General features: G+C 42.0%; 1 long non-coding RNA gene across 1 annotated transcript; it reads right to left on the bottom strand.

Moving 5' to 3' along the window:
• Window positions 1–40,312: 40,312 nt before the first annotated feature.
• Window positions 40,313–41,831, bottom strand: LOC140896558 (uncharacterized). Its single transcript, XR_012154575.1, has 3 exons — window positions 41,640–41,831; window positions 41,498–41,529; window positions 40,313–40,472 (listed from the first exon to the last, which is right to left on the bottom strand). It is a non-coding gene; the product is annotated as an uncharacterized lncRNA (long non-coding RNA).
• Window positions 41,832–72,089: the final 30,258 nt, after the last annotated feature.

The following is a 72,089-nucleotide window of genomic DNA, read 5'->3' as shown; positions in this document are numbered from 1 at the left end:
CATACTAAATGCTTGAAAATGAACAGTGGAAAATGTCCCCTCAGGTGGACCTTTAGTTACACAGGGAAGGAGTTAAAAGCAATAAAAGTTACCGGGCAGCTTCCACCATTATTAAGCTGTCCCCTTTCAAATTAGAGAGACAAGATGGATTGGTTCAATAAAAGATATTACCTCACCCACCTTGTCTTTCTAATACCTTGAGACCGACATGGCTACAATTACCCCTTTCAAACTAGTTAGCTTCACTTTCAGGCTATCAGAATTATCTCAGAGAGTAAAAGAAGAAAAACAGCATCAGCCCGAAACTCAATTTATAGTACCTCAAGGATAGGAGTTTCATAAGTGCCCAATGTTGGCCAATTCTGCACTCACTGAAGGCAGCGGTGAAACACTGCCCCAAACCTGGGCAATGCTGTTTGGGTCCAGGGGATGGCTGTTGACTAGGTTATTAAGTTCGAGGCCACGGAGCACAGTCCCCAAGTTCGTTTTGCTGTCCCGCATCTACTCAACGGGTTGTTTTTGCCTCTAGTCCTGCCAACACGACAGACAACAAGATTAAGTAAATCAGGGTACAGTTTTATTTGATAAGGGAGAACTCCCAGATAACTAAACAGATAACAAACACTGCTGCTGTGACATACATACACTATCTTTCACACTGCACTGCTGATGTCTCCTTTACCGTTTCCTGCATCTGCGCTCGATGATGGACAGGAGAGGAGTGACTCCGTAGAGGCGAGGTGACCAATGTAGACAGGTAAGCAGTCTTTCCCTTAGAAGGAGTACGGCTCTGACTGGCAGACCCTAGACCTTACACCCTTCCCACCCTCTTGCAGCGGCCTGTATGGTGGTGTGACTGTGACTGCTATCACATAGCAAACGGAAGCTGTCTCGCATGCAGGTAAGTATCCCACAGATGTAACCAAACTGTGGCTCACTGTCTGCCTCAGGGATGGGCAGCTCCCACTGACAGGCAGAGTGGCCTTAAATACTGGGCAGATTATATCTGTCATGGGACGGCTACTTTCCCGCTCTTTTTGCCTAAAGGTGCCAAGCTCTGACAAATAAAGGGCTCCAACATGGAGTACAAACAACAACTTACATACATTCAAGATGGCGAAATAACAAACCTACATAACACAGTGATGTGGCAATCTTTCCCAACCTGGCCAGGGCAGTCTGGGAATGAATGTTAGGATTCAGCTGCAGCACAGTGCCTAAATGCCCTGCATCACAAGGGCTTATGTTCAAAAGATTAAATCTGCCCTCCCCAGCAGAAATCCCATAGGAGGGGAGGCAGCAGCATTGTGGTTAGCCTGCTTTTCAGTGACTACTCCAAGAGGCCCAGAAGCCCTAGCAGGTGCACCAGCAAGACTGAATCGGACCCAATAGTGCTTGCCCCACAGGATGTTATATGCTTCATTAATTAACATTTGTAAATCATTTTGGGCCAGATTCTGCTACCTTCATTAATGTTTCCTTGCTCTGCAAATTGCCCCACTGATGCTTACTCACTGTAGCAACCTGCATGGAACTTGGAGGGGGGAGCTCAGGTCACAGGAGTGAAAAATTTGGAGGAGGCACTAGGAAGTCAGTCTGTGTGCACATGGCAGGAATGCTGTTGCAGCATGTCCTAATAATTCTAGAGACAATTTAGTTTTAGGTCATGTTTACAACAGCACTTATGTCAACAAAACTTTTGTCCCTTACGGGTGTGGAACTGGAAAAGGTCCAGAGAAGGGCCACAAAGGTGATCAAGGGTATGGAATGGCTTCTGTACGAGGAGAAACTAAAAAGATTAGGGTTGTTCAACTTAGAAAAGAGACAATTAAAGGGGGATAGAAGTCTATAAAATCATGAATTGTATGGAAAAAGTAAATAGAGAAGTGTTATTTATCCTTTCCCACAATGCAAGACCTGGGGGTTACCCAATGAAATTAATAGGCAGCTGGTTTAATACAAATAAGACGAAACACTTTTTCACACAACAGACAATTAACGTATAGAACTCATTGCCATGGGAATGTTGTGATGGCCAAAAGTACAACTGGGTTTGAAAAAGGACTAGATAAGTTCATAGCGGATAGGTTCATCAATGGCTATTAGCCAAGTTGGTCAGGGATGTAACCCCATGCTCAGGGCAACCCTAATCTCTGACTGGCAGAAGCCAGGAAAGAAACACAGGGGTGGATCTCTCCAAAATTGTCCTGTTCTGTACTCTCCCTCTGAAGCTCCTATACTAGCCCCGGTTAGAGACAGGGTACTGGACTAGATGGTCCATTGGTCTGACCTAGTATGGCAGTTCTTATGTTCTTAATCTGGTCTCTGAGATTCGGAGATGAAAGGCTCTACATAGTATAATTGCCAAGTATTAATGCTGTCATTTCAAATAACTTCGGTCATCCAACGTTCTTTTCCATTCTCATTGAACAGGATGCACTGTTGGCCTTTTCCTCTAAGTACTAACGTCAGGCTTTAATCTTTTTAAGTCGTGGTTGAAATGAATGCAAGGGAAAAAAAGGATATACAAATATCAAGATTGGGAAAAAGAGCTACAGCTGCCAAAGCATGATGAAAAAATTCTGTTTCTTCTGCCTGTTCCTTGTCCTGAGACTCAGATTTCCCCAACGGTGGAACTGAACCTAATTAAAATAGGTTTCTGACATTGACTTCATGAGCTAAGGCTTGCATGACAAGACATATAGAGAGTATGAGGCAGAGTACTACACTAAACCCTCAATCCGACTGCCAAAGAAGTCAATGGGAGTCTTTCTACTGACTTCAGTGGGAGTTGGATCCAATCCTACATCCTCCCAGTCAACTCTATGCATATATGTGGTTCAGCTTTGCCAGGGTTCAGGAGCACTATGTCAGGGCAGGTTTTTCCCACTATAGTTAATGAGGGACTAATGTCAAAAAGGATCTTTTGGGGATAAATAGCTCAAAAGTTTACCCATGAGTCTGAGCTATCTGCACCTAGAGTCTGCAAACTTAGGCTAAAGATCTTAGGGGATCATGCTTTTGTGGCTGACTGTCAACGTTTCCTGCTTCCAGGCAGGCTGCAAATACCATTAGAATAGCCTCTCATACAGCTTGCCTATATGAACATTTAGTTCACAGCAAGCTGGGCTGTATATTACCATGCGTGAGCCTGCTGCACACTGCGACCGTGTGGACCCTGATCCTGCTCACTAAAAGTTATCCACTGCGCTCTAATCTGTGCCCATTTGAAACAGGGGTAGATCAAAGTGCACAAGAGAACTTTTAGTGCATGGCAGCAGGAAGACAGTGCATGAGGACACTTGGTTTACTCCAGCTGTTAACACAGGTTAGTGCAAGCAGAGCCATCCCTTGGGTACGGCAAACTGGGGAGACCACCCTGGGCCCCATGCTTTGGGGGCCCCTGCGCTTCATGGGGAGGCAGGCGGGGAGGTGAGGTGGGAGTTGGCGGGCAGGGGGGATGAGGAGGAGCCCCCCCACCAACCTCCTCCTCCCCTCAGCACCTCCTGCCCACCAGTGGGCCCCACCAATCAGCACCTCCTCCTCCCTCCCAGTGCCTACTGCCGATGAGCTGTTTCACGGCGTCTGGAGGCGCTGGGGAGGAGGGGAGAGGAGCAAGGGCGCAGCATACTCGGGGGAGGGGGCAGAACTGGGCGGAGAAGTGGCGGGTGGGGCCTTGGGGGGAAGGGGTGGAGTGGGGGCGGGGTCTGGGCAGAGGCCGGGGGGAGCATCCCCCAGCAGATTAGCATCTGGGCGCCTATGTCCCAGGCACTGTTCCCTCTAAGCTGTGTGCGTGTGTATGAGCACACAGATCTGAAACCCCGCGCACACGGCGAAAAACCAGGCGCAAAAACATTTGCACAGAAGACATTATTTAGGCACACAGCCTATCAAAAATTAGAGGGAACATTGGTCCCGGGCTCCGCACCCTGCTAGGGACAGCCCTGAGTGCAAGTTAGTACATGGCACGCTGGGGTGTAATTCTAAGTGCTACTCAGACATACCCATTGCCCTGCAGGTCAGGAGTGGAGATTGGCAGGAATCAGGAATTACAGAGGCTTAAAAAAACAAACAAACCCTCCAACTTCATTTCTCGGTGGAGCTTTGGGTGTGGTGGTGAGGGGTGGTTATTTGAATCTAAATTGATTCACAGAGCTCCGGCTCTCATTGCAGACCCAATGGAACACCTCATGTGCATAAAGAGAAACACGTGCCTAAGTGTTTGTACAGCCAGGAGTCTATGTATTTATACAGTGCACCGAGCAATAACCCCCTATTCTTAACTGGGGCCTCAGGGAGTTACTGGCATATTACATTACTAATGGTAAAATAAAACAAAGTTAGCTAAAAAGTTTTCAAACTTCAAAAATATTTGATTCAAATATAGGGTGAAATTTCAGGGCAAAGGAGAAGGCCTTTATTTTAGCTGCACCTGTTCACCCATCTGCCAGTAACATGGGAAATGAACAAAAATGAAAGCATTGGGGATGAAAGGAAAAGAATAATAGTATTTAAATTGCCTTAAATATATGTTTTTTTTCCACACTGACTTAAGTAGTGCCTATAACAGCAATGCAAATATAACGGTTAATTTGACAAGGCTGGATGAAAGGGTCTTTCAAAACGATTATGGTGGAAAGTATAACACGGTTTGGAACTGTCTCCTGTATTTGTACAGTGATATTGCTTCCGTCTGTCCTTTTCTTGAATCAAAGGCAGACTCAGCAGTTGAAGTTCCTACTGTGTTATAAAGGCAAAAGCTAAAAAATTGCCTCCCCTTCACACCCTGGGATTTGCAGTTGGGCGCATAAGCTATTCACAGACATTGATTCATAGGTAAAGGCCCACTAAGGATCCTCTTCAAGGGCCCTCTTCGCAAGGAAATAGCTGCCTGAACGCTAAAGCGCACAATTTATTATTCCATATATTTTCCCCTTAGTACAAAAATAAATTGTGGTATGTAAGTGGGCCAAGTGGAGAACAGGTGGTGTTAAAGCAGCTAGCTACACACACTGATATTAAACCACATTCCATAGCTGCCAAACCGTAACAAGTCCAAGGCTACTGTGGTGTCCTAGAGCTCTAAAAGAAAGTGTGCAGCAAGTTCTTTCACAAGGCTCAGTGGAAAACAAAGAAAGAGGGAGAAGAGCTGAGTGGTTGATAGGGTTCTACCACTTGTCCAGACTGGGAGGATAAGTCACCATTGTACTCAGAGATAAGACAAGAGAACCTGGGCCTTTACATTCTGAATCAAAACCATGCTCTGAAGAGTCCCGTGTCTCTGTTTGCCAGAAGCTGGGAATGGGCGACAGGGGTACGGATCACTTGATGATTACCTGTTCTGTTCATTCCCTCTGGGGCACCTGGCATTGGCCACTGTTGGAAAACAGGATACTGGGCTAGGTGGACCACTGATGTCACCCAGTATGGTCGTTCTTATGTTTCTTACATTTTTTAATATTTAGATAGTGAGTCAGGTTTTTGAACATCCCAGTGCTTCAATTTTCACCCCTACGTGCCAGAAGTGATCTATGTATCAAGAGGAATATGACGTTAGGTTAGGAAGTGTGAAATCTCAGAGTTGCTCAGCAGTCAAAGGATAAAGTTAAAGGTGATGATGGACAGGTGGAGAGCATACAGTTAGCAAATGAGGGGCTAAGGGAGAAATTCACAGGTGAAATGAGTTCCAGTGCTTTAGGGGATGATAGAGGATTAAGACGTGGTTTTAGGGAGAACAAAGTCAAATTTGAGGAGTCAGTAACTGCTAATGGCAGGGTCCTAAATGTGGGGGGGGGGAGAGCAAAAGAAGTTTGAGATGATTAGGTCAAAAGTGTGACGCTTGGAGTAGGTGGGAGGAGACAAAGGGGAAGGATAGAGTGGTAGCTAGGTGGGGAGGGAAGGAGTGAAGAAAGGTGGAGAAAAGATAAGGACAAGGTTTGGAGAAGTCACCTGCTAAGTGATGAAGAATGAGTTCAATAGGAAAATAAGATGATAGCAGAGATGGGAGGAGACAGGACTGGGGAAGAAGTGGGTGAAAGAGGAATGGAACACAATAAGGATAAGAGCTAGGTCAGAGCAAGCACATATCAAATGACCTGCCGGATGTTGTTAATTGGTCTAAGAAGCACAGAGCCTGGAAGAACCATAGGGTGACCAGATAGCAAGTGTAAAAAATCGGGACAAGGGGTCGGGGGTAATAGGTGCCTATGTAAGAAAAAGCCCCCAAAATCGGGACTGTCCCTATAAAATCAGGACATCTGGTCACCCTAAAGAACCAGAAAAGAGTGAGAAGGAGCAAAGAGTGGTGACACCTTGGACAGGCAATTCTGAGCAAAACAAGCAACAGGGGACGTATAGACAGTGAGAGAAACAAGCAGCCAGCTGCAGAGAGGGTGCAAAGAGGGAACATCTTCATGACCTGTGTTATTTCCAAACAGCTTGCAATGAGAGTGCAGCCAAGTCTGGAGAAAAATTGACCAAAAATATTATCCATATGGACAGTTAACCACAAGCTTAGCAAGCAGCATATCCAGTGTGCCCACTTCCTTGGATCATCATAATCCTTTGTTGAGTGAGGTAGGGATTTTCCACAAAATACATGGGGCCCGAGGACCCAGTCCATGGGTTTTAGCATCTGGAAATCTCAATCATTGGCATGCAAGGGGTTAATCCCTGCTGATGTTTTGCAACTGTGTATTAGTAACCTCGTGTATTCCCCACCACCACAGATGTACTATATTTTGGTTATACAAATAATAAACAAATCATTTGACATCAATGGTTGGAAGCAAAAAAATTGTTTAAATGCCATATTTTCCCTATTAAATTTTAATAGTCTCCCAAAGGCTTTCACTAAATTACACAGATCCAAGCTCTACCACTGAATAATTGAATCTTAAATACTAATACCATGTGTCTTTCTAGTATGTATGTGAGGAGAGGAATGCTGGACACCGAGTTTAAACTACATAGGGCACTGCCTGGTTATCTGTGTATCTCAGCAACTATTTTAAATGTAGAAGCAAATCAGAAAGGAATTTATCCCTATTACAGTGTATTCTCTCACTATAAAGCTTATTGTTGCACAATCATATCTTTAAGATTAAGGTATTGTTACTTTAACTTCCAACTCCATTTGAGAAACTCTCTGCATAGTTCATACTTTTTGCCACTTTTTAGTGGTACAATGGGCTAGTTCGTCTTCTTCTTATTTATTATTATATATATTATTGTAGACCTATGGGCCTCAGTCTTGGACCAGAATCCTGCTGTGCTCGGTGTTGTATAAATGCAAAACATAAAGACAGTCTCTGCCCCCAAAGAGCTTACAATCTAAGTATAAGACTCTGCTAGTGCATTTGCCTGTTATCTTTAGAGGCCTGGGTTCAAAAATGGATCCTGTATATAAGTAACTAAGTGAAAATATCCTTGGCAAGATCATCTAAAAAATCCCCTACAATTGTGTGCCAGAGAATCTCTGCCCAATTAATTAACTATTATTACTTTGTGACAATCAAGAGGAACTGCACTGATCTCAGTGGAGTTACGACAGTGTCAAACTAGTGTGAGAGGAGAATTTATCTGAGATTTCGTCTTCTTTTTCTTTTCTTTTCTTTCCTTACACCAGGAAAAGATGATAAGGCAATTTCCTTCTATTGACATTCCACAACAAGTCCTGGTGTTTTGAAATTTAGTTTAATTCTGTATCGGAACAAAAAAACAAACATACAACCAAACTAACAAAAAATAATCAGTATTTTCTGTCAAATGAAATTTTTGAACAAAAATTGCTTTGGTCTCATTCAAAACATTCCGTTTTGATAAAATGAAAATCTTTCATCCTGATTTTGACTCTATTTTATTATTGCAGGTTACAGGGGGTTCCACTGATTAGCGGCCTCTCAGTTCTCAGCCAAAAGTTGCCACTAGCCAACGATTGCTAATAAATGAAAGGCAGACCTGCTAGTAAGCTGCAGCCTGCAAACCTGTCTGCAGCAAGTCTCAGTGCTTCTTTCCTTGGCTGCAGCACTGTAAACCTGCCTGCAGCCAATACTCAGCACATCCAAGAGCTTCCTTCCCTGGCTGCATCACTACAAACCTGTCTGCAGCCAATACTGGGCATGTCCCAGCATTTCCTTCCCTAAACCTGCCTGCAGCCAGTACTTGGGACGTCCCAGTGCTTCCTTCTCTGGCTGCATCACTGCAAACCTGTCTGCAGCCAATACTGGGCACGTCCCAGAGCTTCTTTCCTTGGCTGCAGCCCTGCAACCTGCCTGTGGGCTGCAGCCAGGGAAGCAAGAGCTGAGACGTGCCAAGCCCAGGCCCCCAGTGCCAGGGCAGAGTGCAGCCCAGAGAGCACAGGGACAGGTACCGTGCAATGCTACATATCCCCAGTTTCCCTGTGGAGCCCCTCTCCTCGCTGCTTCCCTGCCTGCAGCCTCCCAGCCAGAAGCACTGGGACTCTGGCAGAGGCTAACTTTAAAACTGGTTGACTTTCAGTTCAGGATACAACTGTATACTGGTTCTGAACTGATAATAGGTCCTAAGCTAGTAACAGATGCCCCTCCACCTAATATATCTAAATATTTCCTCTCAGTTTTGTTACAGTTAAGAGAAAGATATGGGAAGACTGCAAGGTAGCCAACAATAAGAGCATAGATACAGATAGGGCAAAACTGGGAAGAAACTACAGTTTCATAGACTTTAAGGCCATAAGGGTCCATTGTGATAGTCTAGTTTGACCTCCTGCATTGCACAGGCCATAGACTTTCTGCCAGTAATTCCTGCATCAACCCATATCTTGCTGTTGAGCTAAAGCATATCTTTTAGAAAAACATCGAATCTTGATTTAAAGACTTCACACAATAAGAATCCACTCCACCTTGAAAGTGAGAAGCTTGAATCTGATGTGTTGAGGAAGGGATTTGAGGAAAATAATGTGGCTGATTATTAAGGAGTTGTATTTAACTGGTGAAATCATGAGTCCAGTGAAGTCAATGGCAAGTCTCCCCAAATGCCTATTGATTTCAATGGGGACAGGATTTCAACCAGTGTCTCACCAGAGTAGGGTGACCAGATAGCAAGTGTGAAAAATCAGGACAGGGAGTAGGGGGTAATAGGCACCTACATAAGACAAAGACCCAAATATCGGGACAGTCCCTATAAAATTGGGACATCTGGTCACCGTATACCAGAGACGCCTAGGAATGATAAAACCTTAATATTGTTCGAGCCCTGTATCACTCTTGCCGAGAGGCTGCCAGTTTTGTGATAATTTGCTGATGTGCACAGCTGGAGAGTAGAATGAACCCCCTTCTCCTCACAGCTCATTTTAATTTCTGGCCTAAGGAAGGGTGCAGACTTTGGTCTTCTAAGGTAAAGATAGTGCACTAACACAGTGCTATTCTATTCCATTCTTTTCTATTCTATATAGGTTCTTATATCATGCTCATCATCAAAGTATCTGAGCACCTCCAGTTGCACATTAAGTAATTAAGTACATATCCGTCAGATGGTGTTTGTTCTCTCATCTTTTCCCCAGAAACAGAAGTAGTGTGTGAAGTGAGTGTTTTATTTTTTATTTATAAAATATAGTAAAATATGTATGTATACACATGTTGCTATAGGTTTATGTTAGAGAAGGCAAAGTCAAAGAAATGCATATTGCACTTAGAGTGGAAGGTGGTGAGGTTTGTGATGGTCCGTAGTTCCTGTGGGAGTTTGTTCCACAGATTTGGGCTGCCCTCAAGAAAGTTCTGTCTTCTGCACAGATGAGCTTTATCCTTATGGCAGAAAGTCCCATTTTACTAGAGGAGTGAAGTTGTCTATCATGGTCTTCATCCTGGAGCTTTGACTAATCTTTTAGAAACCCCGTGCCCAGACCATTGAGAACTTTAAGATTCAAGGCTTCATGCCCAGATATATTGCTGTGCTGTAGTCCAGCCAAGAGGTGACAAAGACATGAATAATTGAGTTCAGGTCATCATTCTTCAAGATGAGATGGAGTCTCTTAGCCGACTGGAGATGGTAGTTAGTTTTACTTATGGATGCTGCTATGTGAAAGCTTAGCACCAGTGAGGAGTCAAGAAGCACTTCTAAGCTACAGCTTGAATTAACCAGTTGTGGCTGTGCACTTTCAACCACAGGAGACTGCTCCGTGGCTTCAAACTCCTCAAAGTGCTTTCCTCTGCCAAGCAGCATAACCTCTGTCTTGCCTGGGTTCAGCTTCAGCCAGCTGTTCTTCATCCATAAACTCATTTCATCCAAGCATTGGGCCATCTTGGTGGTAGTGGTATGATCATATCCGGTATATTCTGTATATATTCTGTATATAATCTGTATATTGATGGCACTTGAGTCCATGTAGTCTGGGCACTTCACATAGTGTCTGCATGTAGCTGTTGAATAGATTTGGAGAGGGAATTGATCCTTGTGGGACTCCACAAGTGAGGGGTCTAGTGGTGGAGATGCAGTTTTCCATTACTACTTGTTGGATGCATCCCACCAGGAAGGACTCGAGCCAGTTTAACCCATTACGCTGGATCCCTGCTACCTGTCTCAGATGAGACAGAAGTATGTTATGGTCAGCAATATTAAATGCAGCAGAGAGGTCCAGGTGGATGAGAATGGATGTCCACCCTCTATCCACGGGCAGCAGGATATCATCCATCAGTGCCACTAAAGCAATTTCAGTTTCATGTCCTGGCCTGAATCCTGATTGTGCCATGTCTAGGATATTAGCTTCATAATGCACTGCCCAGCCTTACTGATAAGAGAGATATGGCTAATATAACAAATCCATGTGCTGTATAACAAGGCACAGTTACTAGAGAAATAACACTTGTGCACGTATCCACTCAGACCTCCAGAGCTGGGACTATAAACCTGATACTTTATCTTCCAGAATGTAAGCTTCTTCAATGTTGGCCCAAAAGAGAACTCTCTTAGCTCATAGCAGTAGTAGTTCCTTTATACTTATTGTGGACCAGCTAGGACAACATCACTCACACATACGCACAAAGCCAGTACATTACACCATCCCTGCCAAAAGGTCCGTTCAGCACATGCTGCTTGACTAAGCACATGCCAGTACAAGAGACAATGCCCTTTTCTCCCCCTGCGGAACACGTGCCAGTCATTCAAGGCCAGAAACCTAAAATGCCTTTAAAGAGACCAAGAGATCATGGAAGATGATGAGAATTCTGAGTTGGGGAGAGAACACTCCAAACAACTGGAAAAAAAATAAGTCAAAATATTTATGTACTTCCATGCCAATTAACCCTGAAAAATCAATTCACAGATTGAGCTTTTTTCACTCGCTTCTCCTTACAAGAAAATAAATTATGAATATTAAAAAAAAATCAGAGACAGAAGGAAAGAAAGTTTTGGAGAGTGTAGCCAAGAGTTTTATTGCAAGCCCTGTTTCTCATTAAGGCCTTAGCAGCCTCATACACAAAAGCTAATTACTGGTTTTTTGTCATGTTATTTTGATTCATATTTCCTGTCTGAAAAACAGACGGGAGTTTTAGGCATGGCACCAAGGCCAGGGCCATGGTGTAGCATAGGCGGGAACCTGCCGAGTGGTGGAACAGACAGACAAGAGTCTCTCTTTTTTTGGTTGTTTTGAGGAGGAAATGGGAACTTTCCATGTAGGCGTAGTTCGCTCCCAACAATTGTTGTTCTCCAAGGGTAGTGGAAAGAAAGAGATGTCACACTGCTCATTTCTGGTCAGGAAATGCCCCTGCAGAAAGGACTCATGGCATTTCAGTAGTAATAACACTCGATAATAATCATGCTTGCAGTAAAAGAGAAAGTAATGGCTGTAATGGCTGTTCAGTTTTAGAAAATAAATGAATTCTCCAAGGACTAAAAGGCTATTCTTGTCCCTGTTATCAAAACACAGACACCATGTGGCCATCTCAGTAGGACCTATATATAAGTGATGTGGGGAAAAAGAAACCACAACCCACTACTTTTACTGCTGGGGATTTCCATGAGATGGCAGCAAGAAAAAAACAAAGTTCCTGTGAATCACTGGGACTTTTCCATCATATAGGAGCAGAGATCTGGGGCAAAAGGTCATTCCTTGTCCAGAGAAGAGCGTACTTTTGAAAGCTGACTTTGCTTTCTTTCTGGAAAACAGCGAAAAAATCTCTTCAGAGCTATTTCTGTCTATCTGTCTTAAGTACTTATATGGCCCCTGCTTCCATAGTATCTAAGTGCTTCCAACTTTTCTGTATATTTATCCTCACAATAGCCCTGTGAGATAGGGAGCTGCTACTATCCCCATTTTACAGATGGGGAACTGAGGGATGAGAAATTAAATGACTTGCCCAAGGCTGCATTATTTCAGTGGACTTGCTTTATATCATAATAAGGGGAGGAATGTTCACAGTGTGATCAGCATAAATGGTAAGCTAGTCAAGGGTAGACAGGCTGGAAAGACCCCACAGGGAACAGATCAGTCTGTGGTGGTGGATGGCCTGAGATAGGGTCTGCAAGGAGCAGGAAAATCCGAGTGAAGGTGCCGGACTGGCGGGGAGGAAAGGTGATGGGGACAATTGGCTGGGAGGAAGCAACATAGGAGAAGCTCTACAGGGCCCAGGAAGCAGAGGACTTCAGTCTAGCCCAAGAGAGGTAGAAGAACTATTAGTTCAGATATTCATTTGGATTTACAGTGGGATCTTTGGTTATCCCGGAAGGGGACTGAATTTTTAACTGACCTGGCTGAAGGCCCACACCATGAAAGACTTGGACAGAGAGAGGCTATCTCAGGTCCAAGGAAACAGTTACAGGGGGCAGTGAAGAGAAGGACCCATGCAAAGCAGCATCAAGGAACAAGGGAAGGCTCCTTGAGGTGACAGTGCAACATTACACTTGGTCTATAATTCATAATGAATCATTTATTTCTCAAATTGCAGCTCTTGCCTGTTCACCTATTTCCTGTGACTACATAATGCATATAATAGTTTATAGCATATATTAAGCAGTTTGTTGTGAGATTCAGTAGTCAAAATGTGCATTGCTTTGACTGGGCACATAGGTCAAATGGTGTGTTTATTTTCCCTGACTGGATAAGCATAACTCTTAGAGTCAGGATTCTAGTCAAAATATGATTAAAAATCAAAGCATACTCCCGTGCAACTATTCTTCTTTTTTTTCCTCAGAGAAAATTCCTGCCTAAAAACTCACTCACTATATCATTGGTGGAAAGCCGATATTCTACGGGTATAAACAAAGTCAAAGTGAATTCATTTAAAAATGGGAAGACTATGGGGAATGTCTGCAGGATTTGCATAGCATTAATAATAACTCAGGATAATAACCTCATTCTGATAGCATTTTTTTCTTTCAGAAAGATCCAAAAGCACATAAGAGCAGCCAAACTGGGTCAGACCCATGGCCCGCTTATCCCGGTATCCTGACTTCTCACACTGGCCAGTGCCAGATGCTTCAGAGGGAATCAACAGAACAGGGCAATTTATCGAGTGATCCACGGTCACCCAGTCCCAGCTTCTGGAAGTTGAAGGTTTAGGGACATCCAGACATGGGGTTGCATCCCTGACCATCTTGGCTAATAGCCATAGATGGACCTATCCTTATCTATGAGCTTATCTAATTTTTTTTAACCTAATTATGCTTTTGGTCTGCACAAAACGTCCCATGGCAATGAAGTCCACAGGCTGACTGTGCATCGTGTGAAATACAGTATTTCCTTTTGTTTTTTTAAAACATACTGCCTATTAATGTCATTGGTTGACCCCTAATTTTTGTGTTATGTGAAGGAGTAAATAACACTTCCCTATTCACTTTTCATGATTTTATAGATTTCTGTCATGTCCCCCACATAGTCATCTCTTTTTGAAGCTGAACAATCTTGGTTTTTTCAATCTCTCTTCATATGGAAGCTGTTCAATGCCCCTAATAATTTTTGTTGCCCTTCTCTGTATCTTTTCTAATTCTAATATACCTCTTATGAGATGGGGCAACCAAAACTGCATGCTGTATTCAGGGTGTGGGGGTACCATGGATTTATATAGTGGTATTATGCTATTTTCTTTTATTTGTTTAATTATTGATCCCTTTCCTAATAGTTCCCAACATTCTGTTCGCTTTTTTGATAACCGCTGCTCATCGTCCATGATGATTCCAAGATCTCTTTCTTAAGTCATAAGAGCTAATTTAGACCCCATCATTTTGTTCGTATAGTTGGCATTATGTTTTCCAATGTGCATTACTCTGCATTTATCAACACTGAATTTCATTTGCCATTTTGTTGTCCAGTAACCCAGTTTTGTGAGATCCCTTTGTGTCTCTTCACAGTCAGCTTTGGACTTAACTATCTTGAGTAATTTTGTAGTGTCAGCAAATTTTGCCACCTGACTGTTTCCTCCCTTTTCTAGATCATTTATGAATATGTTGAACAGCACAGGTCCCAGTACAGACCCTTGGGGGACCCCACTATTTACTTCTCTTCAAAGTGAAAACTGACCATTTATTCCTTCCCCTTGTTTCCTGTCTTTTAACCAGTTACTGATCCATGAGCTGACCTTCCTCTTGTCCCATGACGGCTTAGTTTGCTTAAGAGCCTTTGTGAGGGACTATCACATCAGAACACACAATATGGGACAAAAATCTCATGCATCTCACGTATGTCTTGACTAAATTGACTTAAAATAAGTGGAGACCAGTAGTGACAGAGTGCTCCCAGCAAGAGAAAGCCAGGTTGTAAAGCCTACATAAAGCCAGTCTGCTGTACTTACTGCAGCACTGAGTCTAAAATAGTGGCTGTAGATAACTGCATTTACTTGTCTGAGCTTTTTGACCAGTGCTTTGAATTTTCACCCCACTGTCAGTGTCCCATCCTTTCTGGCTCACTAACACCTCTGCATCAGTGGTACTGTAGTATCCGTGGCTTTTTCTGGCCCACTGGGTTTTTGTGTGTTTATATCCCTGCTCATGAAAGGACAACCAGGATTTGGCTCTTTATGAAGACAAGAATTACTAAAATGCCACCACCTCTGGGGTGGAACACAGCAGCAGTTTAACAGCTCGCAGAAACAGTGCACAACAATTTAGGACAGAAAATTAAGAGTATAATACTAAACTGTACATGTAGGAAGAATGTTTGGTAGCTAGAATGGAAAATTACCTTACCAAAACACCAAGGCTAATATTTTCACCCTAACCAAAAATGCCATTGGATGTTAAACGATCATGAGTAGTCAATATACTTATTCATCTGATGTTTGATCTGAAAGCCAGCGCCCGTAGCAGCACACCACATCCTAGCAGCAATGCTGTGGAATTGGTTCATCATTGGAGCATGCCACCTACCGAACTGCCGACACCATTTCTTGTACAATGTAGTTGCCTGGTTTTTCTGTTGTGTCATCTTTCCTTATGGATACTCATTGCTGCGATGTTTTCCAGTGAGACTGGTGTTGGCAAGAAGAAAAGTCACTGACCAAAAAAAAAAAAAACAGATTAAGAATAACAAAGAAGGGGATATAGGAAAGGTTAATGTCTCAACATTGCAGCTATTTTGTTAGGTCCACTGTGCTTATCCCCTGTTAGGGAGATACTTAGTTCTGCTCCAGATTAAATTTCAATGAAATGTGGAAGTGCCATGAAAACAAAAGTGAAAATCGGGACATTTTATCTCAAAAAAACAATCACTTCATTTTCTGTCACAGCTACTTTTGTTACTGATTCCTTTTGTACTCTAGCCTGCTCCTTGCTTGTTACCCAGCTTGAGTTCTTGATGAACTAGATCAACCTTTCTATTCCAAACACTGTGTTTAGTAAGCAAGGGCTTTACAAGCAAACTCCCACACAGCAAACAGGGGTGAGGCTGAAAAGGGGCCTAGTTGGAGAGGTGAATGCCCCTGGTCTTGGAAGCTAAGCAGGGTCAGGCCCTGATTAGTACCTGGATGGGAGACTTACCTGCTGGGAGTACCAGGTGCTTTAAGCTTTGGAGGGAAGGATAGCTCAGTGGTTTGAGCATTGGCCTCCTAAACATGGGTTGTGAGTTCAATCCTTGATGGGCCCATTTAGGGATGTGCGGCAAAAATTGGGGAATGGTCCTGCTTTGAGCAAGGGGGTAGACTAGATGACCTCCTGAGGTCTCTTACAACTGTGATATTCTATGATGTGGAAAAAGAGAAAAGCCTGGTTAATTTTAATTAAGATTGCATTACTTTTCCCAGTAGGAGCTCAAATGTAATGGTATTATGTTTTAAGCTCTTTGGCAAGTCTTGACAAAACAGTTTAGTGTATTTCACTCATAAAAACAAAAGCCATGTAAGAAACCAGTCCTCTGTTGAACAAAAATAAGAAGAAATTGATCCTTCTGAGTGCCCAGAAATTTCCTTTGAAAGATGCCACTGATGATTATGCAAGGCCACACTGAGAACCAAATTCTTCATTTGCCTTTACATAGGCAAAACCACCATTCATGTCAATGGAATAAAGAATGAGCAAGAATTTTGAGCACCAACCCCCATATTAATAAGTAAGTGGCAAGTTTAAAGAATGGCTGGATTGATACTGAATGGAGGTGGGACAACTTTGAGCTGTAGGAAGCACACAAGGAGGTTGCCTTGCAGATGGTCTGAAATGTTGGAGGTTCTTCACTCCTGCTCTTCACATCAAGAATTTCCTGAGACCATCACAGCTGTAATGGCTGCTTGTTTACACAATCCATTATTAAGAGGTGACATCATGTCATGGCTTTTCCTACCCTGTCTCTCTCCCTCAGCTACCGCTCAAGCTGTCGACAGGTGCCAGTCTGAGGAGAAGCTATTCACCAGAACGGATAAAAAAGTTTCGATCAAAAATGAAATTTCAACGAAGACAAATAAGGAAATGAAATGTCAGCATTTGTTGTTTCCATTTTCCAACCACACCTAACTGTTGTGCAAGTGGAAACAGTGACCAGTGAAGATGATGAGGAGCTTAATAACAATTCAAATGGCAGAGGAAGAATATGGGATAACAAAGAATGGGTTAAGTTCTTCTGCCTTGCTTACCCTGTCCCCTACCCACACGCCCGAAAAATCCAGAACATTGGCTACAGCAGGAGACTGGACACTCATTAAAAAGTCAACAATTGCTAAAAGCAACTGCTCCATGCCATCTGCGATACCCCCTTTTCACCTGTACTTAGAATGGGAAATGGCTGTGTGTCCAGATACCACTGTCAGTAAATGTTGGCTTCTTAATGGTGACAAATCCAAAGCCTATTAGAGTCAGTGGAAAAGATGTTCATTGACTTCAGCAGGTTTTGGATCAGGGGCTAACATGCTGGTGTCACGGTCATTTTATTTATTACAAACAGGAAGGAGACCAACAGTTGATAGGAAAGACTAGAGTCATGCTTTGGTAGCAGCCAGGAATAAGGAATCAGTGAACCAGGAGTTGTACTGACTTTCTCTCATCCTTGCTGCTGTTATCAGATGGCATCAGTTTTTTAAAAAAGCTAGGAGCCTCACCTAATCCTAGTTTCGGTAGGCAATGACAGTCTGAGAGGAATGACTCTCTTTCTCTCTTCTCCATCTTGTGAACCAGCCCGTGTTTTCCAGCGGTCTTAAAGGCAATAAGAGTCCCCATGATTCATGACCTCTGGCAAGGTGCAACCCGATGAGGGTTTCTACACGTCCCTCATGGGTCTGGAGGCACCACTCCAAAATTAGAAAGCCAAAACAATACCAAGCCTGATTCGAAGCCCATTAGAATTAGTAGGAGTCTTTCCATTGGCTTCTATGGGCTTTGGATCAGGACCATTGTGGGGGGGAAATGGTACATTTGATCTCAAAATATTTGGAAACTTGAATCTAGAATGAAAGCTTGTTTGAAGTCTTAATTAAATTCCTGTGCTAATTCAGAAAAGGATCATTCCAAGGTCAAGGACACTGCAATTATTGCTTTAAGATCTTGTTATAACTATCATTTTAAGGGCTTGACTTTTCGGGGCGGGGGGGAGGTTAAGCTGCTGTAATGATCCTTATTTAAACTATAAATTGAATTAAAAAATCCCATTTAATATTTAGTTATGATGTGGTTAACAATTTTATGCACCAGGCAGTTTCTCTTTTATTTGCTTACAATGTTGTCTTTAAAGTATGCCAAAACCATGCTGCTCAAATGAGCAAGCAGATGCCAAGTTATTAACAATTATTACCTTTTACAGTAATTTTTGGCAGCCATTTGCTTTTTTGGTGGTCTAATAATTTCAAAACAGGGAACTCTGAAATATTACACCAAGACCAAACAGCACCAAGGATTGGTTGACATCCTCTTTTTTGACTTATTCCAACTCGTTTCCTATTGTGAAATATTTTTCCACCCAATATTTGCCCAGCATGCAGTGAGGTTTGCTCCGGCAGCTAAAAGCAATCCTCCCGATGAAAAATGGCAGTTATAGAGGTCCACAGACCATGTTCAACTACTGTGTATAGCATGCAGAGAGAAGGAAAGTCAAAAACGCAGTGTAGGATTCAAAAGGGAGTTCTAAACTGACTTTCAAAGAAAGTAGCATGCCATGTATGCAAAGTTAATGAGCCTGAGTACGCTGATGTAAAACAGGAGTAACTCCACTAAAGTCAATGGCCCGATTTGCAGCCGCTGCTAAAGTCCCTTTCTACTCCCAGAGCAGCACAAAGCAGTCTTTAATCAAAGCTGAAGAGGCTGCTAAGAATTTCCCCAGCGTGCTTTTCGCCAACATAAGAGAAATCCTCAGTGTAAAGCTGGTATTAAGCCACCCACTTCCCCTGCCTCTGCCCTGTTGTAGGGGCGGGGCCAAAGCACACTGCTCTAAGGGACCTCTCCATTGGATATAATTCAGAGCAACTCTTAGGTTGCTCTACATTATTCAAGTGGGATTTTGGCCTCTTGTGGCCCCAGGATTACAAGAGCAGAAAGATGCCTGAGACCCACTTTCCCCCATTCTTTAGCTGCTCCAAGGATCTGATCCCACATGGTCATACTGGGACAAAAATGGTCAAGCGATGGGAAAAATCAGGCCGAAAAGCTTAATATGAACTGAAACTTGTCAGCCTGGAATGTTGGAGGTACTCGAAAGCGTGTAATCTGTTATATTACATCACTATTATTCTCCACAGTGTATCATTTTTCTTAGTCCTTTAATGTTTTGGCTCAAAGTGAATGAGACATTATATATTGGAAATCATCTTCTGGACTCCATATGGTTACAGGTATGTGTGCGCACGCACACAAGCATACGATAGTCTGTTGTTTTAATTGGTTTGCTGCTGGTCACTTCCCAGTTCTCAACTAAAATGAATTTCTCAGATATTTTTTTTCTTTTTAATGGTTCTGCCCGATTTCTCTTTTAGCTTCTTTTAAGTTATTATTATGAAAATACAAGCGAGCAAACTAAATGCATCTCATCCTACCTCACCGGCATCGCATCCTCCAAATTTAAACCCATCACTCTTTGTTTCCAGTTGGAAAGAAAAGAGCTTGAATTGTATTTCATAAATTAGAGAAAAGCCAGCTGGTGGGAATACAGTTTTAAGTTTGATTTTTGAAAATGGGATAAAAATAGTTTGGAAGTTTGTGGCTGTTCCTTGCCCTCTGGAGGGGTGTGTATGTGTAAGCACTGGTATTTCATAAACTGTCTTTGTTTCCTCTCCCTCTTGCCCCCCTTTCTTAAATAGCAAAAAGCACAAAGCCCTGCCCATTAAACCACTGCAGAATGGAAACTCTGATTGGCTGCTATGATGACAGTCACCAAACTAGTGCCATTCTTTCATGAGTGGCAAGACAGCCTGCAGTTACTTCTCCAAAGTTCCAAATTCAGCAGATGTAGCCCTGGCATTGTGAAGCACTCACTTCCATCAGATTTGAATTCAGCCCATATTGTTTATGGAGCCCGTGTGCAGTTTCCAGCATGCCCATCTCCTTCTAGTCTGGTATTCATTTTTTCTATATTTCCTCTTATTTTTCATATATTCATCCTGAATGGGTTTCGCTTCCCATCTGCTCAGGGTGCAATACAAGGTCCTGCTGCTAGATGATAAAGTCCTATGTAGGCCTCAGGTTACCTCTCTCCCTGTGAACCATCAGCTGAGTTTGTTGGCATCTCTAGAGGCACGTGTATTAGTAGGTACTGGAAGGAGTGTGTACAGGCCAGGGGCCAGGAAATACATGCCAGCAGTCTCTATCAGCTGTCTTGTGTCACACTTCTATTATAGTGCCCACTTGGAGAGTAGAGGAGGTCCATTGCTTTAGGAGAGTGTTCTCAGCTTTGGAGCATGTTCCCTCTCCTGGCCTGGAGGATCTTTGACTGATAATTGTAGACAAGCCCTGCAACCTGTTCCAAGGGGAGGGAGGGGAGTGGTGAGTTCAGATGGGGCCAAATCTCTGCAAAGAAAATCTCTGCAAAGAAAACCTGGTGTCATGGAGATTTCCTCCCATGGTGGCTGAATGCAACCAAGTGAAAATGTAATACAACAGAGAAATCATTGTTTTATATGCTATTAAATTAATGTGATAGTTTCTTAGATCCCCAGATTACATTGTTCCAGGCCAAGGAACTCTCTGCAGTGCTCAATTTTTAATGTGGTAATTTCCCTAGGTAGAGGGAGTTTATTTGACAAACAGATGATGACTCAGAAATGAAATACTGACCTGTTTTAAGTATCAGAGGGGTAGCCGTGTTAGTCAGGATCTGTAAAAGCGGCAAAGAGTCCTATGGCACCTTATAGACTAACAGACGTATTGTAGCATGACCTTTCGTGGGTGAATACTCACTTCATCGGATGCACGTAGTTTTGGTCAGTTATTGAAACTGCTTTTCTCCTTTGCATTGTATCATGTTTATTTCAAAGAGAAGGCACATTTTATATCTTATCTCCTGTGAAGTGACGAGTGGATTGAATTCTGCTCCTGTAACCTAAACATTTGGAAGATGTTTCTGTTGCACAATGATGTTGCAGAAATAGAGCAAGATTTAAGAAGTCACTGGGGTAAGATTTTTAAAATTTGTCATGGAAGTTATTAGAGAGAGATGATCTACTACTTTTTATTGTGATTGATAGTTAGAATCCCAAGTATCCAAACTGCTTGGATATTGAGACTCAATGAACAATTCCTTAGAATGAGAGGTGAGATAAATGGAGTTCTATTCCAACAGGTGGAATCCTGGCCCAATGGGAATCAGTGAAATTTTTTCTTCAGCGAGGCCAGGGTTTCTTATTGTGTGTAAAAAAAAATATGTGCAAGAAAGATCACATTCTGCTGAGTGCATGCATGCTCCTTTGCATGCCTTCTGTTGAGCACAGGACCTGAAAGTTTGCATGAGACTGAGGATTTGCCCCATAGATAATCTAGCAGCTCTGCATCCCTGAGGCAAGAACTATAACTTGTGAAAAACTTCTAAATAAAATCTTAGCGGAAAAGAGGAAATGTCATTTGATTAGCTTTGTGATATGACTCTGGACATAGGTTGTGTCAATACTTCTTTTGGATTCCAGTGACTGGCCAAATGGCAAATAGGGCTGGTGTCATGAAATTTGTTTTCCAGTATGTTGACTGTTTTCTATTTCCCGGAGTGACTCATAATTATTTTTTTTCTTTGTATTACAGTAGCACCTATTCATTCAAAGATCAGGGCCACATTGTGTAGGTGTTTTACAGACAAATAACAAAGACAATCCCTTGTAGTTTTTCCCTTTGAAAACAACGTTTCCCATTTTTATGCTAGGAGAAATGAGACAAGGTTTACTGTCTATCCATCTGGATACCTGTCCAACCAGCCAGCACACCCACCCACCCAGCCATCTGTCCACATCAGTATAAATAGATAGAGTTGAGATATAGAAAGTACAATAATTACAAGTTATAGGAGAATTTAAATCAGGCTATTTACCTGATTTTTTGGGGTCTGTTCTGTACATACCCACTGGACTGAAAATGTGATTTCTTCACCTCTGTTATCTGTGAGGATCACAGACAGAATTCCAGTAATTAGCCTGAGCCAATCATTTGAACCTGGAATGTGTATGTTTACAGAGATACAAACTATGAAGTTAGTATTTATTTTATTGTGGCAAGATAAACTCATCATAATAGTGCATTGCAGGAATGCAAGAATTTCACACAGTACCACAAGAGGTAAAAAGTATGAGAAAACAAATGCTAGGTTGCTTTGTTTTGTTTCTCATTGGTATTTTTCAGCAAAGCTTCATCGATGGGACTTTTTGAGAATGTCACTGGAAATCTTGGGATCTTTGGAAAGAAGAAGGGTTACTTAGTGGGAATTCATATCCTTCCTCCTGTTCACAGCTGTGGAATGTAGCTTTACATCTGAGTTTGAGCCATACAGTTGGCAGTCACGCTTTTTCTCTGCCTTTTCTTGCCTTCTTCTTATCCTTGTTTCTTGCTTCTTCCTTCCTTTTTATCTTTTTTTGTTGTTGTTTTTTTTTTTGAGGGGGTGTATGGAAAGCCCTCAGAGCTAGTGGCCCATGTTTCCTGCTCCATGCTTAGTGGAAGGAAGGAAGCAAAATGACTGAGCTGATGCCTTCATATCAGCTGCCTGTAACAGAGCTGTCCTTCCTGATATAACACTGTGCATTAGGTTGTTTCCATCCCAGAACATGGAAAGAGATGATGTATGGCAATTATCAGTTACTGGAAGGCCTTGTCTACGCAAAAAGTTATGCGGCCTTGTCTGCGCAAAAAGTACTGATATAGTTAAATGAGTACAACTCCTACTAGTATGGACACAGTTATTCTTATGTAATAATTTAAAACTTATATTCCCCTTGCACAGGAAGGGAAATAAGCTATACTGGCATGAGGCCCCTTTATACTGGTATAACGGTGTCCACACTAGAGATTGTACTGGTATAACTACATCAGTAAAAAATCCTACCCCTACCCGACATAGTTTTTGTAGTGGTATAACTACGTGTAGACTAGGCCAGTGGTTCTCAACAGGGGTCGGTCCGTGAGCCCTTTCAGGGAGGTCGCGGAGCCTCGCGACTGAAACCCAGTGCCCCGAGCCCCACTGCTGAAGCCAGGAGTGGTGCGGGGCTGAAGCCGGCACACCCCCAATCCAGGAGCAATGTGGGGCTGAAGCTGGTAAACCTCCCCCCCCCCCCCCAAGCCAGGAGCAGTTGGGGGCTGAAGCCGGCAGCCCCAGCTCCCCCCTCCCGAAGCTGGGAGCTACACGGGGAGCTCCCCCATCCATACACAGCTCCTAGTTACCCCCTGCCTGCACCCTGAGCTACTCCACCCACTTCACACAGCCCCTAGCTACTCCCTGCCTGCACCCTGAGCGTTTTCAAACTTTTTGAACTGAGTCCTCCCTTTGAGTTGTATTTTTTGGTTGCATCCCACCACTGCCCAGACAGGCTGGGTGGCCTCCTGAGTGAGTCAGGGGGTGGAGGTCGCGCTCCCTCCCTGGACTCTGCTGTGTGGAGCTAGCTCAAGCCCCACCTGCCCTTACCCCCCCTCATCCCCCACAAAATAGAAGTAAAATTATGCCTATGCCCAAGGGTCCCACACTCCCCTGCCGGGCCCTGGTGTTTTTATAGCATGTTGAGGGGGGCCTCAGCAAGAAAAAGGGTGAGAAGCCCTGGGCTAGGCCAAGGTGCTTTGTCTCCGCAATTACATTCCTATGGAGATGCTGACTGCAGTACTTGCCTGGCTGTTCATCTATTTCTGTTCCAAGTATCTGCAACAGGAAAAATTAAAAATGCACCAACTTTTGATGTATTCTTCTGGGAATGAGCATAGCGCACTAGTAAAAAAAAAAATTCATTCTGAAATCTCAAGTATACACAAGACAGTAACATTGTATAGTGACATATACATTTAGAAATGACTTATAAAATCTATCAAGAATTTATTTACCTTTTATGAGAGTATTATACACGAGTACCATGTGTTGTAAGAGTTATAAGCACATCATTACAAGGTATTTGGAACACAAAAGGTAACAACTCCAGCACACTCAGGTAGGGCTTAACTTTCTCCTAGTACTTTCAACCCAACCAATCAAAACAAAACATTATATCAAGACAACAACTTATCCTAAAGATAAAGATACTGCACTACCTATTGGTGGAGCTGTTGTCTGCACTGATCATTACAGTATTATAGATGGTTATAAGCCAAGCTTGCTGGACTCCATAACAATCGATAACCATTGATATACCATTTATTAAAACATCTGTTTAATACAAATAAAGAAACACATATTTATTCGCCCTTTAGAAACTATTTAGAAATTGAACATTTATATAAAGTCTGACCTACAGTATTATACATGCTGAGTTTCTCTTTTCCTTACAACCAAGATTCACAACTTACTGAGGGTTGTGGTGGATTCTCCATCATTGTAAATGAGGCCTGCATGTCTTTCTAAAAGATATGCTACAGCTCAATCAGAAGTTCTTGTCCTGATGCAGAGATAATTGGGTGAGGTTCTTTGGCTTCTGTGGCTCAGGCTAGAGGATCAAAATGGTCCCTTCTGGCCTTCAGCTTTATTAATCTTTGACTCTCAAAATATACAGTTATGTGCAAAATAGCGGTACTAGGTGAGACTGAGGGATAATTTCAAACTGTAGAGACTTATGCCCTCATCTATCTCCCATTGAGATCAATGGTAAAAGTCCCATTATCTTCAGTGATTCAGAAGCAGATCCTCAGTGCTGCTAGCCATTCATGCTGAACTAACTCTCATAGATACCAGAGGGAATTCAGCATATGGATCAAGGACTGTATTTAGCCGTTAACCCCTTTATTCCAGGGTAGATCATTTGCATCTCCCCAGCCCCTCTCTTGCTCTGTGACCTGAAAAGCAGCCTTCAGGATGCATACCGTTGTTCTGAAGTCAACCTGTATTTTCTTAATAACACTCTTCTCTACTTGAGACCTCATTTTCTTTTGAACTAGGGAAAGCACAGCTGTTAAGTAAAGAAAAACAATATATCACCCCACTAATATGCTTTCCTCAGCAGTCATTAAAGTCAAGTGTTAGCCTTCAGCTGGACTGCTGTAAAAAATAAAATAAATAAATAGATACCACTGGGAAGAAAATGAAACTATAATTTCAGCCACATTAAAATTACCCTCACCCCCAAATGGATTCATGCTTCAGGTCAGATTTAGCAAGGGCATTTCAGAGATTTGTGAGGGGAGGTCATTTAGATCTTTACAGTCCCCAATTAAAGGTATCTTTTTATAGGTGATAATTTCATACAGGAAAGCAATTCAAGTTTTAATAATTTAATTGATTTTCCTTTGAACCTGTTGGGGGAAAATATGGAGAGAAAATACTTTTGATGGCCAGCAGTCATGAACTGAGGGATCAAAGGGCTTTGAGATAGCTCAGGCCTGAAGAGGTTGACGCATTCATTTTTTCAGATTGTTATTCATAGCAGGAATGGATTGAGCTACTGACCCTGCCACCATTGGATTTTTGATGTTACAGCAAACATAATTTTGCTTTCTCTACAGAAAAAACTTGGGTGTGATTTTTTTCCCTCCTTCACTTTCCTTGAGGGAAGTCCAAGTTGTTATGCTGCGATATGAATTCGGACCCCACTGTTTACCAGGGAAACATATAGAAGGGCCAAGTGATTGGCCAGAATCAAAAATACACCTCAAAGCTGCATGATAAAAAATACCAAATAACTTAGCAACTTCTATTCCAAAGGATGCCAAAGCACTGTACAAACCTTGCTATCTAGCTATCTACATATGCAGGTCTTATTTCACCAGCTACCAAAATTCAGCCATTTCTGGGGTGAAATGCACCGGGTGTTCAGAGCTAACCGCATTATTCCACAAATAGTTTGGAATTAAAAACGAAGACAGAGCCCTTATCTAGTGGATGCTGTGGTTGGAATTGTAGGTAGGGAGATTGCACTCAAACTGAAAATGGGCCAGGTCAGTGTGATTCAGGAACTGTAGGAGTGCCTTTTTAAGAGTGGGAGGGCATAGATTTGTCTCCTCTGCCACACCCTTCTCTTCCTCTCTTGGGTGCCCTCCCCCAGCAGTAGCCTGATGCATGATGCCCCTGGCCTTTGAGCCCCTACATCCACCCCCACGCAGAAGGCTCAGCCATCAAGGGAAATCCCCTAGGAGCGTGCAACAGAAAAACCCCAGCAAATTACATCTCATGTCCAGCAACCAGCAAGAGAGTAGAAAAAGTGGCCAGGCTGGTCAAAAAATGGCCAGATGGCAATGCTATTTTCCATGTACCTGTTTAAAAGTAGCTCTGTGGCCTAAGGCAGGGTCAATCCCCTTAAGTGTAGAAAAAAACAACAACCCTGCCAAGGTATTTTTAAGAACTACAAGTATCCAGAATTTCAGTTTTATGTTTAACCTGAAAGACAGCCCTGCTAGCAACACAGTGCTCGTTAGGGCTTCACAGAGGCTTTGCTTCAGCGGGGAGGCAGCCGACAGAGCATCTCCTTCTGATTCACCAGAATGAGCGATGGATAAGTGTTGTGTGTGATTCACTTGTGGGCTCGCCTGTGTTTGAATGTTGCCATTTCCTCTGGGATGTTTGGAGCTTTTCCGCTGAATGGCTGTGCAGAGCTGTTTCATTCACACAGCTCTGACAGAGTCTGAGTCTACTGCGAGGAGAGAGATGATGTGCTTGGCTCAGTCACGTTAAAAACTTTCCTAGCTGTCAAAAACTGGTTAGAGCAAGTTGATACTGGAGCATACAGGTGTTGTGTTGTCAGTTAGGTGTGTGTGTGCTCTCTTTGTATACTGTCCCAGCCCTGTGCAGATAGCTGGTTCAGCAGACCTTGATGGTTACTACCCAGAAAGACCACAGACTCGGTTCAGTGACAAAAGCACTCAGCCAGGTTTATTGCCCTCAACACAAAGTCCTAGCACCCTGGTTCCATGGATACAGGAACGCTAACACATAAGTGCCCTGTGGCAAAGAATGGGAATTTTTGTGGGAATTTTTGCTGTCCCCCCCCACACAAAGGGTTAAGGCGAGGTACCCCGGCACTTATAGACTGAGACAAGCAACTTACGTACCACCTTATGCGTTTCATGACCTCCCCTTGTATCATGTTCAGGGTGTCTTGGGCAAAACACCCTCTTACCTGGTGTCTCTGAGCTCATCTTTTAAAGTGTGTTCTCACACATATCCAGAAGCTGTTGCTTCTTGGAAGTGCCAGTGTTTTAGCAACACTAGCAATACTTTTTCCAAGGTCAGATATTGGACAGTGAATTTGTAACCAACGGCTTTAATACATGGCCGAATTTACACCTAATGCGCTGTTAGGCATAGCATCTTCAGTGCTCCTCCCTGCCTACAGCTGATCTTTCTGTTGCACAGTTTTAGAGAAGTACGGCACGCCTAGAACGCAGGCGCCCCTAGGCACGTGCCTACTGTGCCTAATTGGAAATCCGGCCCTGGGCCTAACTCTGGTTCAGGCCTCAGGTCTTGCACCAGGCCCAGTGTTCCAGGCTCTCTCTCTCTCCTACAATAGGCTGTTGGGTAAGCTGGTATGCCAGGTACACCTAAAAAGCCAAGTTTGCTGTTCACTAACTTCCATGTGTGGTGTAGACATCCACATTCAGTAAGCGTGGGCTACACAGGGTATGTAGGATTTAAGGCTCTCTTCGGGCCCAGTACTGGAGGGAGATGGAGATGTGAAGGTTTAGCTAATCTAAATAGAGCAAAAGGTATAACTGGGTTCACTTCCTGCTCCTGCAGTGGACTTCCTGTGTGACCATGGGTAAGTCATTTAATGTCTCTTTGATTCAGTTCTTCATCTGTAAAATTAGGATAACACCACCATCTTGTCTTATTTAGTTACAATATAGATAAATCTAAGTGAAATTTTTGAGGTGAAACTTTTGTCCAACGAAAAATGAATATTCAGCAACACTGAAAATTTTGTGAATTCATGTTGGTTTTGCCAAATTGTTGATGTTAAAAGAAAAAAAAATAATGTTTTATGTCAATCCTTTTTGATTCAAAACAACTCTGTTTTTGAAATGTTCTTCAAATTTTATTTATTTTTTTAACTTTAAAAAAAAACGTCTGGAAATCTAAACAAAACGTTTAATTTTTGGTCAAACTTAAATGGTTCGTTCAACCCCAAATGACTTTATTTAGTATTTTTGATTAGCCAAAAAAGTTAATTTTCGGGTCACCCCAAAACGTGTTTTTTCCAGAATTGCCAGTGACCTGAAAAATCAGTTATTTGCACATCTCTAAATGTAAGTGCTTCAGGCATGAGTCATTCTAGGGCCTTGATCTTGGTATTATAATAAAAATAATATCATATACAATATAATGCCATAATTTGTGTCAACATAGCACATACACTAGCCAGATCCATAGCATAGAATGCATTTAGCTGTGGGTTACCATTTAAAGCATAACACATTAATACCCAGAATGTGACAGGAGGCCTTTATAGAAGCTGTTTAGTTTTTAAATATGAAGACATTGCATAAAACCTTCTCTTCCTCCCAGTGTGGAACATAGCAATAAATAATCTGGTGAAGGCAGAAGAAAGCTTCAGAGCAGGGTGTACAATCCAGTCAGTTCTCTGCTGTACAGCACTGTTGGAGTAGGATGGGTGTTTTCTTGGTCAACGAGGGCAGCAAGCTTTTCATACAGATGTTAGTATAAAAGTGACTGTTTATTGCCCATGGCATAAAAAAGCGGCTGTGGGAATGATACATGGTGGTCAGGAGCACAGCAAGGTCAGCTCGTATTTCAGCGCTTCACACAGGAACTGTTGTCTGGATCAGCCATTCTCCAGCTTTTCACTCCGCAGTCTACTTTGTCACTGAAAGAACCTCTGTAGCATCCTTTTTTCTTTCCAGACTCCCATAGCGTTTGGTGTGCAAAATTCTTTCATTTTGTGGACTGCTAGGAAGAGTGCTGAGGACTGCAGGGCTCCAGAGGACACAGTTAAAGAACCAAAGGAGTGAACAGAGCTCAACACAGAACATGTTACTCACATGTCATTTTGGAATCATAGATGTCCATCTCTCCTTTTGGCAATGCCTGTATCTGTCCCCTAAACCCCAGCATGTGGTTGTCCTAGTAGTCATATTATTATTAGTGGAACGATGACTTTCCTCTTCTGTAAGGAGTCCGTTAAACTTGGCATTAATTACATCACCAGTAATTTCCTCAACCTACATCCTGCCACCAAGCCACCTATACAAACATCTCCCTCTACACCAGGAACTGTCTTTGCCCCTCGACCAGGCTTTCCAGAAGAGAAGCCAACAGATTTTCCTTCCAACGTCAAAGGTATAAAATGCCTGCGATGCTACAGATAAGATTAGAGTATTGGCAAAGCCACCCGAGAGCAGTTTGCATGCCTAGCCTATACCTGAATCCACACTTCGCTGGTGCCAGCTGATTCACACCTTCACGATCCATAAATTTCACTTAACACCTCTAATTTATATTTATTTGGGTATTCCTCTTGCTAGATCTGAAAATAAAAATAAAAGTCAGCTGTGTTTCGCAAGACTGCAAGAAAGGCCACCTAGCTATTTTGGCAGACTTCCTCATGCTTTTGGCTGAACTTTGAGGTCACTGTTAATAGGATAGCACTGTTTATTATCTCATAAAGATCATTATAAATAGATGTTGTTAAAGATAACGACACACTGTAAATAAAGGCGCCATATGAAATCACAATATTTAACTAGCTGCTGTTGAAACATTTTTTCACTAGAAAGGATTCTAACAGCAAATACTTTACTGAATCCAAGCCATGCATGGGTCTCTGGAACAGACTTCTTATAATAATACTTTGATTTATATTTTAAATAGTCCTTTACACACACACACACACATATATATATATATATATATATATATATATATATATATATATATATATAAATATAAATGGGTGATCTCAAAGTGCTTTACAAACATTAATTTTAAAGCCCCACAGCAACCTTGTAACCCAGGCAATCTGTTTTTCAGATTGGGGGGAAACTGAGGCAGAGAGACACTGAGTGACTCCTTTTGAGTTCCATTGCATGTCAGTGGAGCAGCCCAGAATACAGCCCAAGGGACATCTGCTATAAATTGTCATAGCTCCGTTAGCGAAGACTATTTGCATTTGCCACCAAGAAAAGTTCAGTATCTGATTTGAACCACAAGGTAATGCTCCTCTTGAAGTGACTGTGTGCCTTGTGTTGTGAGAATGACAGTACACTGAGAAGGAGCATGTTTCCCAGACATACATGGTAATGATGGGGATCATAAAAGAGTCTTGAATAAACAGCACCTCTCGTCAGTTCCAGTGCGGAGTCAGATTCAGAACGGTCAGTCTGGAGATTAACGTTCCTTAAGGAGGAAAGGAAACCAAATTTCACTGGTGTTTTGGTCATTGTGTTCTCTCAGGAAAGTAAGAATTTACCAACAAAGTGGAAAATGTACAAAAACTGACTAGTCCATTTACCTCTAAAACATCAGACTTCATCACATTCCTCACACACCAAGCTCCCTGTTCCTAGCGGAAACGCTAAATTACTTGCAAATTGCCCCTTCCCAGATTCTGACTGTACCCCATGGGTACAGTTGTTGGTCCACTATATTAGAGCTATTAAAACGGCACAGTGGTTTTTAGTCACAAGCAGCCCTTTGCTTGGCAAACTACATGAACTAAGCTATTTAACAACTGCAGGGAGGCCCAGGGACTGAAACTCAGAGGATTCATGCTGCTTAAATAGTCTGATTCACAAAGAGCGGACAATCACTTCTGGGAAGCTGGTAGCTGAGAAAAGGTTCAGAACGTCAAGGGGTGAGGGAGGGGAAGCTCTACGTGTTAACTCTTTCAGGGATGATCTTTAGAGAATATTTTAGAAATGCCTCTCTTTTTAGATTCAAGATGTCACGGTAAAGCTTCCATTGTCTTATATGGAAACAGGATTTCACCTACTTACTTCAGTAAAGCCAGGATTTCACTCCATATATATAATATGACATGTGGCACAATACTGCTCATAATAAAATACATTGGGTTACACTCAAAGCCCAAACTGCAAGAATCACTATAGTAGAAGTGTGGGGCAATAGCATTGTAAGAACTTGTTTTTGTATATGATGAAAACCTCTCTCATTCAAGAATAGACAGCATCAAGCTCCCATTGCCTAAGTAACACACCAATACCCCCTGAAAATTGTTGTGTGACAATATGAAACCCAATTTCTGTTTTGTATTTTTTTAACTATGGCCTAATATCAGTCCTGCCCTGTCGGTAGTTTTATCGCCGGTATTTACACTAGTCATTCCATGTGTTACAGTGTTGTTAGGATTGGAGTTAGGACTTTTGAGTTCTAATTCTGACTTACCGGGTGACCTTAGATAAATTGTTTAGCCTCGCTGCGTCTTTGTTTACTCATCAGTAAAATGGGCTAATAAATATTAGCCCCTTTGCAGTGCTTGTGTTGGGGAAAATCTAATCAATAGGCCAAATTCATCAAGGGTACAAGTCAATATAATTCCATTATACTGATAAATCACAAATTTATGTCTCTGCTCCGGCTCCCTGTGGAATCTCACGCCTCAGTGTGGCTGTTTGACATCTTTATGGAGCTCTTGCTATGGGCTCAAATGTAATGCGGCAAATAATTGAGCTTTTTATCTTTCCTTCCAAATATTTCCCTGTCTCCCCTTCCGCTGTCATTGTTGGCAGTATCTCCTTATTGGTCGGTAAAGTGCCCTGCACATACATGCTGCTATAATAATAAAAAATAAATAAATGCAAGAGGTGTCAGCAAGATAATTCCAGTCTATTCCAACCTGTTAGTACCCCTCTGCCTCCCCCAACTAATCAGGACTAGGTTGCCATAGCCTTATCACAGTGAATAATACCTCATCAAGGAGTAATCCCACTGACATCCATGGGTTAGAACTCAGTGTAAGTAAAGGTTCCTGTGTGGACAACAAAGCTATCCCAACATTCCTAAGAACTGACCATTTGCAATGTGTCCGGGCATCTTCTCCTGGGTCAAACTCACCTGTCTCTGCTTATTGGAATGCCACCATAAACATCATTCCCATAAATCTCCAAAGCCGTTCATCAAGATCCTTTGGAAGAATAATGTGCTCCAAAATAATTTAGATATCAGCTCAAAGTCGTTCCCATACCAGCTTCTGCATAGATCAAAAACACAGGCATCCACCGCTCGTATTCTTTGAACTGCTCTCCCCTGTCAAGTCAGTATTGAGAATCAGGATGGGGAAATAATTATACAGGATGAAGGATCTTACTTAACAGACCCTAGAGGAAGCCCAAGTCGGGCAGAAGCAGCAGTATGATAAGTCAGCCAGGGCAAAAGGTCTGATTGCTATTTCCCCTCCTGAGACTGTGAACAGTTGTCTCAGAAGCAAGAACCATTTCATGTCCTGAGATAGCCCGTGGCCTTTAACTATGAAATACCCGCCCTGCCAAGGAGAGGCAGATGTTTCATGTAAATCTGTCATAGGACATAAATGTCCAGAAGGTCAGCTAACTGGCTGGATCAGATGTGTTGATAGGGATGGGGAGATGGAGGAAACTGCCTTTCCCCTAGAGAAGTATCAGGAAGGATTTTTCATTAGTGCTTCAGATCCAGGAAATGCAGAACCTTAGACCTATTAATACAAATGGCCTCTCAAAGGCTTCATGGAAGCTCAAGAAGACCTGGCCTCAAGGAATGAGAGACTGACAAGTGGCTTTAAAGCCTTAGAGGCTGTTTCATCAATGAATGAATTCGTAACAAAGTTCTACATGTTCCCTCCTACAAGAAATGATATACCGATCTGCTGTTGTTACACTGATTTATGGCCAGCATCTAGATTCACCCACCGGAGAGCTAGGTGAAAGACGGGGAAGACGGAATTTGGTCTGGGTAAAGTCTAGAACGATGCTTACAATGTATATCAAGAGGCAGGCTACCATGATACTGTTGTGTGTATAAGGTGAACATCGATGGTGTTAAGATCTCCAAAGGAAGTTGAGAAACCCGGGAGGGTGATTGTGATGCAGCTCCTTGAGGTAGGTACAGAAACAATGAGGTCAGAAACAATGGAGGGGTCCCCAGGATTTTTGCAATGACACCTAAGTCCTGCTTGTAGCATGGGGCTGAAGGAAGGTTGGTTCGGTGCTTAGGGCCCACTTGGTCACAAACAGCGACTCAGCCTAGGACTCAGAAACCTGAGTCCAATTCCCTGCTCTGTCACAGACTTGGGTGATCTTGGGCTGGTCATTTAGCCTCTCCATGCCTCAGTTCCCCAACTATACAAGGGGAATAATAGCACTGCCCTACCTCACAGGGCTTTTCTGAGGATAAATACATTAAATGGTGTGAGCTGGTCAGATACTAGGGTAAGACGGTACAATATATAAGTACAATACATAGATATAAGTCTTTTGTCATCCTTGTAAGACTTTTGAAACAGATTCCTTTTGTGAGTGTGATGGGAATTTTTGAACATAGGCAAAAGAATGGAGGAGACAGTCATTTTTGTTAGAATTTTGGCTGCAAGTTGCACTAATGGATATAATGTAAAAGACACAGCCAGAGAGAGTGCAGGGAAAAAGTTCCCCACGCCCAATAAGGGTTCCCCTAAAAGCAATAGAGAAGCTGCTCCACAGGTCCTCTGGAAGGGAGACAAATTCCAGAATGCAGACATTTAGCAGTCAGTGTGTGTGTGCCCTGATACAGACTTGTGTACCTTCATCCAGCACACATTACTCCTCTTCCTGAGAGGAATAAACGGTACAGAGTACAAGCGGAGTGCAAACACTTAATGCTGGTTTTTTGCAGCATTTATGCATACCTATTTTCTAGCCAAAACTAAAAGGTTCCAGAATATTGAGTCTTATCTTTAACAATTGCATTCACTCACAGGGAACTTCAGCATACTGGAATTTTTTTCAAGTTCAGTTCTTTATTGTACAACCTCTACTTCACTCTTATTTCTTCTCCTTATCTTAGCTTTTACTGTTAAATATATTATGTACCGAAACAACAAATAATAAGCCCTGTCTCTGCCACAGTTTCCCAATCTGTAAAATGGGGAATAATATTCACCCACAACACACATTAATTTCACACCACTGTGAAAATGTAAAACACTCAGTAAATGTTACATGTTATTATGGGAACATAATACTGTAATAACAGAGGGCAAACAATAAAGACAAGTGCAAAGTACTACACTCAGGAAGAAAAACACGAATGCATAACTACAAAGTAGGGAATAACTGGCCAGGTGGTATTGCTACTGAAAAGGATCTGGGGGTTATAGTGGTTCACAAATTGAACATGAGCCAACAATGTGATGTAATTGCAGAAAAAGCCTAATATTCTGGGGTGTATTAACAGGGGTGTCGGATGGAAGAGGGGGACAGTAATTGTTCCGCTCCATTTTGCACTGGTGAGGCCTCAGCTGGAGTACTGTTCAGTTTTGGGCACCACACTTTAAGAAAGATGTGGACAAATTGGAGAGAGTCCACAGGAGAGCAACAAGTGCGACATGAGGTTTAGAAAACCTGACCTATGAGAAAAGGTTAAAAAATGGGCATGTTTAGTCTGGAGAAAAGAAGATTGAGGGGGGGGGACTGATAATAGTCTTCAAATATGTTAAAGACACTGTTATATAAAGTAATATTTTTTTCTCCATGTCTTCTGAAGGTAGGACGAGAAGTAATGGGCTTAATCTGCAACAAGAGAAGTTTAGGTTAGATATTAGGAAAAACTACCTAACTATAAGAATAGTTAAGTACTTAAATAGTTTAGCAAGGGAAGCTATGGAATCCCTGTCACTGGAGATTGTAAAGAATGAGGTAGACAAACACCTGTCAAGGATGATCTAGGTATACATGGCTGTACCTCAGTTCAGGGGGCTGAACTAGATGACCTCTTGAGGTCCCTTCCAGCCCTACATTTCTGTGATTCTGTAAACCTACGTAATTTATGTGCTGACACAAGTAACATCCTAATATATCCTCAAGTTCTTTTAGTTACGTTCTGGTCTGCTAAAAAAAAGGCAACGTCATTTTAGCCATTCCCCGGGCTCTGGTATTCACATTATTTAAAAATAGCAGAAGAAAATTTGCTTAAAATAATGAAAACAGAGCATAGTATTTTCAGGCTACATGCCTCTGAAAAGCAAGCACTTACGCCAGATATTACCAAAAGGAAGATAGAAAGAAAAACTGAATGCTACCCTATTGCTTTTAACAATGCCAGTGGAACATAGATGTTTACTGGCTTTGTTGGGCAAAGTTCCATTTTTCCATTACATGCAGGCAGTTATTCTAGCTTCTGCTATCAGCAATTAACAATTCTGCTCCAGTCACCAATATCTCAAAGTTAGCAACTATTGTGAAACTTCACAATATAAGCCCACTTTTATCATTCATCATGCACATATTCCCTGAGGAAATAGGGAAATGTGATCTAAAATAGTGCATATACATATGTGCAGGTCTGTGTGCTGATATAAGGTGCCTGGTACTTACCTAGACCTTACAACACCTGGATGTCTCTCAGGATCCAGTCACCCCAAGGGGAAAACAGTGGGTCTGAACCCCAAAGATTTGTACACAATCAGTTGGCCACTGAGACAACTGATTGTGTACAAAGATACTGTGTATTAAAATATGTTGTGTAAGCTCTTTTCTGAAAGCTTGTAATCATAAGCTTAATAATCATTATGAGATATGTATATAGGTTATGGTTATGAAGTTAAGTATTTGTGTATATAGAAAATTGTGTGGATAATCTTTGATGCAGCTTCACCTCCACCTCCTAGCAGGGAGATGAGCAGTCAGGCACGGAGGGGCTGCCTCCTCAAAAAGACGAGACTAGCTTCAAGCACCTGGCCTTATACAACCCAGGAACAGAAAAAAGATAGGTCATTAAGGTTAATGGAAAGACACTGAAACATCCCTTAGAATTTCTCTACCCTGACGAACCATGAGTCACCATGGCAGAAGCAAAAAAACAAAAAAGGAAAAAGCTCTTTTAAAAAGGAGGCTTGAAACTAAGGTCTTGATCCAGAAACTGAGGCCAGGTGAACCCTACACACTTACTTTGGTATAACCACATTGCTCATACAGCGACGTAGTTATATCAACCTTAAGCCCCCCCACCCCATGTAGACAGCGCTATGTCAGTGAGAGAGCTTCTCCTGTCACCATAGCTATCGCCTCGCGGGGTGGAGGAGGAAGTAAGCTGACAGGAGAACTCTCTCCTGTTGGCTTAGAGGAGCTTCATGGAACTGCTTCAGGAGTGCAGCTGCTCCGATGCAGGATTTGTAGTGTAGACCTGCCCTGAGAGATAGTAGCTTGGTGGGTGCTGTCGGCAAAATGTTGCTATGGCAGAGGGCAAGCAGGGAAACTCTTCAAAGGCAACAGGTGACTTGTATTAGAACAGGGATTTTATCGAATATAGAAGTGTAAAGCCTGAGGTTGCACCTATATATTTATTTACTGTGTGACCGGTATAGATTTGCTCTCCCTTGCTATTTTATCTTTGAATCTGTGGTTTTTCTATTAAATAAATTTGTTTGTTTTTACACGGAGCAGGTCTCCGCTGTGCCAAAATCAGCTAGTGTCTGGGGGCTGGTTTCACACCTTGGGGGGTGATGAACCAGAGGGGAAAGTCTGAGTGTCCGGTAGTTAAGAACTTGGGGTGTATGGAGCTGAGACACTGTGCAAAGAGTAACTAGGCTGGTGGAAGCCAGGCGGAGACCTTATGCTTGTTGGCCGGCTACCGGTGTCAGGGCTCTGAACCAAAGCTGCACAGCATAAGAGCACCCAAGTGGTGACAGAACCCCCTTACTGGTCTGAATGATCTCCAAAACATCACAGCAGGTCACAAATCAGTGTCAGGGGGTCATGACCAGCCTTCCTTTGCCTTATTACCAAATGAGGGGGGTTGGGGAATTAAAGGTAGATCCCAGCTAGATGGGAATAGGCTGTCCCAGTATGGAAAAGTTCAACAATCTTGTTGATACTTAAGAAGTATGTGCTATATTGCTTATCTCATACATGATAAGAGACAATATTTCCCAGAATGTTAAGTATGGTTCTTCTGCTACATGGGCAGCTCTGACACAATGGAATTAGTCTATATACTGTTTGCTCATCCCCACATTAAGGACTAGATCTCCAGTAGACATAAATCAGCACAGCTTGATTGGGTCTCAATGGCGCTAGGCTGATTTATACTGGCTGGTGAGTTGAGGAGGAATAATTTCTGCTGAACTTGGCTAAACTCAGGTGTTTGATTCGAAACTCATGCTGTCACCTCTCTGTAGGAAGCATGTGCTAGGATGTATTCCTGGGATAACCCTCAATAAAACCCCATAGAGTTACCAGCATTATGTGGTGTTATCAGCCACTCATTGTCACCTCTGCACAAAGACAGCTGAAAAAATATTTATTGAGCAATAACATGCAGTGTCTTGGGGAGATGTTGAACATCATTATAATCAGTACTTCAATTACGTTCCACCCAGTACTGCCCTTTTATGTTTCTTTGTATGCTCTGGAGATGAGCGTGAGCTACCCAATATGACATAATTAGCCTATTATTGGATGCTTTTAAAATTTAACTTTAAAAGCTGATTTTTTGGATCTCTTTGGACATTAACACATACAGTTTGAGCTATCTAATCTATTTGCTCAATCACTGGGGTATCAGGATCCAGTATTAAGGATCACCATTTTGTATCACCAAGGCCTCATCTTTCTATAGGTGCAGGGTACACATTAATCAATAAGATATGCAAACCCATTCTTTAACAAAAATCATGCCATCTCCCAAAGAAATCTGAAAGAGACATCTTTTGCACCCAGGCAGGCCTCATTCTTTCCATTTAAAATATTTCCTCCCTGTATGCATTTTCCCCTGAAAAATCCCCACTTCTTGAGAAATTGCTCAGTACCTGAGCAGCAGAGGTCAGAATTAAAGCTAGGAAGACCTGGGTTCAAGTCCCTGATGTGCTATGACCTGCCTGTGTAACCTTGGGCAAGTCACTTCATCTTTTTGGGATGGATTGACAAAAGTGCTTAGGTGCCTAAATCCTTCTCTCACTCCACAGTGGAACAGGTCCAAGACTCATTTGGGCCAAAGATAAAGCATGACTCTACAGGCTGGTAGTTAGAGAATTCACTCAGGATCCAACCCCCCCATCCCCCACACACTTCCATGACTTTTTATTTATTTAGCCGCAGTAGACCATCCTCAACAGAAGAGTCTGAGGAAGCCCCTCATCTGAATATCCCATAGCCAAGTGGTTAGAGCACACACCTTAGAGCAAACTCAGGCTTTGTGCTTAACAACATCTCCCTGTGATTTTCTAGGCACTGTGGCAAATTACCGGTACTATTATGATGGGTCTCATGCTTCCTCTTCTTGGGGGGGGGGGGGAGGGTTCAGGGCACAGATTTCTGCCCCTGAACTACAGTATTTACTGTCCCACTAGTAACCCAGAGAAGGGTAGTGGAGCAGGAGGGACCTGGGCCTGCCCTCTACTCCGGGTCCCAGCCCAGGGGCCCTAGAGATAGTGGTAAACCACTTGAACTAGTGCTTCCTTCCCCTGGGCTACTTCCCTCTCCTGCTCTTCAGCTTGTGGGGTTTCCTGCCCTCTCCCTCTGCACAAGCCAGGCGTTTCTTTACCTAGGGTCTTGCTCTTCTAGCCAGCCACGGCACTTCTCCAAACTGCTCTCTGCTCCAACTCCTTCCCCTGGAAGATTGAAACAGGGGGGTTTTATCAGGTGACTAGCTTCAGGGGCTCTAATTGGCTTCAGGTGTTTTTAATTAATCTATAGAAACCTTTCTTCCCTCTACAGGGAATAAGGCTTCTCCTCATCCTGGGACTTACATATCTCTCCTATATCACTCTCCTGCTGCCTTCTGGCCATGCTGTATCACAGCACCTATAAGTTAGGCTCTGTGACAGCCCCTAAGTTTGTGCACCCCACCTCCCCATCTGTAAAATGGGAGTAAACAGCACTTCCCTACCTCATGGGGGTGTTGTGAAGATAAATACAATAATCCTTGTGAGGAGCTCAGATACTGTGGTAATGGCTTTCGCTAGGGTTGAAATTAATTTCCATCCAGAACGCTAGGCTAACAAGTTGGCACAAAAGAATTTTTCCCTAAAATCATCAGTGTGGCTTGATTTTTTTTAAATTGCTTTTATTCGCACGCTGGAGCCTGATCTCAAGAAGTCCTCCTGAGAATCAACCATGTCTTCACTCCTCAGAAGGATTTGGTTTAGCCAGGGAAAGCACCAATTATATTGTTTCTATACAGCATAGTTATGACTCTCAGTTTGACACTCTTCCTCAAGTTTGACAAAGAAGTTTTGCTTCTTTTTAGCCTCATTTATATAATGAAAAGGAAGGGAAAGGTCTTTGAAAGACGTGTTTGCAGTTTAACTCTAAGGCCAAACCCCTGACCACATGCTGAGCTTACCCACATAGGCTGGGTGCTTTCGTAGGGCTCTGATTCTGCAAATACAAAAGTAAATAACTTAATGCACATGGGGTGAAATCCTGGCCCTCCTGATGTCAATAGGAGCTTCAATGAGGCCAGAATTTCACCCCTGGGTCCTGATCCAAAGCTCACTGAAATCAACTAAATGCTTTTCATTGACTTCAATGGTCTGTAGGTCAGGCCCATGAGTAGTTCCATGTAAAGGTGTTTGCAAGATCAGAGCCTAGATATGCAGGGAGATAAGAGGAACAAATCTTCTTCCACAGGCCATGGAGGGCGGGGGGTGCATTCTTTCTGTGGAGGCTCCTAAGCATTATCCTAAGAGCTGAAGTTGCTTATGTACTGTTCTTTCTTATGTCAGAAATATGAATGTATTGTGGTTTACAATATAGAAAGATGGCACTTTAGAGTTTCTTTGGCTAGATGGCATTCTTGTGGCATGCTGCTGAAATTTATCCAAAAAAATCTGAGCATCTCACATTTGTTTTCACACTGCAAAAAATATGGAAAACTTCAGGAAAAATACACTTAATATTTTTCCATTTTGGCCTGGCCTCGTGCAAAATGTGTGATTGTACAGGCTTGTGCCAAAGGCTTGTTTTTGTTTTTATAAAGGAATATATTTCACTGTAGATATTATAGCAAAAAGAAAATATTTTTGGAAAAGAGGCATGCATTTGATTGCTGGACATTTAGTCTCTTCTTTTCTTCAGTAACACATCTGCTCTCTCATGTCGATAAGTCACAATGGCTACCAAGTTTCTTTCTTTCTTTGAAGCTTTATGTTTTTCTTACCATTTTAGACTTTAAATGTCATCTTAAAATAAAAGGCTTCTAATGGCTTCTTATGCCATGGCACTATGATTGAAAGATGCTGCCTCTTAAGTACCAAAAGATATATCCAATCCATGTCTCTTGGAGGCTTGATTGACAAGGGCATTGTCAGCTTCCAATTGGCTCCAAACTGATGAGCACCTGAATTCACCTGCAATCAAGAAGCATGTATCACTGACTGACAGCTCCAGCCCCATTAGCAGAGGGTCATTAAAGAAGCAAACTGCTGGCTTGTGCTTGCCATGAACATGTTTCTCATGGTCCAACTAAAACAAATGTCCAAATTGACATTCCAAGCATAATAAAGAGGCTTCCATATCCGCTGCACTTACATTGCACAACACCCCTCAATAGGAGTGTTCAGCTAATGGAAAATTGAAATTGGTCAGGAAACAAAAGGGGGATAAAAGAAAAGATATTATCCGTTTTTTCAACAACCTCTTTGCTTTCAGATGTGAAGGGGAAAAGGGACATTGAAAGTTACAAGTAATTCTTAGAGGAATGCAAAGAGCAAACATTTTAAACTGACAACCTTTTGCAAGCTGATTAGAACCATTTGTGTGTGGTCACCAAAAAATTAGAGCTGCAGAAAATGGAACGGAGACAAACTCTGCTCTGTTCCGAGTCACGTAACAGATGCCAGTGCTCCTTCTGATTTTAGTACTTTTTTCTTGGCCAATCTGGGTGAAAGACTGATTAAAAATGGGGTTGGGAATATGCTGTTGAAAAGCCTCCCAGACTGTAATCCTAGTGCAAGGGGAAACTGAGACGAGCAGTAAATCATTCTTGGCTGCCTGGATCACTTATCGAATACAGCCAGTAAGGACACCCAGAGTCGCAGGACTATGAAATTGCATATCCAATCGCTTGTTCTTTGAAAGGGGCCTGTGCCTTATTTTCTGTGGGAAGAATAGTGCAGGAAACAAAGGAGCAGAGTCATATCAGGAGGCACAAAAAGGATTGTCAATAAACTGTTAAAACTCATAAACATGGATGGAAAGAGATTTATCTCCTCCAAAACCATTTTTGCTTCAGTGATGTCTTAGGTAAAACAAAATAAACCAAAGGCATTGAATTTCACTGGGAGAATGACTGTGTGGTCTGCTGTACAAGCCAGACTTTCCAACTATACATTTAAAAAGTGGTTTCTCAAGTGTGGGTAAAAAAAACACTTACCCAATTTCCGAGCAGTCTGTGAATCGTGAGGTCTGTAACAGACACAGCAAAACAGAAGGCTTAGTTACAACTAAAATTGAGATCTTCCTGGATGAGGGTTATAATCGCTGTGCAGCTGATATTATAAGTCTTTTACACTGACCTCTTGTCCTTTCAGGGGTGTATTTGATTGCACTGTATTTTCTCTTTTCATCGCCAAGGGCTTTGCAGAACATAAAATTCCATGCCCACGAATGCTGGTGAAACACTGAGAGGGAAGGCAGCCATGAACATTTTAAATTACTGTTGTGCCAGTTAATCAAAGGTGGTTCAAACTGGAAATATCTTGCTCATGGTAAATTTAGCATCCATTACATTGCACTAGTAAACCAAGCAGCTGCTGCGAGCACTAACTGCAGAGGGAGTCTTATACTTAAGAAAGTAATGAAGCTCTTTCAAATAAAATGTAATCTAAGAATAGAAAATCTCTGCCAAGTATGGTAACACCTAGAAGATGTCTCTCTTATGCTCAGCAGCAAGGAATATTCCTTTATATGCTAAGTAAGTAATAAAAATATAGACCCATTAGACACTGCTGATGGCAAAGATTTTCTTTGGGATACAAGTAGGGTTATCAAGCTGTGACCATTCCAAAGACAGGCGTGGATGAGGAGTTCTGTATCTAGATGACACATGAAACTGGAGATTAAAGGAATGGCCAAGATCCACACCACAGGTTATCCCAACCCAATATGATTAGTTTCTCATTACCCTTTGAACTCTTTCACTACCCTTCGTTATTTATTTAATGTTACACATTAACCTAAAAATTATGCTCAGTCCCTGTATACTGACTTTAAAGATCTTCCTGACCATAGTACCTCACTTACCAATATTTTCATAAACTGGCTTCTTCTTCCACCCAGAAGAGGCATTGTCACCTCAGACCTTCCATTTGCACATTTATACAGACAGTTTGTACTCTTCGAATTTGTCTTTGGTGGAATTCTTTCCCCAAAGAGATCCAATTCCCATACTTAACCTGCATTTCTAAAACCGCACCATAGATTTTGTGTTTTGCTGAATGTTTACAACTCTTTGGCATGTTGTAATCTTGTGATGCATGGAGCTGCTTCGGAGTGGAGTTGTATAAATCACATTTTTAGCCCCTTTTATCCATCATGCTTTACAATCTGAACTAATGGTTTGTGTAAACTATACAGCGTTATTGCAAAGCTCAGAAATGAAAAAGTTGTGATTTCCTCCTCTTCCCCCGATTTTTGTTCTTTGCATGACTTTGCCCACTACAGAAGTGCAGCTGTAACATGCTTGTAAAGTGCATGTTATATATCCTTCTAGTGGCTGATCTACATAGAAGAAAACAGCTGGATACCTCTGCCAGCTAATGGAGATACATCATTGGCCCAAATGGGAAAGGTCTGTTCTTTTAGTGCTGAAGGGACTGGGTTCCCACACTGATGAAGATGTGTAGTGGGGTTTGTTACAGAGCTACCTCTAAATTGACATACAGCAGCAGAGTACCAGGGAACGTCAACCCTTCACAGAGGACCTGAAGACCAGAATAACCTTACGTAACTACCAGGCAAGTTAGGTAAGCAGCTCTACTGGAGTATGGGCAGGACAAAGCTAACACGCCAACACTTGTGCAAAGTGCCATTTGGTTCCAACAGATTGTCAGGACAAGATGTTTTTGAGCTCATCCCTCTTGGCAGCTCCACAGCACCTGCTGGCAAAACAGCACCACGCTGAGGGATAGGTTCAGTATTAATTTAAAGGCAATGGTGCCATTTACTGGATCGCCAGTGCCTTTTCCTACAGCAACTGGGGTCTTCTCCAAAAGTATCTCATCCTGTGAGATCACAGCCAAAGGTTGTACGGTAGTATTCAACTAGGAGTTTGCACTTGATCCCTGAATTATCTTGGAAATATTCCAAGGAATTCCTTTCCCTTCTCCCCATTGTGCTCCAATTTTAAGGTTATCCCTGCTGATGAAGTGAGCTGTAGCTCCTGAAAGCTTATGCTCAAATACATTTGTTAGTCTCTAAGGTGCCACAAGTCCTCCTTTTCTTTTTACTAACAGGAATATGCTCGGGAAGAGTTCCTCATAAAAATCCACAAGACCACGACATTGCCCTGTTTCAAATCCTCCTTGAACCTTACCCCTGCAGTGATGCCTAAAAATCATTAACCAACAGCGAGGCAATGGGTGGTCCGGTTGAGCTATTTAATAAGCTAATCAGGATGATTTCGCTGTTTACCTGTCTTCCCTCATCATTTGTCTTATCCACTTATTATTGCCTCATCATATGAATGGACTGTAAAGTACAGGGACTTCGTTTTGATTAGGTGCGTGTACAATGCTTAGCCTACGGAGGCCCTGCTGAGGAGGTGAGATCCAGGGTTGGCCTTACCATGAGGCGAACTGAGGCAGCCACCTCAGGTGCCAGACTGTGGGGGGCACCACAAGGACCCAGAGTTTCAAAGTTTTGGCCCAAGCAAAGGGGCATGGGGGCATCATTTGAGCTCCCCACCTCAGGTGCCAAAATGTTGTGGGCCGGCCCTGGTGAGATCATTGCCTATCACTCTCACCAATACTGTCCCCTTGTTTCCTTATTCTCCCCAATCTGTCTGTTGTCTTTTGTCTTAAACTTGTAGTGTAAGCTCTTTGGGGGAGGGACCATCTTTAGGTTCTGTGCTTGACCCAGTGCCTAGCACAATGGGGTCTTGATCCATGCCTGGGGCTCCCAAGCACTACAATAATATAAATAAATAATAATAAATGGGCCTTCCACCACTACCATGCCACAGACAAATAAATAGTAATAACAGTAATAAAGCAGCTCCCATAGGATCACCACATTTAGCTACCCACCAACATGAGCCACCTGTAAAGGCAAAGACCCAAACTAATCACAACAGTTGAAGAGCTCTGTACCAACACACATCACTGGTTGAGTGGTTAGGACAGGCTTGTAAAATTATTGCTCAGAGCAAGTGGAGGTAAAATGCATATGACACATTTTGTTAGTGGGGATGAAGGGGAATCTGAAGGAAACTAAGACTGTATTTTTCCAACTTCCTGAGCTCTCTAACTTCCATCTGCTAAGGCTTTAATTAGAGCATTATATTCGCCATCCTCTCTTTCTACAGCTCTTGCCCGATATAAATCCTACCCTTCTGTGATAGAGTTTTTCTACAGCAGAATTACCCAGGCTGCCTCAGTGTTGACTCATTAGTGCTCTACCTGGGACTCCTTAAATTAACCACAGTTGGCCTGGTTGGGCCCTAATAGCAGTGAATTGTCAGGCAGTAGCTGACAGAGCCAGGCCTTCTTGCTGTGGTTCACACTGGAGAAGGGAAGAACTTTTATCCTTCCTTTCCCACTCCAGGGTAAACAGCTTCTATCTTTATGAGGCACGAGGGAAATGTGAAACAACTGAAATTTTATATTCAGGTTTTCCTTTTATGGAGAGACTCTTGTCTCTCTTCTCTACTTTAGCCAAGCTATAGTAACACTGCACCACTTAGATAATCCCTTAAACAGGGACATTTTGTAAAAAAACAGCTTCCTTCCTGCAGTCAGGCCTGGTTGGAAAGACATCAAGCTTGCACCTATTTAGAAAAACCAAAAGGAAAGAGAGGGACAGCTAAATATGTTTGACATACCATCCTTATCACATTCATATGCACACACACCCCTGAGAGGAAATTCTCGGTGCGGGAATGTACTAAAAGCCAAAGGATGACAGCTGCAGGGTTTAGGAAAGGAATGGAGCTGGAAGACTTTTGCCTAGATATAATCATCTCAAAGCTGCAGCATGGATCTCTTCAAACCAGGGCACTGTGTATGCAAATAGCAAAGAAAGGGCTGGTATTGCCAATCTGTTTCTCTCTCCCAGTTGAGGTGAAAGTTTGATTGCCCTAGTTTCAACCAATAAACTGTAGGAGTGGCAGAGGGCTACTGAAGAAGCAAGCATGTTCTTCCCCAGCTCATCAAGAGCATGAAATATTGCCTTTGAGAGCGCATAATCCTGCCATAATCCCATCTCAGATGTCTACTTCCATGGAAATGTAGTTGTTAGGCTCACACCTTTAGTAGTGAAGCCTAATAACATCATGCTGTCTGGTTATTATCCTTGGCTACATACCCCCCATCTTAAAATTAAATTGATCTGAAAGGATTTTACATTGATACAAAAGACTTTTGTTTTCTTTGCTGTTCTTATAAATATCACCACCACCCCCTATAAACACAGACACACAAAGAAGAATTTCAAACCCAGTGCAATTTTGGAGAGCTTCAGAACCTTTCCTGTGCTGCTTGCATGTGCAGTCATCATCAGTAGAGATCTCAGTCCCTACAACAGAGCTGCTTACACCAACCAATTCCATCCTTTTCATCTGTTATTTGAGTTGTCTCCTTGGACTCCTGGGGACACCTTTATCTCCATTTGCTTCCAAAAGAATATACATATAAATCTTTTGCCAAAATAAATAAAAGAAATCAAACTTACTGGTAATTTTTTCATTAGCTCACTGAAAACTCTGGCAGCTCTTTAATCTCAGAAGGGGAAAGTCACAGATATTAGCCACTGAATCACCAATGAGTTTGAATTGTTTTATCTAGCATTTTCAAAATATAGTACCTTTGCATATTCATTAGAAAAAGTGAGACAATTCAAGTGATCATTTATAAACCATGGGTTATTCCTCCTTGGCTAAGGGCCCCATCCTGCTAATCTGTTGTTGATTTTAATGGTGCAGGATTTTAATGATGCAGCACTGTTCTTCATATGAGTATTTCCTAGAAGTGATTTTGGAGAAGGGTGGCAGGAAGGGGGTGAGGAGATGCAGAGATGGGGGATATTTTACTCAAGAAAACATCCTGAAACTCTGACACTTGAATCTAAAAGGGAAATGTATCTCATCTGGATGGGATTGGGTCATCTTCTTGTGGTGGCTCTCAAACTTCAGTTTACCACGACCCCTTTCTAACAAGAAAAATTAGTACACGATCCCAGGAGTGGACCAAAGCCTGAGCCCACCCAAGCCCTGCCACCATCGGGCTTCAGTGTCAGCCCTGGGCAGTGCGGGTTTGGGCCTCAGCGTCCCGACCCACAGTTTGAGAACCGCTGAGTACCTGGCTGAGAATTCTGCAGCATGACTTACCATATAAGGCAGAGTGGTCTTTTCAAATGCTGCTGCATGGATAGGCTGCCTTGGTAGATGAACTGAACTCAGATGTCCCAGTAATTCTAGGACTCCAGATCTAAATATTCCCAGATTATTGGGGTGGGGGTGGGGTTTCAGTTTCCAAGTGTTATATCTGGATCCACCACCTGGAATTTTGGTCCCAATCAGATCCTGTTCCGGGTTTCAGAAGCAGAATTTAGTGTGTATCTCCCCAACATCTTGTGGACCACAGGCTTCCACACCCCTTCCAGGTCTTCAGGATTCACCAGTTGGCTACTTCCCCAACTCCCACTGCCTCTTTAGGGGGTTGTCAGGTCAGTCCATTATCCCCCATAATCCAAAAAGGGTCTGCTTGGATGGGAGTAGCTAGCTCCACTCACAAACATGCAGAGGTCACATTCCATTCCCTGCTACTAATATTACCAGTGGGGCTGCAAATCCCAGAGGCTAGTAACTATCATGTTTTATCCTTCTCTAAGAATGTCGGATGTTCTTTGTATGTTGAACTGCGAACATTGTCTACAACAACATCTTCTGGAAACCTGTGAAGCATAGCAGTTTCTCAGAGCATCAGCATTTTTTTTTTTTTTTTTTTTGCTAAGGGGTGTACTATTTAAAGTTTTTTACCTCTGGATGTCTTGAATATTCCTCAGTTAGTATGAGGCACATCCATTTGAATGTCTTAGCAAAGACAAAATAACATTTTCTGACCTGGGTTTCCAGGCTACTTCCAAGGGAGGTAAGATGTAATAGCAAGCATATTAAGAACTTCTTGGCTTGAACCACACTCTACTTACCAGCTCCGTATCCTCACACATGCCTGGGTACCAAAGTTACCTTCTGTTGACAATTTTTAGTTTATCTATTCCAGTTCTGAATTTTTCATCATTCAAAAATCAGACCACCATCTAATATATATATTACTGTGTCTTTGAAGACTGGTCATTTTCTCTCTCTGTTGCAATTTCTTTTACTGTAATAGAGCTTTCTTTTAAACAGCATATTCTGCAAATGAGATTTGTTTGCAATGGCTTTTCAACCTCTAATGGTAACTAGGATAATGTGTCAGCATTTCTATGTTTATAAGACAGTTTACATCTGATGTAATGGTAATAAGATGCTAATGTCAGCACCCACCTCTGTCATCTAGCTTGTGCTGGCTGGTATATCCATTTTTAGTCCAAGAGTTTTAACAAATGGTTTCTGGTCTTTTAATCAATATAAACTTCCCCTACAGAAACTCATAGAATGTCTTGATCCTAAATATAACATGTTAGCACCTCATTTTCTATCTGAGTGTAGTTTTACTCTGCTATTGTTAAGGTTCGAGAAGTGAAGCAATTGATTTTTCATTCTCATCTGACATTTTGTAAGATGTGCCTGCACTTGCAGGTAGAGTATCAAATATATACCAGTAACTCTGACTGGGAATCAAAATGGACTTATCTGCAAAGCTGCATCTTAGGATCCTGTCCTCCACACTCCCATACATATGAGTAAAGCCGCTCAAGGGCCAGAGTCCTATTGACGTCAATAGAATGAGGCACATGAGTTACTCAGATGAGGCTCTTAATGGACTCAATTACCCTGTTACATTTTTTTCAGTATCACTGTCATTGTGTCTTTGCATTAATTATTAATTAAGCAGGGCTACGAAAGATCTCAGCTCTATGAGGCACAATTACTTTGGACAGTATTATTTTAGGTACAGTTACTTTGCTTCATTTTTATCTGGGAGACTTACGCCTTCCACATAAATTATGTGTCTAAAATCAGTCACTTGAAAGGCATATCTCTCCTTTTCCCATCTAAAATCATAATTATTTTTATGAAGACTCTTGGTTTCTTGAATGAACTTCCTCACTTTCACCAGTAATGAGTGTTTTATCTAGGTAAAAGACAATTGGGCTTAACACACCACACCACATCATGACACACCATAACACAACATAATTAATAAAGGCTGAAGTACAACAGAATAGTAGCTGATATACTTTAATGGAGTAGCTCAATAATTACCTCTTGGCTATATCAATGAGAGCTCTGTTTCTCTGTGTACAGAGATGAACACTTCTTGGATTCTTGAACAAATGTCTGAAATGTGACCAAGGTGCAGCTGAAAAGCAAACAGGACTAATTCAATAGTGAAGTGATTTGCACAGAAAATTGTTGGCAGAGTCAGGAATTTAACTCAGATCTCTCAAGTCTCAGTCCAGTGACTTTAACCACAAGACCATATTTATGCTTGTCTTTTTCATTTCTCTATTATATGTATAGGAATGCAAAAGTGTATATGATATGTCCCCAAATTACAAATTTTGATCTGGGATTATGGGGAAAATAAAGGCAAAGGATACCCATTACATGATGGAGACATCTCGGAATTCAATGGCTTCTGTTGGGATTGTAGATAATTCCTGCTGCTGAATACAACTCCTTTGGGATTTCCAAGAATGAGCCAGTCAGTGCACAGTTCTACATCTCTGTCTGTTGACCTGATAGCACAGATGATAAAAGCCATCTTTTTGGAACCTGTGCTACTGAAACAGGTCACGTCACTCTCCTCCTCTGAGTTTCCCATTCAGGAGAATTAGCTGAGAGAGGAGCTGATTTTGTCATTTTTTAATATATGAGGGACTTGCTTGGGCAAAGTTAATGGAAGTTATGCATGTAAATCCCCTGAACCCCATTTGGATTCCTAATGACAGTCCTCTCTCAATGTGAAGTATCTTGATGTGAAATAGACTTTGTGCTCCTGAGATGCAAGCAAAGGGAACTTGCCTTCACAATGTTGTCTTCAACTCAGATCTCCAAGCTGTGGCTTCAGAAGAAAGTACCTTTTGTTTAACAAGCGGCTATTCTCGCTCCTCCAGCCACACTGACATTAACGACCTGCAATCTTTGGCGTCCCCTACTAGGAACTCCATATATAGCATATAGAGCTGGCCATTCTCTTAACGCCCACATCTGTCTGTGCTCGCCACAACTGATTTATGTTTAATATCTCAAAGGCATGTGGTGCCAGTCCCATGTTGAGCTCTGGATTGTGGTGGTCCGTCTGTGTTTGTTTGAAACTGGGCCCAGAGAAGCTGACTTGGAGCAAAGAGTGCTTGGAATGTGAGCCAGGGGCTGTCCAGACAGCTCTGTCAGCAAGCTCAGGAAACTGGCTGAAAAATACTGGGAAGAGGCCCAGATTTCAAACAACCTGTGGAGCTCTCATGAGAACACACTGGTTTAAAAGAGAAACCTGAGCGATATTCCTAATTACAGATTTAAAAAAAAAAAAAGTTACTGATGTTCCTGCCCTTTTATAATTTGAAGTGTGTTCCCCAATTACCTACATCAAATAGCAGGCTTTGGAGTCTCGCATGAAGACCACATTTTCACGTGGGGCTTTGTGTTTTTCTTCCCAGGCAGAGATAAGGATCAGAACACTTTCAAGGTCCCACCATTATGAATTGATTTGTAACCCCTTAGAACAACCACAGCAACCATACAGAGAACTCCTTGGGTGACTGTAGGGAGCTCACATGTGCTCGCCTGGGTGTTCCACTGTCGTTTTGTATTCTTAAATATTAGTGAGTGTTTTCTGCAAGCTAAGTGGTGCCCTTTTCACTCCTCTCCACACCGCCCCCCCCCCACCAAAACAAAAACCCAAAATACCCAGTGTAGGATGGTTGAGTCAAAGGGCCAATCCCACCCTGAGGTTAACTCCACTGAAGTCAATGAGACTACATCAGGGATAAAGCTTGGCATATTGTGTCAGCCAGAGAGTAGCCTGAGCAAATGAATTACAACTTTTATTTATGAGCAGTCACCTTGCAGCCTGTACATCTGTGTGGTTTGAATGTCTCTCAGATGCTTTCTGTTGGGAAATCCTTGTTAGGTTTTTTTTTAATTGGTCATGTGATTGGGAATGTTGGTACATTTAGAGGCTATGAAATCCCATGTGGTTGGTATTGAACTGCAAGTCATTGCACCTGAGTATAAAATATATTGTGCAAGTTTATTCTATATATTTCAATGTATACAGTAACTATGTGGAACCCTAGCTTGCCAGGGTCTACAAACATGGACAATTTAAACCTGCTTTTTCCCCACAGCACTTTTCATTTTACAGAATTGTTTATCACAATTTAAAAGAAATGATAACTTAATCAATTTTCAAACTGAGGGAAAGGTGCTGCAGAAACATGGTAAACTACAAAAACAAACTAAGATGATAACTTTTTAACACTTTTACTTCCTTCTTTATTAGTATTCAAAAATATTTCCATGAAACCAGAATCTTTTTTATGTTAAGAAGTGACTTACTCATGCTTCTTATTCCACACCCAGATCCCTGATGAACCTTTATTTATGTCAGTTGTGTCATCATAAACAATGAGTTATTATTAGAGCTGGATAAATAATTGATTTTTCCATTTGGTCTGAAAAACTGGAAAAAAAATTCAGGTTGAAACAAATTTGAAATTTTTCAGAATTTTGGATGAATCAAAATCATCCATTTTGAGTATGCTCCAGAGGGGTGATTTGAACCCGGGTCTCCCAGATCCCAGGACAGTGCTCTGAGCAGTGGGGCTAAAGAATATAAAGGGATGCCATGCTACACCACCCTCTTCCTCTGACTGTGCTATAAAATCATTTGTGTCAAATGTATGATAGTTCTGTGTCACCCAAAACTGCATTTTCAGCTAATAAACTATATGTCAGAAAAATTTCACCCACCTCTAGTTATGAAATCAGGCAGGCGAATAGGCAGAAGCAAATCGATGAGGTAAGCATTTAATAGTGAATTACAAAGGGATAAAAACTTGCTTTATGGATATGATTATATGGCTCTTTAAAAAATTTAACTGTCAGTGCATTTGAACGAGATTACCTATGCAATGCAAGCTCCTGCTGGCAAGGATACAGTTGTGGCAATAGCATGGTAACCTAGTGGGAGAGACTCCAGATTAACTTGCAATTTATAATACACTTTTAAAACTAAGGAAAATAACTTGAACTGTTTGAAGTAGATGGAGACCTTATCTTTACAGTCTCTTACATGGGGCTTCCAGACTGCCACTGTTTCAGGTAAGTCATTTTTCAGTAAGACAGCTGCCATACAGAGGGGTATTGAGGGTCTGATCTTAAAGCATATTGAAGTCAATAGACAAACCCATATTTAACTCTGTGGGCTTTGGATCAGTCCCCAAGTTACTAGTATAGAAGTAACAATGCAAATGAAATGATATAATTCTCCTGTGGAGGTAACTTTCTTATTTATTATGGTAGTCCCCAGAAGCCCCAGTCATGGACCAGATCCCATTGTGCTAGGCACTGTACACAGAACACAGAAAAACACCCAGTCTTTGCCCCAAAGAGTTTACAATCTAACTATATTAATTCCTGTGTTATGCTCATGAGGATGCCTCATGTGAACCCAGACATTTTCAGAACACTGCCACATTCATCCTGAGCTAAATGCAGTTAATAAAAAGTACAAGACCGCCTCTCCGGATAAAGCTGGTTCCTCGGGGTTTAATACAGCCTCTGTAATAATCTATGTGCTGCCAGTAACAATAATACCTAGCTCTTATCTAACACTGTTCATGTTTTGGTCTCAAAATGTTTTACAAAGGAGGGTAGTACCATTATTTCTATTTTACAGATAGGGAAACTGAGGCAGAAGCAGGAAAGTGACTTGCACAGGGTCACCAAGCAGACTAGTGGAAGAATCAAGAATTGAAACCAGGTCTCTTTAGTCTCACTCCAGTCTTCTACCCACTAGGACAGAGTTTTGCAAACTGTGTATAAGGATACCAGGGGGTCATGAGATGTTGAAAAGGGGGGTGGGGAAGAACATGCAAAAAAGCCAAAATATGTCCTGGTTGAAGTGGCTTCTGTCCAGCAGGGCTGCCTGGGCCTGGTTCCCTGCTCCAGCTGTTGTGACCTGACTCCTGGTGTACCGGGTTGCAACACTACTCACTCAAATTTGGCCTGACCTCCCACACTCCCCCTTGTCAAGGCTGGGGGCAGACCAAACCTAAGTAGTGCTGCAATGCAACCGCATGCTCCAGGAGCCAGGTCGTAATGCCTGAAGTGGATATGGGCCAGCCAGTCACACAGGATATGACCCATAAGAGCTGCCTCTGTGGCGTGTGGGGTGCGCTCGCTCGCTTTGGAACTCCCTCCCACTCCCCCCGTAGGGTTGACAGGGGTCCGGTTTTCAACCAGAAAGTCCAGTCAAAAAAGATGAACTGACAGGACACCCAAAAATCCGGTTACCACGGGCTGGGGTTGGGGAGACGCAGGGTCATCAACCTGCACCAGCCCCTGCTCAGCCGGGGGTGCCTACTACCTCCATCTTCTGGGCAGACAGGCTCCACGTCAGGCTGCAGCTCCCATCCCAGCCCCACAACAGAGGGAGCCCAGCTGTGGTGGGGAGTGGGAGGTGGAAAGAATCAAGCAAGGAGGAGTTGGGAGAGGAGCGAGCGGGAGGCGGGGCCTCAAGGGAAGAGGTGGAGCAAGGGGTGGGGCCTGTGGGAAGAGGCTGAGAAGGGGGCAGAACCTCTAGGGGAGAGGCAGGACAGGGGTGCCAGTTTTTAGAAATTAGAAAGCTGGCAACCCTATTCCCCCAAGGAGTCATATTAACAGATGTGAATCCAAAGAGAGCCGTGGTATGAAAGGGTTTGGGAACCACTGCACTAGGCTATACAAACACAACTACTCTATCAATCACACAAACACGTGATGAGTACAAGCTGTGCCATGCATCATAAGCTCCAAATAAACAGCCCTCCGACTACAGGGAATGCCTTTAGCTGACAGTAACAGTTCCTTACGATGTAGTATGATGTGATGGATCCTGTAAAGGAGGAAAGAAGAAAATTTGATTGTTACAAGGACTGGTCAAAAATTTTCCATTGGAAGTTTTTTTGGACAGAAGATTGGGGTTTTTGACTAAATGAATTTTTTTTCAGAAGTGTCTGCTTTCTATTCGGATTTTCATTTTTTCGTTGCAAGTTTTTGGCTGAAAATTCTCAGGGGAAAGCTGAAAGATTTGGGTTTTCAGCTGAAAAATTTTGATTTTCGAGTTCTCACCGAAAACTCAAAAAATTCCATGGAAAAATGAAAGATTTTTCTTTTTTGATTAAAATGTCCAGGAGGAAAAGAACGGTCGAGCAGTTCTGTTTATTACATTGGATTGTACTATGCTATAGTAGCATTATTGCATGCTGTCAGTGCACGGGGTATTATACAAAGTATAGCGAATATATAGTCCCTGTCCCAAGTAGCTTACATTGAAAGGCCAAACTGCAAAAACTACTGAGCAACTGTGACACCCACCAAAATAAATGAGAGCTGAAACTCCTCAAGAGAAAACAAGATTTTTACTTGTGTTACCGTTACTATTTGTTTTATGCTTGCAACGTCTGAATTATGACAGGTTTCAGAGTAACAGCCGTGTTAGTCTGTATTCGCAAAAAGAAAAGGAGTACTTGTGGCACCTTAGAGACTAACCAATTTATTTGAGCATGAGCTTTCGTGAGCTACAGCTCACTTCATCGGATGCATGCCGTGGAAACTGCAGAAGACATTATATACACACAGAGACCATGAAACAATACCTCCTCCCACCCCACTGTCCTGCTGGTAATAGCTTATCTAAAGTGATCATCAGGTGGGCCATTTCCAGCACAAATCCAGGTTTTCTCACCCTCCACCCCCCCACACAAATTCACTCTCCTGCTGGTGATAGCCCATCCAAAGTGACAACTCTTTACACAATGTGCATGATAATCAAGTCGGGCTATTTCCTGCACAAATCCAGGTTTTCTCACATCCCCCCCACCCCCATACACACACAAACTCACTCTCCTGCTGGTAATAGCTCATCCAAACTGACCACTCTCCAAGTTTAAATCCAAGTTAAACCAGAACATCTGGGGGGGGGGGGGGTAGGAAAAAACAAGAGGAAACAGGCTACCTTGCATAATGACTTAGCCACTCCCAGTCTCTATTTAAGCCTAAATTAATAGTATCCAATTTGCAAATGAATTCCAATTCAGCAGTTTCTCGCTGGAGTCTGGATTTGAAGTTTTTTTGTTTTAAGATAGCGACCTTCATGTCTATGATTGCGTGACCAGAGAGATTGAAGTGTTCTCCGACTGGTTTATGAATGTTATAATTCTTGACATCTGATTTGTGTCCATTTATTCTTTTACGTAGAGACTGTCCAGTTTGACCAATGTACATGGCAGAGGGGCATTGCTGGCACAACGCCACTAGCCATCACCTTCAGCCCCCAACTAAAACCCCTCCAACGCATTATTAAGGATCTACAACCTATCCTAAAGGATGACCCAACACTCTCACAAGTCTTGGGAGACAGGCCAGTCCTTGCCTACAGACAGCCCCGCAACCTGAAGCAAATACTCACCAACAACCACATACCACACAACAGAACCACTAACCCAGGAACTTATCCTTGCAACAAAGCCCGTTGCCAATTGTGCCCACATATCTATTCAGGGGACACCATCACAGGGCCTAATAACATCAGCCACACTATCAGAGGCTCGTTCACCTGCACATCCACCAATGTGATATATGCCATCATGTGCCAGCAATGCCCCTCTGCCATGTACATTGGTCAAACTGGACAGTCTCTACGTAAAAGAATAAATGGACACAAATCAGATGTCAAGAATTATAACATTCATAAACCAGTCGGAGAACACTTCAATCTCTCTGGTCACGCAATCACAGACATGAAGGTCGCTATCTTAAAACAAAAAAACTTCAAATCCAGACTCCAGCGAGAAACTGCTGAATTGGAATTCATTTGCAAATTGGATACTATTAATTTAGGCTTAAATAGAGACTGGGAGTGGCTAAGTCATTATGCAAGGTAGCCAGTTTCCTCTTGTTTTTTCCTACCCCCCCCCCCAGATGTTCTGGTTTAACTTGGATTTAAACTTGGAGAGTGGTCAGTTTGGATGAGCTATTACCAGCAGGAGAGTGAGTTTGTGTGTGTATGGGGGTGGGGGGAATGTGAGAAAACCTGGATTTGTGCAGGAAATAGCCCGACTTGATTATCATGCACATTGTGTAAAGAGTTGTCACTTTGGATGGGCTATCACCAGCAGGAGAGTGAATTTGTGTGTGGGGGGGTGGAGGGTGAGAAAACCTGGATTTGTGCTGGAAATGGCCCACCTGATGATCACTTTAGATAAGCTATTACCAGCAGGACAGTGGGGTGGGAGGAGGTATTGTTTCATATTCTCTGTGTATATATAAAGTCTGCTGCAGTTTCCACAGTATGCATCCGATGAAGTGAGCTGTAGCTCACGAAAGCTCATGCTCAAATAAATTGGTTAGTCTCTAAGGTGCCACAAGTACTCCTTTTCTTTTAACGTCTGAATTGACATTCACTCAAATTCATAAAATACAACAAAAAATACTCCAATGTTGCAGTTGATCCAGATCAAATTCTGACAGCTTCAGCCTTCCTAATTCTCAGTGTCAAGCGCCAAAATTTTAAAGTGGCAGTAAAATTAAATAAGCTCACAAATATTTGACTATTATGTATACTTCAGCATTGTTTTACACTCAGCTGCCTCTCTAGTGATCAGTTTTGTGGACATTTGCAGTATGTTTGATATACTTTTAATTGTTCTATTTTTAGCCCCAATCTTGCAAACTGATTCACCTGGGCAGACCTCGAATTATGTCAGTGAAGTCTCTTGTAAGATGCAAAGTTCTACTTGCAGGAACAGGGCCTTCTATGATATTATTTTAACTCTGCATTTTATTATTTCTTGAAATAATGTGTAGCTATACCTTTTTCCCCATGAGAGCTTGTATATATAATTTCAAAGTGAACGAGAGAAGAAAGCAATACTGTCCTACTGGATTTCCATATCTCATTGTACAATCTTGTGTCTCATGAAGTCTTCTGGTATAGAATGGACACCTCCCCAGAAAACATTCTGTAGACAAGTGCAAGTTACTAGATGAAATTGCAATGCCTGTGTTATGCAGGAGGCCAGACTAAATGATCTAATGGTCACTTTTGGCCTTGAAAATCTATGAAGATATTCTCAGCAGAAATAAATCACTTACATCATTACTAAATCATATCAGGATTTAGCTGCAAGACCTGAGCTGCTTCATGGTACTGGCAAAGTCAAAATAACCTTGGAAACTACTAAAAAAGACCTTGATTCTGCTACCCCTTACTTATTACCTGCTACTACTACCTTACTCATTATTCCTTGATCCTACTACCTTTAAGAGTAGACCTGCCTCAACCAGGAAGTGCCACTGAAGTGGATTTTGAGAAGGATCTGAAGGAAGAGCGAGAATATTCCCGCCATAGGCACCACTCCTATTCTATTGAAATCAGTGGTAGTGTTATCATTGAGTCCAATGGCTATTGCATCAAGCTCACAGGGAGATATATCTGAGATGTTTGTTGATAACTAGAGCTGGTTGGGGGAAAAAAGGCAATTATTTTTCATGGGAAATATCAGAATATTGCCATTTAACAAACAAATCCTACCACAGTATTGGTTTTTCAACAGAAAAACCCCTCCAAAATGAAAAGTTTTGGAGTTTCAAAACCCTTTCTGGTAAATATTTTCAGTAAAAAAACATGGTTTTAGGTTAAAAAAAATTGGCTTTAAGTTGCCATTTTTTTCTATGACAAACTGGAAAATTTTAACATAAATGACCATTTTTGTTTTTCAAAAATACTTTTTGGAAGAAAAATTAAAAAAAAAAATGTTGACCAGCTGGAAATGAGACATTGATCCTGTGACGGTGTTCTACACTATGACACCATTGCTTGTCTGCTGATATAATCAAAGGTAGATGTAATCAGAATGATACTGAGGCAAAAGAGTGTTAGATTCCAACTTCCAGTATTGACCAGATAGAGTCAAACAGGTTTAGAGGACACTTTGTCTGTGTCAGACAGATAGAATCTAGGGCATCAATCCTGCCCACACTTCCGCCGTTGATTGGAACTATTCATACACATGAGTGTTTCCAGGATTGTTGCTCAGTTTATCAATAAAGAATTTCAAGAAAGACAGGGCACTCTTTTATGAATAAATTCGTTTCTGGTTGATCAATTTTTTTTAAGAAACAACTGAATAATACAAAAAGAACAAGGAGTACTTGTGGCACCTTAGAGACTAACAAATTTATTTTGAGCACAAGCTTTTGTGGGCTAAAGCCCACTTCATCAGATGCATGCAGTGGGAAAATACAGTAGGAAGCTTTGGCCCACGAAAGCTTATGCTCAAAATAAATTTCTTAATCTCTAGGGTGCCACAAGTACTCCTTGTTCTTTTTGCTGATACAGAGTAACACGGCTATCACTCTGAAACTGAATAATACTCAGCCATCCAGAAATCAGACTGGCAGACAAATTCCATTGTAATCAAATCTAATATAAATTAAGATTTTTGTAGGCCTATTGACAAAACCATTTCATATCTAGAGTTAGATCATAATTAACAATGAACAATTAATATTTCGTTGGGTTAGCCTCTGTCTGCTAATGGAGTATCTGTGAGCTGATTACAGTGGCCTTGAATTTATATGTTGTCCAGATTTATTCAATGACAATCTGTCTGAATTTATAACTCTGTGGACTGACCATTACTGTGTCACTGCACAGTGACTGCAATCATGTCATGCTATTCCTGATGTTTCCTCGGTTTCTGATTTCAGCTTGGTAAACATGAGCACTATAGTGGACGCCTTCCTCTGTCAAACCTCCCATTGACCTCACAGGGCATGTTGCCTTATTGAGGGGTAATTCAGGACTTCAGGATCCAGGCCCCAGGCTGATTATAAATCTAGTACTTTCATCTTTTTGAATTACTAGGTGGAACCTGCTTCCTCTCCAGGAGAAGTTTGTTTTGCAGCCCCCCTAGTGGAAGGAAACTACATTGCAACAACAGGAGCTAGGAGAAAATAATTATTTCAAGAATACAGATGTTTGATTCCAACACTTGTACTGTTTGTTGCGCCGTAGCACAGAAGATGTTCAACCTTTTCAGTACTCTTGTTCATAAAGCTATGCAACTTGCATCCTTTCTTTGCATTTATTAAATCAGAGCCTTTGCTGGGCTGTTGGAAAGGACAAAGAAGGAGGGGCAGAGAACGAGAGAACCACATGTTAAATTTGCCTGTGTATGAACAGCAAGCCTTCTGGCTTGACATTTATTGAAAAAATAGATCTTACACTGTATCCACCCAACACCTGTTGAGAAACATTGACCCCATTACTGGGGTTGGATTTACACTGGCTCTGTATAACACCCTATAAAGGAGGCCACTGGTGCAGAAGATTAAAGAATGCTGTTAAGTAAGTTGTTTTATTTCTTTTGAGACAGAAAGAAAGTTGCAAAGTGAGAGAAAGCTTTCCCCAGTTATTTACTCTTCATTACTGGAGATCTTGAAGGGCCTTATATAAACTGATCTAGTCGGGTCACGACAACACTTTATAAGGTGCAAATGTTGAGGTGGAGCCAGTGCTGTACTGAAAGGGAAGCAAATGGAACAGCCGCCCTGGTCTGAATGGAAAGTTAGCAATAATAAAAGCTCATGATTTTGGCATGACTTCCAACTCTCAAGGGGCCCATGAACGTGGTTTTGCACTAGTCCTGTAAAGTCCCTAGCAAGTGCCAGAGTGCAGCTCATGTCTGATGACAGTGCACAATACAGTTAGTGCCTCTTGCTGAGTTTCTCTACGTGCAACTTTGTAATGTCCTTGCTGGAGCTAAAATCCTGTTTTGGGGTAGACAATAAGTTACTTTCTCTAGTAGCTTACTTCTAAGGGATAGTCCATTTTAAGGAATGCAGGGATTCCTGTTAGAGATGGATGAATGTTGCTAAACATTTTCAGTCCCTGTGAGTCCCAGTACATATGTCCATGGATTCCTTTTGGTTTTGTGAAATATCGTCTATGACTGTAATCTTCAGTGTGGACTAGCACCCCCCAATTTGTATCAGGAGCAGACTATGTCTGAGAAGCTGAAGCCACAAAGGAGTCGTCAGCACTGAATTGTTCTAACCGGCTGGGACTGTGGCATTGCTAGTGGCCAAGCCACTGACTTGCAATAACCCTCTGCCCAACAGCCAACCAGGGGCTTGGAGTAAGGAAACCCCCAGTGGAAGGAGAACCAGAGAAGGTGTCGCATTTTGATTTTAAAAGAGACATACTGTCTATGCAAGGGAGTGAGTCCACTACCTGAAAGACAGGGGGGCAGAAGGGGCGTACCTTCCCCCAAGGACACTAATCAAACCTGAGGACTGTCAGGAGTGATAAGGACTCTGCGGGAGGTGGGCAGAGTGGGGGGAGAATTGCATTCAGACATCTATTGGTTTGCATAGATGTGTAACTCTCCTGTGTTGTTTAAAAGTAGAATGGCCATAGGAATGTCCTATGCAAAGCCTGTGATTGTTGCCTTATTGTGCCATGTGTCCCCAAAGAGTTAAATGGTAATCCAGAGTGACCACAAGTGCAGGTAGATACTGGAGGAGTACGCAGAGCAAACTGGGGGGCTTGAGAGGTTCAGCACAGGTTTCAGGTCCTAGAGGAATTGATCTGTGGAGTCTCACATGCCAAGGACAGCATTTCAGGCAACAAGCCTTCACCCAGCAATGTGTTCTAGAGGCCCAGAGCTACAGACAGTATTTGGACTCTACTCAGATCCAGCTGCCTTGAATGCACGTAGGATCCAAAGGTTGGGTCCAAGAAGCTTATTCTAGTGACCATCTACTAGGGCACTCAGCCAGTTCTCTGGCACTCATGTGTTTGAATATTCATGGAAGTTAATTTAAAAATAATTCATTGTGAATGTTTGCACCTGAAATCCATTTGTAAGTCTTTTGGACACCCAAGAACCAGGAATAATGAGTTATGTGACCAACCACAGCTAAGTAACATTACTCAGATAGCAGTCTATAGACAGGGTTCAAAAAAGAACTAGATAAATTGATGGAGGATAGGTCCATCAATGGCTATTAGCCAGGAGGGGTAGGGATGGTGTCCCTAGCCTCTGTTTGCCAGAAGCTGGGAATGCGTGACAGAGGATGGATCATTTGATGATTACCTGTTCTGTTCATTCCCTCTGGTGCACCTGGCACTGGCCACTGTTGGAAGACAGGATACTGGGCTAGATGGACTTTTGGTCTGACCCAGTATGGCTGTTCTTATGTTCTTATTTTGGTAGAAAAAAATATTGTCAAATAATTTTGAATAACACATCTGAAAAAAAACCAGAATCTGTTCACACATATGTTGAGAAGAGGAAAACAGGCAAAAAATAATTTTTAAAAAAATCATTCACTCAGCTCTGATTGTCATTTTGTAAGTATGCTGCATGTGTAAACACTCTTACTACCATAAAGAAAAGGAGGACTTGTGGCACCTTAGAGATTAACAAATTTATTTGAGCGTAAGCTTTTGTGAGCTACAGCTCACTTCATCGGCTGCATTCAGTGGAAAATCCACTCTTGTTAGTCTCTAAGGTGCCACAAGTACTCCTTTTCTTTTTGCGAATACAGACTAACACGGCTGCTACTCTGAAACTCTTACTACTGTTAATCATGAGAGTTTCTTGAATATTACCTATGGGCTTAGGCTCCAAGCCTGCAATTCACTCAACAGACCTCTGTGCTTGTGTGGTGCCCCTGTGACGTCCATAAGGTTCTGCCTAGGCTCAGGGGTCTGTCTATGTGCAGTTAATTACAGGATCTGGCCTTCCCCGACAAGATCATTTGTTTTATCTATGGGGGAAGGGGGCAGGGACACAATTAGTTCTATCCTATGTAATAATGAGTCTCTCAAGAGAACTGAGTTTTACAATATTTATCATGCCCTCCGCCCTGAATGATTAAGTGGAAGCATTCAGAACTTAGAAAGTCCAGGTTTTTAACACTTTTAATGAAATTACACTAAAAATAAGACTGCAGCTACAAATCATCATACTTGGAAAATGAGGAGCCTGAAGCATTGTGTTTTACATTTACTCTGCATTCCCACCACCCTGATGTATGCCTGGGTTTCCTAACAACACAAAGGCTTCACTCCTCAGCTGCCACTGAACAGTACACAGCACAAGCCATGGAGGCTAATAGCCACTTTTGCACCCCCACTGATCTTGGGGGTGAGAGCTGCTCGAACTCGTGCCTGTTGCCAATGGTCCCAAGGCAAGGGACAGCTCAGCATAGGCTACGTGTGGGGGGAGGGGTATGCAGGGTCATGCCCTCCCCCCGATTTGCTACTTGGCTTGTACTGAGCATGCTGACACGGACTGAGCATGCTTAGTAACACTTTGGAAGCCCTCACTCTGCCCCCGCAATGCAGTAGGCGTGGGTTGTCTCTGCGGCTTGGTCCAGGGAACGCTCCTGGCCATGCCACCTTTCTGCTAGCCACATGACCTCTGCCAGACGTAGGGATCAGCTGTAGTATAGGAGACATCATGTCAGTGTTACACCACCAGGTGATCCTCTGTGGGTGGAAACCTCAGTTCTAGAGCCACTTTGGTGCTGGTGGCTCTCGAGCAAATCACCCCTAATTCAGGGAAGAATTCAGGCTATTTATCTTTTAAGTGTAATTTTTTTTTAATGTAACAATAAGTATCCCATTCTGCTTATGGAATCTGGTAGTTTTATTACATGTCATTGCAGCATAGGTTAAAGAAAAGGAAAAGAATGGAATGGAATATAAGTCTCTTAGTATGTTACAAATAGGCAGTACAATGTGGTTTAACAGAGATGCAGTACGTTGTGCTTGCCGTTATTCTACAGCTGTAAATAATTGTGTTGTAGTGGCACAATTCCTGTATATCCAGTAAACAGACAATTAATTTTCAGCATTCTGTGCTGGGAATTATTTTTATTATTATTTATTATTTGTATACCATAGCACCTAGGAGCTCTAGTCACAGGCCCATACTTCTCTCCTAGAGGTGGACAGCTGATGTGCTGCGGATACATAATGTAAGCAATGCAGTTGGATGAACCTTGCAGAGTTCAGATTGTGATGGGTTAGGACAGCCAAGCCCAGTTTACAGGTTCTGGGGGAGTTTGGGTGTGGCAAACATGAAGCTGGGGTACCCTGGGCTCATTTAGGTGGAGGAAGGTGTGTGTTGGAGAGTAGTAAGGCCACTGAGGACACAGATTGAGGTTCACAGACACATCACACCTCAAACCCAAGGCTGGGTGCAAATGGGTCCACGTGCTCTATATCACAGGGCTCTATATCACAGGGCTTTCATAATAAACGAACAATAGTAGTCTGTGCTAGTGAATGTCTTGCCTTTTGATTTGTATGGAGTTTAAATACTAAACACTTCCTGAACTGTAAATTCATACCTTCAATTTAGAGCTATTTAATTGGAAAGATAACAGAAAACAGCTACAGGAGGGTATTTTTTTGGTTTGGTTTTTTAAACAGAGCTTTTCAGACACCTAATGGACCATTAAGTGCAAAAACTTTCCATTACTAATTCACTTAATTACCATCTTAAAAAAATAAAGACCTTGGTTGCTGGGATCAAAGGCTGGTGCTTCTCAAACTAAGGCAAATTCTCCTGAAGTCACAGATTTGGAAGTGGGCCTAAAAACACAGAGGCAGAGCTGGCGATGTGAAAGGACTATGAAGGTGGTGAGCATCTTGAGCATGAAAATGACAAGAAAGACACACACACACTCCCAAACCTCCAACCTATTTGGCAGCTTCAGTCTGGTGGGTGCTGAGTTCTCATCCCTCTGCATTTGGACTCAAATGAAACCACAACTCAAAGTAAAACTACCCCCAAACTGACGAGTGATGACTGGTGCAGGGTCAAAAATCATGCAAAACCACTGAGTCTTCTACAGTTTCCACCGCATAACCTGAATCGGTCCTCCCTGGTACTGCCTCTCTGAGAACAGGTTCACCTGAAACCAAGTTTCTGAAAGAAAGAAAGAAAGAAAGAAAGAAAGAAAGAAAGAAAGAAAGAAAGAAAGAAAGAAAGAAAGAAACTGGGATGCTTGTGATGGTTTGGTTGTTGCATCTGTGACAAGGAGGAGAAGACAAGAGAGAAGAGATGCACGTGGGAATTGGTTAGGCAGAACCCTCTGCCAGATGATGATCAGTGGTGGGAGGGGGGTGAGCAGCTTTTATTTATTAGCTATATTTATTTATTTTTTAAAAATCCATCTGGCGGTGTAGTTATATGCATAAAAATTAAAATTGAAAACATCGTAGGCCAGATTCCCACCTTGTGTAAACTGGTGTAGCTCTGTTGACAGTCAATGGAGCTAGGCTGATTTTCACCAGCTGAGAACCTGGCCCCCTGCATGCAAACCATCTTGATTAAACAAGGGGCTCAACTGTAGCAGCTGATTTCACAGGGGATGGTCTCTGAGGTACTTATGATCTAAACCATTGAGGGCATTGTGGGTTAAAACCAGTATGTCGAAATGCAAATGGAAATGAATTGGAAACCAATTCACTGGCAAGAAGAATAAGCAAGCAAGTTTTCTGTGTGTACTGCACTAGCTGTAGTTTCTGGGTGGTCTTAAGGTGTAGTTCCATGTAAAGCCCATTGCAATAACCCAATCCCTTGGAGCCTGGCTCTACCTTCTACTCCAGGGATGGGGACTTCAGAGATAATATGGTCTTTAAATGATAACAGTCCATGCAAATTGTCAACAGACCTGATAATTCAGCAGCAAGAAGCACAAATAAAATAGGGCTGAAAATATTAAAAGAGAACTTCAGTTAAAGCTCCATTAACCCAAAAGGTGACAATGAGCCATTACCTAAGGGATTGTCAGATAAGCCAGGAAAGGTAGAACCATTTTAAACTGAACAAAGCTGATCATAATATGATATTTACATTATATCAAAATCCAAATGAAATTACGGTCAGTGCACAGTTGAGCTGTGTTGCCTGTTTAATATACATTTATTAGCTAAAGATAACAGCCAGCCGACTGTGTTTGGAATAATAATACAGTCAGAGAGAAATCCCCCTGTGAACTCTCTCTGAGATGATAACATCTTTAATAATCTTTCCGGTGTTAAATAAACGTCCAGTAAGGAAAAACAAGAATGAATCCAAACATTCATTTCTCCCTGGCTATTGAGTTTTTGGGAGTGGAATGTTGATAGAATGGGGATTATGCACATGACTTAATTAGGGGACAGATCATGATATCAATGGGAATCTTCTTGAGTAAGGATTTAAAAGCTTGGTCCTAAAAGAAGAGACTCCTTTGTTAAACATATGGGCTCCATCCTGAATGGAACATTTAACACGTTAGTGTTCTTGCAAGAAGCACTTATTATCTCAAAAGAATTAGACTCTATAAAACCAAGGATTTGGTATGGGTAATAAACTAGACTGACATAAAGCCTGATGTCCCCTCATTTGACCGGCTCCATGTAATATTAAAGTACAGACAGCTCCTTTCTGATATCAATGTTGTCTATGGGTTAATTTGGGGGGAGACAACTCCAAAATATTGCTGTGTGGTTCTGGTGCCCAAATATAGAACAAATGCTACCTATCAGATAAGTTTCAGAGTAGCAGCCGTGTTAGTCTGCATCCACGAAAAGAACAGTACTTTGTGGCACCTTAGAGACTAACAAATGTATCTGAGCATAAGCTTTTGTGGGCTACAGCCCACTTCATCGGATGCATAGAATGGAACATAGAGTAAGAAGATATATATACACATATAGAGAACTTGAAAAGATGGAAGTAGCCATACCAACTGTAAGAGGCTAATTAATTAAGATGAGCTATTATCAGCAGGAGAAAAAAAACTTTTGTAGTGATAATCAAGATGGCCCATTTAGACAGTTGACAAGAAGGTGTGAGGAGGATACTGAACATGGGGAAATAGATTCAATATGTGTAATGACCCAGCCACTCCCAGTCTCTATTCAAACCCAAGTTAATGGTATCTGGTTTGCATATTAATTCAAGCTCAGCAGTTTCTCATTGGAGTCTGTTTTTGAAGCCTTTCTGTTGCAAAATTGCTACCTTTAAGTCTGTTACTGAGTGATCAGAGAGGTTGAAGTGTTCTCCTACCGGTTTTTGAATGTTACGATTCCTGATGTCAGATTTGTGTCCATTTATTCTTTTGCACAGAGACTGTCTGGTTTGGCCAATGTACATGGCAGAGGGGCACTGCTGGCACATGATAGCATATATCGCATTGGTAGATGTGCAGGTGAATGAGCCCCTGATGGCGTGGCTAATGTGATTAGGTCCTATGATGGTGTCACTTGAATAAATATGTGGACAGAGTTGGCATTGGGCTTGGTTGCAAGGATAGGTCCTGGGTTAGTGTTCTTGTTGTGTGGTGTGTTGCTGGAGAGTATTTGCTTCAGGTTTTGTCCGTAAGTGAGGACTAATCTGTCTCCCAAGATCTCTGAGAGTGAGGGATCATTTTTCAGGATAAGTTGTAGATCTTTGATGATGTGCTGGAGTGGTTTTAGTTGGGGGCTGAAGGTGACAAGTGGCGTTCTGTTATTTCCTTTGTTGGGCCTGTCCTGTAGTAGGTAACTTCTGGGTACTCTTCTGGCTCTGTCAATCTGTTTTTTCACTTCAGCAGGTGGGTATTGTAGTTTTAAAAATGCTTGATAGAGATCTCGTAAGTGTTTGTCTCTGTCTGAGGGATTGGAGCAAATGAAGTTGTATCGTAGAGCTTGGCTGTAGACAATGGATCGTGTGGTATGTCCTGGATGGAAGCTGGAGGCATGTAGGTAAGTATAGCGGTCAGTAGGTTTCCGGTATAGGGTGGTGTTTATGTGACCGTCGCTTATTAACACAGTAGTGTCCAGGAAATGGACCGCTTGTGTGGATTGGTCTAGGCTGAGGTTGATAGTGGGATAGAAATTGTCATAATATCAGATAATGACACTGATTGCTACACAAGTTGTGTACATGCTACTTATAAGTTCCCAAATATGAATTTACTGGTTTATTTTATTAGAAAAAAATAATGTTGTTCTTAGTGGGATCTTCCAAGAGGCTTCCTCTTGACCTCCAGTTGGTGTCCCACATTGTGGCAGATGCAATTAACTGCTGGCACAAACAACAGAATTTAGACTGTTTGCTGGAGCAGCTCAATTCTTTGTACGGGCCGGTGTGTGACCCATTGACTTCCATGGAACTATGCAGTTGAGCAAGGAGAGCAGGATTTGGCCCATGAGTTACAACAGCAGATTGGTCACATGTCATAGTAGCCGCAAGGAAATTATTAGCTGAGAAAGCAAGGTCATGTTCGCTAATTTTATTAGCATTGACCAACTCTGGAAGTTCTCACCTCGACCTTAAGCAGGCAAAACTCCCATTGAAGTTAACAGGAATTTTGAGTAACAGCTGAAAAAGGTCTTCAGGACTGGGACCTATTGTATGTTATTGTACCAGATGCTCTGATTAAGTGTTGAAAAGTCCCGGCAGGCCAGTTTACAGGCATGTAAAGTGCACTGGCATGTCAAGCTCTACAATCACTGTGGCTGACAATGAACAACACTTTCCTCTGCATCTGACGGTTATTAAAAGCAAAAAAGGAGACAGAGTGGTGCATAAAAATGTGGAGCAGCAGCAAAAAGAATGGAGACAAATCTGGTTCTGTCAGTGTCATTAAAAGCAAAGATATTTCTGTTTCCTCTCAAATTTCTACCATTTCCCACTAAAAAAAAGGTCCCAAAAAGGCAAAATTTCACATGGGGGAAATATGTGAAGTGTGCTGTGCATTCCAGAGTGGAAATTTATTATTTTTCACAAAGGAATAATGAAAGAATAGAGAGAGAGAGAGATTTCTGCTTAGTGGTGAATGAGGTGAAATTTAGCCCTTCGTGAACATTAATAATGAAAAAACTCACTGAAATCCCATTTTTCCCAGGCCTTCCCTCACATTTGCCATCTGTATAATGAAAAACTGTCCTCTCCATGCAGCACTATAAATGGAGGCCCTTAATTTATTTTTAAAAAATCAGCTTTTGATGACCTGAAAGGTCAGGGAATATAATGATACTTTTCACATCTCTCTCACTAGTTTGAATCCAGGCCAGGTTGACACCTAAATTGTTATCATTCGATAGCTGTTGCTCATTAGCCTCTGTGAAAAGAGCTAGTTGGTCTCAATCCTAGTCCCTAGTGAACAGATGCCCACATCTCAAAATCATCACCACAGTCAAGACATTGTGGGCAGTCTTTGGAGAAAGACAAAGAATTGTATAGACTAGGGAAATAGAACTACCTTTAGAAGTGATCCTTTCCATTCAGGGTAGAAGCACATTGACAGGTGGGTAGGAAGGGGAATTGCATTCCCGTGCTATGCCACTGTTCGTTATGCGGTGATGACACTCCGGGATGTTTTAATAGCACTGTATGCTTTGTACATCAGGGGCCACATTTTCCAAAGATTTCTGCTCTGACAGAGACACCCAAATAAGGAACAAATTTTCAGAAATGACAAGCGCACAATGTGAGTGATGATCTCTGGAAAATTCTGGTCTTGAACAGTAAGACATGAATGCAACTCTACTGCACAAATGTCAGCCATGAATGAAATGTTAAGTCATCAGTCAGTTTTTAAAACACGGCTTGGTGTTATAAACCTCATTCTCCAGCTTCCTTAGTGCAAATGGTTTCTTCTATATCTTTTCGGTGAGCAGCTCCAGAATTCCTTCACAGCCCAACCAGAGTTCCAATTTAACTCGTCGTAAGATGCAACCAAGTTCATCAGTCCTTACTCAGGCAAACTGTTAGGAAGTCTATAAGAATTTTATTTGAGTAAGGCTTCAGAATCAACTTCATTCACCCAATAAAAGAAAAAAAAAGTAATTAATAAATAAATTGAAATAAAAAACAGAGAAAATTAGTTGGAAAATGTCCTTCAAAATGAAATTTTGACAACCATCGGGGGAAAACGGTTTGCTGAAAATTGTCAGAATTATTTTTTCTCATTTTCTCACCATTTTTTATTTAAAAAGCAGTTGGTATGCAGCTTCATACTACAAAACTCTATGCACAGGTTGACACATCTGAGATGATTTTGGGTCTAGCGTAGAACAGTAAATCTAAGTCAACAAAATTTGGAGAGAAAATATTGTGGCATGCAATAGGATTCTTTTTAAAAAATATGGGCCCCCAATTCAAGCTCCACTGAATTGTACAGCTTATACTGGCACTGAATTTGGCCCAGACACTGTTCTGTATTTTCTCTCATTCCCACTTACATTTTGGTTTTAAAATTACAATATTTTGATTAAAGCAGATAAAACACTGGTTTATACTGGTTTGGGTTATTTCAAATGATCCAGACTTGTTGACAGGTACTGAATCTTTCAAGCTTCATTTTCTATGGAAAGTCAAAGACACTTAAAAAGTTTTCTCTTCATACTGGATTCTCTACAATTACATATTGAGATCAGGATCTCAGTTCTTCATGCGCATGTGTTTGAATGGAGAAGGAGCGCCTTAAACACATTGGGAATTGCCTAGTGGTAGGAACGAGTGGATATTTTTTGTGACTTCTATTGGGAATAAATCTTTTTTTTTTTAGCCTAAGGTGTGAAAATTGGCAGGTCACTTTGCTTTCTGACAAACTCCTGAAGACTGTCTAATTAGAAATAAAGTTTGATTCCAAGTCAAACACATTGAGGCTGCTAAGTCTTCTTAGGATGTGTGTCTGAAATGTTTCAGAGAGCTATAATCTTTTCAGAAAGAACAATATTATTAACCCATGTTCTCAAGTGCAAGAGAACACATGTTACAAAGCAGAGCCAATATAAAATCTGCTTTATGTGAGTGATCAGTCTTCACTGTCATTTCAGCCAATTGAAAAGGAAATAAAGCACAGACCATATGATCTGGTTCTTATTCATATAAATGAGAAAGCTCAATTTAGATACACAAGAAGGATTTTGGGAAGGTCTTGTTGTTTGTTCAGTTTTCCAGCTGGGATGACAGAGGTCAAGAACATGCCAAAGGTTACCCAATTAAATGATGCATCAGCCAGGGTCAGATCCCCCAAATCATCCAGCTCCCAATTCTGTGTTCTAACAACCAACAGACCTGTTATGTCAAGGACAGAATTTTGGCCCAGTGCTTCTGACCCTTGATTAATTTCAAAAAATTCTCAGGCTAAGTATACTATGCAGGTGTCACAAATCCCCATTCTGGCCTGAGAGAGCTATTAGACAGTTAAAGAGTTTCCCAGATGAAGTGATGGAAGTCTCATCACTTGAATCATTCAGAACTGGAATTGACAAAGCATTGGAGAATAGGCTAGTGTGAACAATCCTGCTTTGGCAGAAGGAGTCAGAGCCATGATGCAATAGGCAGCATGGTCTAGTGGCCAAAGCATAAAACTGACAAAAAGAACTCCTGGGTTCTAGTCTCTGATTGGCCAATGACTCATTATCAAGCTGCTTGTGTTATTTCTGTTCTTGGTACTAGACATACCATGGTGTTGTGTCTAGTATTAAATGCAAGACCTTGGCAGTCAGGACTTGTTCTGAGTTCTTCAAATCCTAACTGCAACTGACTCACTGTGTGGCCTTGGGAGAGTCTTTTAAACATGCTGCAGCTCTGTTTGCTCATCACAGATGATCTTACAGGTGTTCAAATCTTTTTCTAGGGGAGTGGGGGTTGAAGATTAATTCAATTTTGCAGTGCTTTAAAAATGTAAGGTGCTAAGTAAGTTATTGCTAATTCACTTGTATTCCCTCTGAATGCATGTTACACCATTATTTCTAAACAGTCTGAGTGAGGCTGCTGGAAAAGTTTCTGGCAAAAACAAGACCTGGACTGGAAGAACACTGCGTGTTGCCACCAAGTCAGCCTGAAGGAAACAAAAATTCCTTCCACTATGAACAGTTTTCAGACAGTTAGTCAGAATAGTGCTGCAAGAATGGGATAATCCTATATCCCTTCTATCACATCAAAACTGGCTGCTTCCGCAGATTCTATAGGTTGTGATACTACCCAGGTAGCTTTATAAAGGCATCAAAGGGACACCATCGTAACCACGGAGTGAAGCTTAAGTGGGCTATGATGCTATCTTAGCTCCCAAGACGTGTGATCTCCAATATGCAGATTTATTAATCTTATGTGTAGCGCAAATGTGTGCTTTGTTTAACTTGACTATTTAAATGGCTCTCTCTTTTCAAATATGGCTGTTTTCATAGATCTCACAGATCATTTTTATATAGCTTAACTGTTTTTTCCCCCAGCTTGTTTTTCTTAAACACATATGGAGTACTTTGAATCCAATAGAGATGATGGAATACAAAGACTTGTGCTGGAAAAGAATACTGGCATTTCTTTAGTATTAAAGTGAAAGGTCAATAAAATAAAGCAAGAAAATAAGTAACAGTGTGAAATCAGCTCCACTGAAGTTAATGGGAGTTTTGCCGTTGACTTCAATGATGCCAGGATTTCACCCATATTGTCTAAGATCTAGGGAATGGCATCTGTTTACTTCATGTATTTCAAACTTTGAGGCTGAATTAATGGAAATAAATCAGCAACTCATCAGAAATTCAGATTTCATCCTCTCTTCTATGTTTCCAAATACAGATAATATAAAATCAGTTCAGGGTAACTTTTACTTGGATTATTATTATGCCTTCTGATTTCAGAGAGATTGGATGTTACAAAAGTTACATTGATAGATATGTAGATGTAAAAACCTGTCCAACTGAAATCCATGACATTCTCAGAACAGCGAAGCATCCCAGTTATAAGCCTAGACTGGACAGACTGTCTGCAGAACACAGTAACAAAGACTGAAGCCATGCTGGCACCGGGCCTGATATAACAGTAAGACCTTCCCTGTGGCTTTATACTCCCAGGGAGAAAGAGCAAAGAAATCAGCAGGGAGACCAGTGGAAGTCATGGCTTGACAACATCAAAGAACAGCTTGGACCCTGTCCTCACAGAGAGAAAGAGGTTGCCAGGATCCCATGAGCTGGCCGACTAATAAGTGAAGTGTTGCCAGTGCTCTGATTGGGGAACAACTTGGGCTGACCGAATGAATGATCCTTCCCGGTGGAATAACTTAATGGAGAAAGCAGGGAGATAAAGAAAAATAACCAAGCAAATATTGGAATCAAGAATTCATGAGAGTACAGAGGGAGTCGCCTCTTGGATCAGAAAAGTCTGTGTGGAGAAGTAAGAGCCCTTCTGGGGTCTTGTTCTGGAAGGTACTTAGTGGTGTTTGTGATCACTTCCCGCCTCTGACAGAGACCCATTGGTGAACATACGACATTTGTCTTGCCTGCGTTGATCACTTGTGGCACAGAATACATCACTTGAAGTTGAAATATTAGCCGTAACGTTGACCTCAATCCACAGTATACATATCTGCCATGTCT

The sequence above is a fragment of the Lepidochelys kempii genome, chromosome 12, assembly GCF_965140265.1.
Source record: "Lepidochelys kempii isolate rLepKem1 chromosome 12, rLepKem1.hap2, whole genome shotgun sequence".
Taxonomy (NCBI): Eukaryota; Metazoa; Chordata; order Testudines; family Cheloniidae; genus Lepidochelys; species Lepidochelys kempii.
The sequence above is the reverse complement of the archived record's forward strand: the minus strand, read 5'-3'. Positions and strand labels throughout refer to the sequence as shown.